We start from the raw sequence: 72,089 nt of genomic DNA on the forward strand, positions 1-72,089 counted from the left end.
TACCATCTTCCAGGAATGGTGCCTGTTTGTAGGATGACCTATGCCACTCAATATTAACCACTACCTGCTCGTGGTAGCCGTCAGGCACACACAGGGGTCATCTACAAGACAGAGGTGGCCACACACTGCATTTGACAAAACCAAGTTTCTGTTTGCTCTGCCACATTGCTAAAACAAGTGATGAGGATGTAGGGTGCTAAATAACTACTCGCTGCCTGCACATGTGTTTAAGAACATGCTTCAGATTCCAATAGTTTTCTAAAGAGAGATGCAAGTCAGTTTTACTGGACACTATCCATGAGACAAAAAAACAAAACTTAACCAAGCAATTTTAGATGGCCAGAGATCAGACCAAACAACAGGAAAAGTACATAAGATTCTTCTGTGGGGATGAAAAAAAAATGTTAATAACTAATTAACACTCCTCAGGTACTAATAACAGGGGATTAATAACACCACAGGTACTGAAAAATAGAATGTATGGTATCATAAATTTTAGATGTTCTCTGGGTCAAAATACCAGTAGTTTATTATGAAGAGGATAAGTAAAAAAAAAAAAAATTAATGTATGATTTAAAATTTAAACTAAAGAACCTTTGTACTCTTATCAACATTTATAAAAGTTTTTGTGCTACTAAACCTGCCCAGGTTTCTCAGAAATCACAATAGAAAATAACTAAGTTCACATGAAAAAAATAAAAAATGAAACAAAAAGATCCAATATGCATATAAATAAAGAGTTTAATTAAAGACATTAGAAGATCCAGGCTGGAGAAAAGGCTCAGTCAGTAAAGTACTTGCAAAGAAGAACAAGATCCAAAGGTCCCAGTTCTGTCCCAGGACACAGTAATCCCAGGGATGGAAAGGCAGAAGCAGGAAGATCCCCAAGGTCCCTTCGTATCTGTCCTGGCTAGTCTTTTGTTAACCTGAGCTAGAGTCATCTCAAAGGAGGGAGCCTCAATTGATCCATAAGCTACAGCTGTAGGTCATATTCTTAATTAATGATTGATGAGGAAGGGCCCAGCCCATCCTGAATGGTGCCATCCCTGGGCTGGTGGTCCTAGTTCTCTAAGAAAGCAGGCTGAGCAAGCCATGAGGAGCAAGCCAGTAAGCAGCACCCCTCCATGGCCTCTGCATCAGCTCCTGCCTCCAGGTCCCCGCCATGCTTGAGTTCCTGTCCTGACTTCCTTCAGTAATATGTAAGTCAAATAAAGCTTTTCCTCCCTGACTTTCTTGTTGGTCACAGTGTTTCATTGTAGTAATAGCAGCCCTAACTAAGACAAGTTGGTACCAGGATTGTAGGGTGTTGCTGTGAGACTGAGCTGACCGTGATGTTTTGGGAGGATTGCAGAAGGACTTAAAACTTTGGATGAAAAAACCATTGAGTGTTGACAGCTTAGTGGGCAGCTGTTGGAGCTTGGAAGATAAGGATGTTGAGAGCGGTGCTGACAATAGAGGCCTGGCTTGTCCAGTTTCAGAGGAAAGCAAAGACTCTGCTGGGCCATTTGTGTGAGGAATCTGTAGTGTCTGAACAGCTGGAGCTGAAGAATCAGCTGTGATTAACAAAAGACCAGCAAGCACCGTGGAAGAGAAATCTTTGTGTGACTGAGACAATCAGTGATGATCAGCCCCAGCTGAGAAATTAGCAGTGCTTAAGAGCCCAGCATCATTAACGTAAAGCCTTCTGGAAAGTGTTTTCTCCGGGTCAACACACAGGTGCTGTGTTCCAGAGGTGGCCAAGCCTGTTGGCAACAGAACTTGGTAGTGTACGAGTCACCCAGGTGGTACTGGTTTTGAAGGCATGAAGGAGTGTTGAGATCAGCTGAGACTTGGCTCTGTAGGAAGCCAGGAGAGGCCACTGGTGAAGGTGCAGACTCACAGGCAGTTGAAGACCCAGGATTAAAGGGACCATGCAGAGAGCCTTTGAGAGGCTATTGGGGAAGTCCATCCCACTTGCAGTAACATAAGATGACCACCAAGAAGAGCAACAGCAATGGAATAGAGCCTTCTGGCGCTTAGAACACAAGCTGTGTGTGCTGCAGGGGGTGGGGCTGGAGAAGTGACCCAAGCCCCGTGGATGAGCCCAGGAGATCGTCTGCAAATATTAAACAAACCCACAAAAGAGAAACACGAACACAGTGTACAAATCTGGGGCAAAGTAGCCATTGGTATGTCAGTGTAAGAGGAACAGCTTGAGAAGACAGTGTAAACTGTGTCCTGTCCTGGTTTGGAATTCGCTAGATTGTGTATTTCCTTTAACGAAGTCAGTTTCGGGGAGTCTGTTCTTAAGGCAATGTAGGTTTTCTCTAGTGTGTTCCTTGCTCTCTTCTGAGTCTTGCTCACTAAATGAACTGTGAGCATCTGAATTATTCTGCAGTCTGTTTCAGGCAATCTAAAGTAGACTTTGCTTATAAAAATAAAAAAAAAAAATTACTCTTCAGAGTTCTTCTAGCCCCACCAGTTCCCAGTTTCCAAGCCCCTTCCACATGTAACTGTTTGTTACAGTGGCACCTGCCTTCCAGGTACCATGTTCTACCCACATAGCACAGTTTGCTGAGGCTGCTGTGGTGAACTGCCCATGGAGCGATTGAGAATGTTACAGTTTCTGCCTTCCTCAAGGCGGGAGTCTGTGTCTCTGGAAGGCTCTGCACCTCAGCAGCTAGGTCACATTGAGACACTCTGCTGTGTAAGACAATAGTCACAAGATCTAGAGATTAGGGTATGACCTGGAGAAGCGGGGCATTATTTAGCCTGACACATTTGGATGTTTTATCCAATGGCCCACATTTTCACACTGGTTTTTAGTGTGGCTTTAAGAGCATGGCATAATGGAAATGGACCAAAGAATATCTTTCAAAATAACTGACAAGGGGTTCTCAGAGGTTGTAGGCCTGCATATTAATGTTACCTCATTTAACAAAACAAAGCATCGTGATTGCCCTTAGGAGACAGGATGAAGTGTCAGCTTGCAGAACAGATCATGCCTTCAAGGACGTCTGAGCAAATGGGGAGGTGATATCTATCCCCTTGACACACTGAATGCTTTGGTGTACCTGTGGCTTCAGCGCAAGACATTTAGTCTCTCCACTCACGATATTAAATTAATTCTAATAATGATGGTATTTTAGTTTATAATATACATTTTGCTTCAGAATATGATGGGTAGCCAGGGTTCAGTGACATTTTGGGTTCCTTGGTATAAGTAAAATGTCCTGTCATCTTTACAACTACAGCCACTGAAGTCTACCCCGCATACAGTAAGCTGCCACACAGGACCGAGGATTGTCTCAGTCACAGCCTGCAAGGACCATGGAGAGAAACGTCTCAGCTCAGAGTCAAAAGAGAAAAGAATAAAACATACATTTTCCTAACATTCTAAAACGGCTAAGACAGCAGAATTGTCTGGTTTTGTTCTTTGTCTACCAGGTTTGTATCTGTGGGAACATGTTTTCGAAGGCACTCTTGATCCCCCGGACGTGACTGTGCAATGTAGGGAAGGACAGTTGATTGTAGGAAGAACACAGTACAGGTACTGTTAGACAACACTGACCTTGCCTGCTGTGTGAGGCCTCATGGACCTACCAGAGGGAATATACTCTCATAAGTGTGCTCTATATTTTATCATATAGTATGCACAGTATATTTATACTTCTATAAACCTATTTTATATATTTATGCTTTAGGTTGGGAAGAATACAGAAATCTATCCTGGGAATGAATAAATAAATAAATAGGTCCTGCTTACACTTTAGTAAAGGTTTTCTTATTAAATTAGACATTTCAAGGTAATTTTGGAGGGAAAGCTGGAGACCTGTCTCAGTGGAAGATCAGTTGCCTGGCATGTGCCAGGCCCTGGGTTCAGTCCCCAGTGCAGAGAAGAGAGAAACTAAAAGTCTGTAAATAAATCCTGGGGAGTCTTATTTCACCTTGGTTTTAGCTGATGATATGGAAAACTTCATGTTCCACATTTCATACACTTGACTGGTAAATGAACACAGTGTTCTATGCCTTAGAGGACGAAAGTAAACATTACTTTCATCATTTTCTTTTCATTCCTAGTTAGGTTAACCTGGAAATACTCAGAGTCCAACTTTTACTTATGAAAACTTTTTATGTCATATCTACTATGATTTATGTAATTATGTAGGCTCTCTTTTTTTCCAAAATTCAAAATGTTTCTGTTTTGATTTTTAGATTCTAAAAAACCAGTGCATTGGCAAGACTTTCAAGGATTTTACTTTTATTTAACGTACTTATCACTGTATAATTTCTTAATTTTCAAATAGAATTAAGATGACTTTAATTAAAAAAACATAGTTTTATCATGAAGGTACTGTTTCCAGTTGGCTTTTAATGGAAATAAATATTAGTTGTTTTTATATTAGTTGTTTTACTTCTTTTGTTATTGTTGTTGTTTCAAGACAGTGTTTTTCTGTGTAGCCTTGGCTGCCCTGGACTTGCTTTGTAGACCAGGCTGGCCTCAAACTCACAACGATCTGCCTGCCTCTGCCTCCTCAGTGCTGGGATTACAGGTGCATATCACCGAACCCGGCTTGTCCCAGTTTGTCTTCAATTAAATATTTTATATAATGTTAGTACATGAGGACATGAGGACATGAATACATGTTAGATCATGAATATTCTCTCTCTTAACTAGATGCTCAGGCATCTTTACCCCTTCTCTCTCAGGCCTTCCCTCACCCTGAGCTCTCTGGGAGGCGATCTCCCTACTCCAGGATGTTCTGTGCATTCCATCCTTCTCTTCTCAGACCATGTTCTGTCAGGTGCCGCCTCTCTCTCCTTCATTTTCCACCCCCACTACTTTCCGTTGATCCTCATCCGGAACTTCAGAACGGTTGTCCACACTCACTGTTTTCACTTCCCAACTGCTCATTCCCTTGCACTTTGACTCCCAAAGTTCAGAACACTTCTGCGGCAGTGATTGCTTGGGGCAGCAGATGACAGTGTGAGTTATGGAGCATGTCTATTCCTTTTATGAAGACTCTTAAAAATATATTGCAAAGAAGAAAATACAACATTCTCCCACTTGCTAACCACTCAGACTTAATATATCTCAGCTGTCAGGAATTCTTTATGTTTAACTTTCCTCCTAACAGAATTGGTTCCAATAAAAGCCTTTTCTTTGTTTCCTACTCTTTTTATTCTTCACTAAAGAATTGCTATTAGGAATTTAATGTATAATCTCACTCACATTTTTATATTTCCACTGATGGAAGATATATAAGTATTTTTCAATACTTATTTTTATGTGTTGGGAGCCGCATGATAGTCTCGCCAGCAGAAACACATGCGGACACAGGAATCCTCCCGCAACAAAATCTTTATTACAGTCATGTGATGGAAAGAGGAGAGGACAGAGAGCCCGATGTGGTGCTGTTTATATAAGCCCAGGTCGCACCTAAGTGACGTGTCAATATCCTGATTGGCTGCTCACTCTTTACCCTGCCTGGTGACTCGGGCCCAGCATGCTTAGCGTGCTTACGCAATTTGCGCATGTGTACTGGAGGCTGTTTACAGTTTTGAGGGTGGAATGTCAACGCCATCTAGTGGCGTCTGAGTCTCAGCTCTCCACATCCCCCTTTTGTTTTAATAAATGAAAACTGCCTTAAAGCCTATATAAGCATGGTACAAGAGGGCCCTAAGTTCGATCAAGCGAACTCTTTTTTTGGGGAGTAAGTGATCAAGAGCTTTAGATTACTCCCTTACCCCACCACGTGCAATGGAGAAAGGTCCTCTGGGTGCAGGGGCTAAGGGAGAAGATTAAAGAAGGAGGTGACACCCATTCCCGTGCAATGGAATAAAATTCCAGGGAGTGCAAGGGCTGTCATTCTCCTATTTACGTACCATAGCCGCTTAGGCAAAGGCAAACATTGAGACTTGGATCACTCATCGACTCAGTGCAATGGGTAAAACCCCTGAGGTACATCGACTGAGTGTCACAGTCTGTTTTAATTTTTTAACATGGATAACCAAATTTTTGGGAGATGATCCTTGTTCCAAGGCTGCTAGTACTTGCGTGATTGCGACCTAGTCAGGTTTGTTTTGGGTATTGAGTTTGCAGAACAACCAGAGTAAAAAACACTAAGCCACGACATAGCGCTGCACCAAACGTTCCAACCCCCACCCAATCTTAAATTAAGAAAAGGCAGAAGAAACCCAGGGTAAAGCCAATCTGTGGGCAATGAATCCACTCGAGTAGAATTAGTGGTCATCCTCACCGCCCTTGACTCTTTAAGCAATAGCAGGTGTATCTGTTGAAATATCATCTGCAGCTGTCACGAGCTTTCGCGTGAGGCACTCCGGTACCCAGAATGGATTGTTTTCTTCCTGTGGGAAAACACAGACAGCTCCCCTGGATCTTATTAAAATAGGATCCGGGCCTTTCCACTGACCAGTTAAGACATCCTTTCATTTAATCATTTCCTTGGGCCTATTAGGCCCTGAGTAGTGGCGATCAGCCGCCGAATGGCCTTGACTGTCCAAATTTAAAAAATTGAGTGTGAAGAGTGCTAAGGAAACGGTCACTCGTGGCACTGAGGGCAGAGCCTCCTGGACTCCTCCCTTTTGTTTTATTAAGTAGGATTTTAGGGTGCGGTGAGCACGTTTAATAATACCCTGACTTTGAGGGTTTTATGGGAGACCGGTTAGATGGGTTATTTCCATCTGATGACAAAACTGTCTAAATTTTTGAGAAGTATAGGCTGGCCCATTGTCAGTTTTTAGAATTTTGGGCTTTCCCCAGGCACTCCATGCCTCTAGGCAATGTTGAATAACATGGGCTGCCTTTTCTCCAGTCAGGGGAGAAGCAAACATAACTCCAGAGCAAGTATCAACAGAAACATGCAAATATTGAAGTTTACCAAAAAATGAAATGTGGGTAACATCCATCTGCCACACTTGTAGTGGACAGATTCCTCTGGGATTAATCCCAACATGAGGCATAGGTAAGAACTGACAGCAATTTTGACATTGGGTAACAATATCTCTAGCTTTTTTTCTAGTAATGTCAAATCGATGACACAATGTCTCAGCTGTAACATGAAACCTTTTATGAAATTCCTTAGCCAATTTTAAATTTGAAAGGAGGGCAAATGCAATCATCTTTGTGGCTCGATCTGCCAGGTCGTTTCCATGGGACATGGGCCCCGGTAGACCGGAATGAGCCCTAATATGTGTAATAAAAACAGGGGATCTTTTGGTAATTAAGGCAAACTGAATCCTTTGAAAAATTTTTGCAAGCTTGCTAGACGCTTTAATTAATCCAGCAGCCTCTAAGATTTTGGTTGCATTTACCACATAACTAGAATCAGAAACAATATTTAAAGGACCTGGAAATTTTTTAAAAACTTCTAGCACTACTAAACATTTCACAATTTGAGGCGAGGTCTCATGATATTGCTTAGAAATAACTTTATTATTAACCACATAAGCTCTTATTCCTGTTTTTGACCCATCTGTATAAACTACCAATCCATCCCGAAGTGGTTTTTGTGATGTTACATGCGGGAAGACTACCTCCTGAGTTAAAGCAAATTGCAAAATAGGATGTCTTGGGTAATGATTATCAATTGAACCACTAAAGGAGGTAACTAGCACCGCCCAAGTATCAGAGGTAGCAGTTAATACCTGAACTTGGTGAGCCCTATAAGGCACTATTAAAGACTTTGGCTCCTTCCCAAAGTATGTAATGGCTGTTTTTAACCCACGAAGTGCGAGTTGAGCGACTGCATCTGGATACCATTCAATAATTTTTGTAGGAGAAGCATTGGGATGAACCCACACTAAGGGTCCATCTTGCCATAATACAGCAGTTGGTAAATGTTTAGTTTTAATGACACACAGGTCAAAGGTCTTAGTTTTATCTACACGTTTTAATTGGGCATCCTGTAAAGCAATTTTTACCACTCGCAGGGCGTGGCTTGCAGCCGGTGTTAAGGCTCTGGGTGAAGAAATATGAGCATCCCCTTCCAAAATATCAAATAGGGGTTTTAATTCAGCAGAAGGAATCTTTAAAAACGGCCTAAGCCAATTTATATCACCTAATAATTTTTGAAAATCATTTAAGGTATGTAAATGATCCCTGTGAATTTCTATTTTTTGAGGAACTATTTGTTCTGGATAAATAACAGTCCCTAGAAAGGAACCCACTTTTGAAACTTGGACCTTTTCAGTGGCAATATGCAATCCCCATTGTTGCAGGGTTTTTTGCAACAAAGGATACGCATCTTGTAAGATGGCTAACTCCTCATGGCACAAGAGAATATCATCCATATAATGAATCAGCAACAAGGAAGGAAATTGCTGTCTAACTGGTTCAAGAGCCATCTGCACATACAATTGACACATGGTGGGGCTATAAGCCATGCCTTGAGGTAGGACTGTCCACTGATATCTTTGGTCTGGCTCATTGTGATTAACAGCAGGTAGGGTAAAGGCAAATCTCTGTCTGTCTCGTGGGCACAATGGAATAGAGAAAAAACAATCCTTGATGTCTATTATTATAATTCTCCATTGCTTAGGCAGGGCTGAAAGCAGAGGCAAGCCTCGTTGCACTGTTCCAAATAATCGCATCTGTGGATTAATAGCCCTCAGGTCATGGAGAAGCCTCCACTTTCCTGATTTCTTTTTTATAACAAAAATGGGTGTATTCCAGGGGGAAGTAGATGGTTCCAAATGACCAAGCTGTACCTGTTCTTTAACCAGCCTTGTAGCGGCTTCTAGCTTTTTAGAGGAAAGGGGCCATTGAGGAACCCATACGGCTTCCTCTGTGAGCCAAGATATGGGCATGGAACCCTCAATGGCAGTTAATGAAAACCCAGGCCTTGTTTTCCTGTATTATTTTCCTGTGAAATCGGGTGCAATCTCCCTTGTTCCTGTTTACCAAGGCCTTTTCCTTCCTTATAACCCATCCTTTTTATTATATCAATTGCCTGTTGAAAGTACTCATTGGTCAATGTTAATCCTAAATCCTGCAAAATATCTCTTTCCCAGAAATTGACAGGGAGAGGAAGAACATATGGTATGAAACTTCCTGTTTGACCTTCCGGTGCTTGCCACCTCAAAGAGCATGAACTAACTGCAGGGCTGGCCTCATATCCCAACCCTTGTAAGGAGTGGGATGATTGTGTAACAGGCCACGCCTTAGGCCACCAGGTGGAAGAGATAATGCTTTTATCAGCCCCTGTGTCCAAAATACCAGTAAAACCTTTTCCTTCTATTTGTAATTGTAAGGTAGGTCTGGTCTAAAGATCAACTACCAAATGAGCAAAATCTGTTCCTGTGGAACCGAGTCCTCTTGTGCCCCTTGGTGTTTTGGTAGATGGAAAACAGTCATGAAGACTTGGGAGGAGGACTAATTGAGCAATCCTTTCTCCAGGAGAAATAGAAAATATGCCTTGGGGGCAGGAACAAAGCACCTGGAGCTGTCCCGTAAAATCCTGATCTAAAATTCCAGGATGGACCATAAGCCCTTTTAAAGTGAGAGAAGAGCGACCCAGAATAAGACTGACACTTCCTTCAGGCAGGGGACCTTCAAACTCCACTGGGACAGGTTGCACCCCCATGTGTGGCATTAATAAGAATTAGGAGGTGGAACGGAGGTCCAGGCCTGCTGATCCTCTTGTTGCTCTATAGCTGGATAAGCCCTCCTGCTGTCTGTCTGTGTCCCATTTTTTGGGGGGCCCTGAGACTTGGAGCCCTGAAATCCGTTTTTTGGAATATTTTCATTTCTCTCATTAGGGGGGGTTTCATGCTGGATAAGCTTTCCCTGAATATCTCTAATTGAACGGCACTCATTAGCCCAGTGATTGCCCTTTTTACACTTCGGGCAAAGTCCAGGAACCTTCTTTTGCATAGACACACGACAGTCTCTCTTAAAATGACCCATTTGCCACAATTAAAACAAACATTATTATTTTCAGAACTTGGGCGGTTATTGCTCTGTAATATAGCTTCCGCCAGCCCGGTGTTGGTAAGCGGGCCTCCGAGTCCTCGGCAAACTTTTATCCAGTCTGTCAGTCCTTTGTCCCTTCTGGGGGTAATGACTGCCTTGCATTCTGGTGAAGTATTTTTATACACCAGTTGTTCTATCATTGGCCGGACCCTTTCCGGGTCTCCAAATATCCTGCCTGCTGCATCCGTCATTCTGGCCACAAATTTTGGGAATGACTCCTGAGGACCCTGGATAATTTTTGTTAAATGGCCCTCGGTCCCACCCTTCTTTGAAAGGGCCTTCCATGCTTTAATTGCAGCAGCAGATATTTGGCCATACGCTCCCCAATCATAATGTGTCTGTTGCTGAACATGCGGACCTTGTCCTGTTAGTAGCTCAAATGTCCAGCGTCGTTGATTGTCTTCTGCATTGGCATTAGCCCTAGCTTGGGATTGACAGGCATCATACCATAGGGCTTTCCATTCCAAATACACTCCCATATTAGGGAGGGCAGCTTTCACTACAGTCTGCCAATCATTTGGGGTCATTGCTGTAGAGCCTAGCCTCTCAAGCTGCATAATTGTGAAATTAGCATCCACCCCGTACTTATTAACTGACTCTGCCAGTTCCTTGACTAGAGGGTAATCTACAGGTACGTGGACACGGCCTCCCTCCACATCTTCAAATACTGGAAAATCTGAAAAATTTTGTGTCTATCTTCTGTTGAAAAGAAGGAATCAGGACAGTGCCTCCCGGTGTAGGATGGGGGAGCACTAGAGACAACGGGAGCGGCCAACTGAGAAAGTGCGCCCTTCCTGTTCCTCATACTACTTTGCTTTTGATATAATAGTAACGGCCGCTCATCCGGATGGTATCGTTTTTCCTCATAGCGGGCTGCTTCCCCCTCCAAATCCTCTTTGCCAGAGGGATATAGCTGCTCAAATCCCAGGGTGTTCTTTCCCTGACCTCTCTCTTCCATGGCTTTAACGTCCACAGAAGGGTCTTTTTTCTTAGAGACGTCTCTATTTCTATCCATTGGGGCCCCTAATCTATTCTCACGTCCTGATTCTGGCATGTCGTCTCGCATCTCCCCTACCATTAACCTTTTGCTAATCCCTTTCCTTCCGAGGCAGGCCTCAAGTTTGCACGAAACCAAAAAAAGGAGAGCTATGGCAGCTATCACAGCAGGGAAGGCCATAAGGGCTTCTGCTAGCCGAAATGAGAAACGGGATAAATAAAGATCGAACGTGTCTTTCAAGACAAACCTTAATGTTGCGGATCTGAATTCCTCCCCACTAACGGGGGCTCTCCTTACCCAGCATTGGCGGTAGCAGGCTCCCTGCTCCCGGGTTTCAGCACCAGATGTTGGGAGCCGCATGATAGTCTGTGTGCTGCAGGGGGTGAGGCTGGAGAAGTCACCCAAGCCCCTTGCAGGATCCCAGAAGATCATCTGCAAATATTAAACAAGCCCACAAAAGAGAAACATGAACACAGGGTACAAATGTGGGGCAAAGCAGCCATTGGTAAGTCAGTGTAAGAGGAAAAGCTTGAACAGTGTAAACTGTGTCCTGTCCTGGTATGGAATATGCTAGATTGTGTATTTCCTTTATGAAGTCAGTTTCAGGGAGTCTGTTCTTAAGGCAATGTAGGTTTTCTGTACTGTGTTCCTTGCTCTCTTCTGAGTCTTGCTCACTAAATGAACTGTGAGCATCTGAATTATTCTGCAGTCTGTTTCAGGCAATCTAAAGTAGACTTTGCTTACAAAAATAAAAATAAAAAAAGGTTACTCTTCAGAGTTCTTCCAGCCACCCCCATTTCCCAGTTTCCAAGCCCCTTCCACATGTAACTTTGTTACAGTGGCACCTCCTTTCCAGGTGTTCTACCCACATGGCACAGTTTGCTGAGGCTGCAGTAGCGAACTGCCCATGGAGTGATTGAGAACGTTACAGCTTCCACCTTCCTCAAGGCGGGAGTGTCTGTGTCTCTGGAAGGCTCTGCACCTCAGCAGCTAGGTCACATTGAGACACTCTGCTGTGTAAGACAATAGTCACAGGATCTAGAGATTAGGGTATGACCTGGAGAAGAGGGGCATTATTTAGGCTGACACATTTGGATGTTTTATACAATGGCCCAAATTTTCACAATGGTTGTTAGTGTGGCTTTAAGAGCATGGCATAATGGAAATGGACCAAAGAATATCTTTCAAAATAACTGACAAGGGGTTCTCAGAGGTTGTAGGCCTGCATATTAATGTTACCTCATGTAACAAAACAAAGCATCGTGGTTGCCCTTAGGAGACAGGATGAAGTGTCTGTCAGCTTGCAGAGGGGATCATGCCTTCAAGGATGTCTGAGCAAATGGGGAGGTGATATCTATCCCCTTGACACACTGAATGCTTTGTTGTACTTGTGGCTTCAGCACAAGACACTTAGTCTCTCCACTCACGATATTAAATTAATTCTAATAACGATGGTATTTTAGTTTATAATATACATTTTGCTTCAGAATATGATGGGTAGCCGGGGTTCAGTGACATTTGGGGTTCCTCGGTATAAGTAAAATGTCCTGTCATCTTTACAACTACAGCCACTGAAGTCTGCCCCGCATACAGTAAGCTGCCATGCATGACTGAGGATTGTCTCAGTCACCGCCTGCAACCGACCATGGAGAGAAACGTCTCAGCTCAGAGTCAAAAGAGAAAAGAATAAAACATACATTTTCCTGACATTCTAAAACAGCTAAGACAGCAGATGTGTCTGGTTTTGTTCTTTGACTACCAGGTTTGTATCTGTGAGAACATGTTTTTGAAGGCACTCTTGATCCCCCGGAGAAATAGGACCATTCCCTTCGCAATGGAAGGAAGGACAATTGATTGTAGGAAGAACACAGTACAGGTACAGATAGACAACACTGACCTTGCCTGCCGCGTGACGCCTCATGTATCTACTGGAGGGAATATACTCTCATAAGTATGTTCTATATTTTATCATATAGTATGCACAGTATATTTATACTTCTATAAACCTATTTTATATCTTTATGCTTCAGCTTGGGAAGAAAACAGAAATCAATCCTGGGAATGAATAAATAAATAAATAGGTCCTGCTTACACTTTAGTAAACGTTTTCTTATTAAATTAGACATTTCAAGGTAATTTTGGAGGGAAAGCTGGAGACCTGCCTCAGTGGCAGATGAGTTGCCTAGTATGTGCCAGGCCCCGGGTTCAGTCCCCAGTGCAGAGAAGAAAGAAATTAAAAGTCTGTAAATTAATTCTGGGGAGTCTTATGTCTGTTTTGGTTTTAGCTCATGATATGGAAAACTTCATTACATACACTTGACTGGTAAATGAACACAATGTTCTATGCCTTAGAGGACGAAAATAAACATTACTTTCATGATTTTCTTTTCGTTCGTAGCTAGGTTAACCTGGAAATACTCAGAGTCCAACTGTTACTTATTAAAACATTTTATGTCATATCGACTATGATTTACGTGATTATGTAGGCTCCCTTTTTTTCCAAAATTCAAAATGTTTCTGTTTTGAGTTTTAGATTCCAAAAAACCAGTGCATTGCCAACACTTTCAAGGATTTTACTTTTATGTAACTTACTTATCACTGTATAATTTTTAATTTTCAAATAGAATTAAGATGACTTTAATTTAAAAAAAAACATAGTTTTATCATGAAGTTACTATTTCCAGTTGGCTTTTAATGGAAATAAATATTAGTTGTTTTACTTCTTTTGTTATTGTTGTTGTTTCAAGACAGTGTTTTTCTGTGTAGCCTTGGCTGCCCTGGACTTGCTTTGTAGACCAGGCTGGCCTCAAACTCACAATGATCTGCCTGCCACTGCCTCCTCAGTGCTGGGAACAGGTGTACATCACTGAACCCAGCTTGTCCCTGTTTGTCTTCAATTAAATATTTTATATAATGTTAATACATGAGGTCGTGAATACATGTCAGACTGAATGAATACATGATCCAGTCCAACCTGCATTCCCTCCCCTCCAGTTCCTTCTCTGTACAACCCACCACTTCTCCCTTCAACCTTATGTTCACATGTGTGCCCACATACACACCTCGGCAGCCTGCAGCTACCAGCTGGTTTTGAGAACAGGTTTCTCGTAGAAGCGTAGTGATTAGGCTAGGCTGTCTGGATAGTGAGCACCAGGGATCTGCCTCTCCATCATGACATCAGCCTGTTATCTTAGTTCAAGAATTGTCCTTAGGTCCTCATGCTCATGGCACAAGCACTTTGCCAACTCAGGTAGCTCCCGAGCCTGTCATTGCTTGACTCTCTCAAAGGAATCATACATGCAGTGTAAACAGGTATTTAGCCTCATTGTTCTAATCTCATTGTAGGTTGTGTGTATACTCCTAAGCTTCACACTAGTTAGATTTCACTGCTTGAAAGAGTAAGTGGATCTTAGTGGCAGGAAGGCTGTCATAGAATGTGCAACACCTTGGGTTCAATGGCCAGTCCAAAAAAAAAGTGAATGTCTATTGCATGCATAAATTGCTTTCTGTGTTTATAGTTGAGCAGTGAACATGTCAGTGAACTAACATTGCAGAGAAGTTTCTGGAATTCAACTAGTCTATAGAATGGAATATGTGAGACTCTCATTTCTTCCCTGAAGGCACAGTCATGCGTGTCATCCTTAAGCTTATAATTACTTGGTATTACTTGATAGAAAAGGGATTAAAGCAAAACATCATTAAGTACCACCAAGAAAGGCTAAGCCCAGATTGCCTTTCTGAGGTTTGTATGCAAGATTTTACGTCATCATGGAAGAAACTGTGTTTTTTCCTCTTAGAGAACTTTGTAGTCAAGTTCTGTGACAGATTTTTAAAATACCTTATTAAACAATGAAAAGTAGTAGATAATGTATCCAAAATTAATGAAGTCTTATGGAATCGCAAGTTGTAGTCTCAGTCAAGTTACACTGGAGCTAACTTAAGTGAATTCCAAAACTATACTGTTTGCACAGTTATTTCGACTGAAATGATTCCTCTGGGCTCTCTATGTGGAAGTGCTTACTCTGAAGACATTTTTTAGTTGAGGCAAACAGTAGAAAAATATATTGAACATTGTAAGTTCTGATGCTTACACATATGCTGAGTAACCCACAAGAGCAAATTAGAATTCTGTACATGATTATTTTCAGTTAACGTATTTTCAGTAATAACTTTAGATAGTTAGAACACAGCACTCATTCTGTACATTATACTACTCATACACAAGCCTTATTTTTGTAATGTTAGTGTATAGTAGGAAATTTTCCTGTTTTAAGTGTAGTAGCTAGGGGTTGGAAATACAGCTCAGTTGGTAGAACTCTCACTGAACATGCACACATCTGGCCTTGGTTCCCAGCACCACATGGACAGGGAGTGGGGCGCACATTCTTATTCCTAGCACACCGAGAGTGAGGGCATCCATAATTCTCTCCCTTAACTAGATGCTCAGGCATCTTTACCCCTTCTCTCTCAAGCCTTCCCTCACCCTGAGCTGTCTGGGAGGTGATCTCCCTACTCCAGGATGTTCTGTGCATGCCATCCTTCTCTTCTCAGACGATGTTCTGTCAGGTGCTGCCTCTCTCTCCTTCATTTTCCTCCCCCACTACTCTCCGTTGATCCTCATCCGGAATTTCAGAACAGTTGTCCACACTCACTGTTTTCACTTCCTAACTGCTCATTCCCTTGCACTTTGACTCCCAAAGTTCAGAACACTTCTGCGGCAGTGATTGCTTGGGGCAGCTGGTGACAGTGTGAGTTATGGAGCATGTCTATTCCTTTTATGAAGACTCTTAAAAATATATTGCAAGGAAGAAAATACAACATTCTCCCACTTGCTAACCACTCAGACTTAATATATCTCAGCTGTCAGGAATTCTTTATGTTTAACTTTCCTCCAAACAGAATTGTTTCCAATACAAGCCTTTTCTTTGTTTCCTACTCTTTTTATTCTTCACTAAAGAATTGCTATTAGGAATTTAATGTATAATCTCACTCACATTTTTATATTTCTACTGATGGAAGATATATAAGTATTTTTCAATACTTATTTTTATGTACTTTCATATTTACATAAAATTATCCTTTAAGGGCTGGTAAGAGGAGTTGCCGTGTAAAAGTGGTTGCCCTTAACTGAGGCAATCTGAATTCAACCCCAAGGTCTGCATGGTGGAAGGAGAGAACCAACTCCTCCAAGTTGTCCTCTGGCTGTCACAAGCACACCGTGACACACATGCATGCATGGACACATGCATGCACACAAATCCTTTTAATTATGATCAGAATCTCCTGAAGCTTGATGCTTTCCTTTACATTATATCTTAATGCCTTGCCTTCAGTGAAGAAATGAGAGTCCACTCTCATATACTAGCTGAATTTCTACATCCAAAGCTTTCTATTATTCTGTCCCACTTGCTCAGAAGAACTTGCATTATACAAATTGCACTTCCAACGAGAATATTAATTAAATCTTATTCTAGATTTTATATAAAACGATTGAAATTTCCTTTGTTCAGTTTTGTTTATCTCTTGCTTGTGGTGTGTTGTTTTCGACTGCTTCATCACTGGCCTGGGTGTGGTTCCAGGGTACTTCTCCATAGAGGTGGACAATGTGGTCCTTGTGTTAAACGGAAGAGAAAAAGCAAAGATCTCCCATGCCACCCAGTGGTTACTTTATGCACAGAATTTAATGCAAACCCAGAAACTGCGGCATCTGGCTGTTGTCTTGCTTGGAAATGCATACTGTGACAATGACTGGATAATGCAGTTCCTCAAAAGAAATGGAGGCTTTGTGGACCTGCTTTTCATAACATACGACAGCCCTTGGATTAATGGCGCAGATGTTTTCCAGTGGCCTTTAGGTGTGGCAACGTAAGTACAAGATAAGAAAGGCATCCCTCTGGTGTTCTGAACAGAACAGGGAAGATGGTGTTTTAAATGGCAGTAAGCTCACTGGTGATGAGGCAGGCCTATCTTTCCTACCATCAAAAAGAGTGGCCTCGAGCATCAGTGGCAATAGTAACTGCTTTGTTGTATTTTACCATCTTCTGAGGAGAACTGAAGAGTACTTGTTTGTTCTAAAAATGGATATAGCATAAAATTTTAAGCTTATTAGTGTCCTGAAGAGATGTTTAGCAGAGAATGAACAAAGACAAAGCCATAACTCTAGTGAAAACAAATACTGTTGTGGCAATATTTTTATATACTATATAGACTTCCCTTGGGTTTGTGATTGGATGACTTGATGTTAATCTCAACTGTAAAAGCAGAGGTTAATTAAATGATAGTTTAGGGTCCTCAATATATAATCATCCTCCAGTTTAAAAAAAATGGAAAACATTTTTTAAACTTTCTGTGGGTAGATTTTTATAGTAAGAGATAGGCTCTCAGTAGTATATAAACTTTCTGAGGTCAGGAGTTTTCTTCCCTGATTTAAAATAGTTCTGTAGAAATGGGCTATAGAGGTGGCTCAGCAGTTAAGAACAATTACTGCTCATATAGGAAACTCGGATTCAGTTCTAAGCACCCACATGCTGTGTCTCATAGCCATGTGCGATTACAGTTCCAAGGCTCTGAATCCCTGTTCTGAACTCTGTGGGCGCTTGGCTGCACATGGAGACAAGCAGGCACACAAATATACTAATATACACATAAATTTAAAAAAAGTAAATTTTAAAATAATGCTTATACACAGTAGATACTCAGATATTTGTTGAGGAAATGAATCATCTCACTGATCGAATTAAATCCGACATTCGTTATTATATCACTGGTTACCACCATGTGTGAATTCAGACTGCTTTAGCTGTACAGATGTCACTAGAGAAATGCCAGGGACAGGTATTCCCACCCCTATGTGGACAACATTCCAGGCGAAGAGGTTTAGGCTGGGACCAGCCTTAAAATTTCAAAAACTTTGTAAGTACACCCAACCTTCAGAAAAAATCTATTTCTTTAAAAAAGCCTGCATTTGTAGAAATGTTTATACTTTTTCCACATTATATGACATCACCTACTCACCTAATAGAAGACAGAAGCATAGTCATTCTGGTGTTGCCAACCTCACCCTGTTCCCGATGAGGAGACATTGGGTAGCATGTGGAAACCTTTTGGTTGTCTCAACTGAAGAGGGGGAATTATAACAACTGGTGTCAAGGGGGTAAAACCCAGGAATGTTATTAAACATGGTGCAGTCTGGTGGGATTGGGGAGGGAATGAGGGATACAGCTGGGATACAGAATTAACAAAATGTAACTAATGAGAAAAATAAAATTATGGAAAAAAAAAAAACATGGTGCAGTCTATGGCACTCTTTCAAACAAAAAGTTATTTGAACCAAAATGCCATAGTAATCTTGTGTACAGCATAGACTACAGGCACACATTTATATGCAAACCAATGCCCATGGAATGAGCCCCCTCTGTATAATAACGGGTTTGTTGTAAGCGGTGATTAATATATATTCTAGTAAACTGCTGTTAGTCCTAAACAGCTGTATAACCAAATTACCACACAGAGACTGGATTTATTTAGTTAACCTAGAACACAGTGCTGGCAAAAATTACTCTATCCTAAACCTCCAAGCCCTCATAGTTTCCTAACATTTAGATTTCCCATGTTATACTTGCTTTTTGCGAAATATTATGTCCAGGCCATCTCCACGTAGTTCCAAGATCTCTCCTCCAGCTCTCTCTCCTAGCTTTCCTCTCCTCCCACTGCCCTCTGGCTCCTCCCACCTCAACATTGTGTCTAATTTCTTTATTTTGGCCTGTTTGCACACAGTTGAGACAGTATGCTTAAAATAAGAATCACAAGGCAATATCCGGATTGAAACAAGACAGATGGGGGGGGGGGAATCTGCATTTGAATAAACAAGGGTAAGGTGTATACATTTCAAAAGAATGTTATACCAACACAGCTTCTACTCATTGTTTTATTCTTTGGAATTTTTTTGAAATAAACTTTCAGAGTTCATGATTATAACAGTATCTTTTCTTTTTAGTGGACAAATAGGACTGTTTATGTCTGTGGTGTACAATGTGCTTAGAAACCGTTGTCCTTAACACATGGCTTAACAAGCCAATCTGTGGGGCATCCTACCATATAGTAATTCATTACTTGCTTTTATAGATACAGAAAATTTCCCGTGGTTGAAGCCAGCTGGTCGATGCTGCATGATGAGAGGCCCTACATATGTAATTTTTTAGGAACTGTCTATGAAAACTCATCAACACAAGCACTAGTGAACATTTTGAAACAAGATGGAGGTCAAAAACTTTGTTGGGTTTCTGCAAGAGAGCAGTAAGTTCAATGTTTGCATGGTTCCTTCCTTTTGCTCTCCAGTCCGTATGTCACCTTGTGTACAAATAGATTTCCAGAGAAACAATGATAACTGCTTATTCCAGCCTCCTGTCTAAAGGTACAGCAGTAACTAAAACTTAGGAAACTGGCTTTTCTCCAGTCTTTCCCATTATAATCAGGAAGCAAGTATTGATGGAGTAATGGAAGTCATTTTGCAATAATTATTTTGCAATAATTTCACATACAGCTCTTGATTCTGAGCCCTTGGCAATGAAACATTCAGTAATCACCCATACAAAAATGCAGCCCTGTCACTCCAGAAGCCCCTCTGTGCTTTTCCTCACAGGGCTTCAGACTTTCTAGAAAATGTCCTGACTTAACTCAAAGACCTAATGCCCACCACTGGATAAAGCACAGCTGCATCAGATTAAGACAAGAGAACTCAACCTTCAGGAATTACGGATTGAATGAATACACCCATTGGAAGATTGATCACCGGATATTTTTAAATATACAGCAATAAATTGTTCAGATCATTTTCAAATGTTCAAAACAAAAAAACTTGTTTTAGGCAGTCTCATGTAGCAAAGGCTGGCCTCAAACTCGGTATTTAGCCCAGGATGATGTTAAACTCCTGATTCTTCCTATGCCTCCCAACTTGTAGAATTAGGAAATTATGTACCCAGTTTATAGATAGATGATGATCAATACTAGGTCTGAGTTCTAGCAGCTGGGCTATACCCACACCCCCAAACCTTAAAGAAGTTTTAAGAAATGTGTTTGGTCCAACATTTTCAATGCCTCTCATATTTATCATCTCTCTGATGTGTTCACATTTTTGATAACTGACATTAAAAGATTTGCTTCAAAAAAGATGCCATAGGAAAGTAAAACCTTACAGGGATTTCTTTGTTGTTTGTTTAATTTTCTACTTGGCAGTCTCAGGAGACAAATGAAAGTCTTAAGGATTACCAAGATGCTTTGCTTCAGAGTGACCTCACTTTGTGTCCTGTAGGAGTGAACACAGAGTGTTACAGAATATATGAGGCCTGCTCGTTTGGCTCCATTCCTATGGTAGAAGATGTGATGACAGCTGGCCACTGTGGAAACATGTCAAGTCACCACAGCACTCCTCTGCAGTTACTCAAGGCCATGGGTGCCCCCTTTATCTTCATCAAGGACTGGAAGGAGCTTCCTGCCATTTTAGAAAAGGAGAAGACTGTAACTTTACAAGAAAAGATTCAAAGAAGAAAAATGTTACTTCACTGGTACCAACACTTCAAAACAGAACTAAACTGGAAATTTACTAATATTTTAGAAAGCTCATTTTTTATGAATAATAGAGGTTAATCATACCTAGTTGTAAGTGTGTGTTCGTAAGTGTGAATATGTACAGCACTTGATAAGGCGGCTCCATCAACTCAGTTTCACAGAAGGGACCACATGTTCTCCTTTTTGGCTACTGCTGTATACAAGATCAAAGAAATGGTGATATTTTACTGAGGCTGACCTGGCAAGATACTGACACAGGCAGCCTGAGGGGGTCACAATCAAAGTCACATTTAAGTGGGATTCATTTAAATGGAACTGGAATTCTTCGTTTCATATTTTTTAAGGTAATGTGAATACCCCATTTTTTAAAAAGATTTATTTATTTATCTATTATGCAGTATTCTGCCTGCATGTGTGCCAGTGGGCCAGAAGAGGGCACCAGATCTCATGCTAGATGGTTGTGAGCCAGCATGTGATTGCTGGGAATTGAACTCAGTAACTTTACAAAAGCAGCCAGTGCTCTTAAACTCTGAGCCATCTCTCTAGCCTGGACCTGGGATTCCTATCACCCATGGTGCTGTTGGGGTTTATTCTGTATTTGTACCTGAGAAAAGCAATGTGAGACAAGAGACTGAACTACTAGAGAGGAATTGTTGCCTGAGCCCAGAACGGAGTCGGAGGTACAGAGGGCTCAGTGGTGAATCCTAGCTCTGCTGCTAAATAGTATATTAAAAAAAAATCACTACCTGCCTAGGCCTTATTTTCCTCATCTTTAAAATGTGTTAGTTCTTAGATCCCTGGAATGGAATAAACTCTTATTGAGATGATTATTTAAAATTGCTTAACAGAAGGGCCTCTGGCTTAGGCCTTGTCTTAGTCACTCTTCTGTTGCTGTAAAGAGACACCATGACCAAGGCAGCTTACAAAAGAAAGCATTTCCCCAGGGGCTTGCTCACAGGTTCGGAGGGTGAGTCCATGGCCACCACGGTGTCACACAGGGTGGCAAGCAGGCTTGGGGGTGGAGCAGCAGTGAGGGCTTCTATACTGAGACAGCAACCGAGAGACAAACAAACAGAAAGAGGCCTAAACACTCAAACAGCAGAGCCTATGGGGACAAATTCAAACCACCTCGGGCCTATAGTTGAACCATCTAGAGGCTAAGAAAGGAGGAGTGCTTCCTCCCGGGGATTGAGACCAGCATAGGTACCACAGGAAGCATTCGGCCTACAGCCTCAGCCACAGCAGCCGATCAGTTTCTACACACCAACTGCATTTGATCATCGCTATAATCTGTGCCTCTTACTGTTCCTGTTGAGAGAGATGCTGTGTGGCTCAGCTGTCCTCAAACTCTCAAACTCATGGTGCCTCCTCTCCTCGACCACCACACTCAGCTTCAACAGACTTTAACAGGAAACATTTTAAAAATGAGAGACAATGCCTTACCCATGCTTGATTTCACCAGGGTCTCTGTAATGCAAACTTACCTGGAAGTTGTGATAAGGTATCCCTTGAGAAAGAGTACAAGAGATAACGGGTTTTATTCTGAATTCCAGTCCATCCTAGGGAAGGGATTTCAGGGGGAACCTGGGGTATTTTGTTCAATGTTGAGAGAATTAAATGCTCATAGTCAGTTTTGCTTAGCTTTTTATTCAGTCCAGGAGCCCAGCCTATGGAATAGAGCCCCATACAAGGTTAATGTGGGTTTTCCCATGTAGGTAATCCTTCACAGGCATGTCTACAGGTTTGTCTCCGGATGCCTCTGGACCCCCACAAGTTGACAACATTAACTACCACTGTGTTCACTCAGCAATCAATATGACATGTTGAGTGTTTGTGGCTTAACATTTCCAAGTTGGGAATTAATCGCTAAAAGTGAGCATTTTGCACACATTCTCACAAAAACCCTACAAGATGACACCAATATTCCCCTAATATTCCTATAATGGAATCTGGAGGCTAAAGATTCTCTAAATCAGACATAACGAGGATGTAATCCCAACACACATCTTCCTGCACCAGGATTGACTCTTCTTTCCCGATGTCTGCTGTTTCCTGTGGACCTGTAATTCCTTGCCACTGGGAAGCTGGTTCACACATGCAAGATGAGCACTTCTGATCATGGGTTTATACCGATGGATCTTGTTCCTCACCTGGCCTTCAGTGCCATCATCTTTCTCAGACTTAAGAACCAAACCGACTCCCAAATTTGAAAATGGTGGACAGCTAAAGTCTGGGGTACCTGAAGTCTGGTTCCTGCATCAGTCCTGTGTGACTTGGCTCCACCTTGTGGTGGCTGTTTTCTTAGCCCTCTGCTCCTCTCTATAGCCTCCTAATTTACATCTTTTCACTCTTCAGAGGTATGTGATGAGAACTTTGCCTGCTGGTGAGATTCCAGCCCTCTCTGGATAGTCCAAGTTTCCAGAAGCAGAGCTTCCTGTCCCATATGACCCTTTACCCCTGGTCGAAGTAGGGGTATTCACCAAAGCCTGTGGCCAAACAGTGTCACTTACAGAAGCATTGCTTGCTTCAGTGTGAAGTAATTGAATGGTGTCAGTGTGTGTGTGTGTGTGTCTGTGTGTGCACTTGCATGTGTATATATGCATCTATACATGTGAAGGAAATAGGCTGACATCACGTGATCCTCAGCCCCTTTCCACCTCAGCTCTTGAGTCAGGGTCTCCCTCCTAACCTGGGTGCACCCATTTGGCTAGGTTGATTAGGCAGTGGGGCCCAGGTGTTCTCCTGCCGCCTTCCCAGGTAGGAACCTACAGACTCACCCCATCACACTGAGGACTTTTTACATTTGCTGGAAATCCAAACTCATGCTTTCATGGTGGGCGCTTGACCAACTGACCCATCTTCCCAGACTCTGAAACAAATTTTAAAATAGCAAATGGAAATGCACTGTTGGCGCCATGTTCACGTAGTTTTTAGCTATAATTGTGGCTTTAATGAATTTCCTGTCTGATGGGCCATCCTGGGACCCCCTCAAATGGAAGGGTACATTCTTTTGCCCCAAAGGGACTGATTACAAATGAAACAGGGGAATCCAGCATGCTCCCTTGTGTTTAGGGATCAGACCAGAGCATCGCAGCATACATCAGACTCTCAACACAGGTCCAGCACAGTCTGGACTCCCAGTGACCCCTGACCTCACAAAGTGCTTGCACTTACACGTTCAGTGATAGTGTTTGGGATCCAGTCCTGGGACATGTCATAACCAACATCAGAGCACTTTAGAGTCTGTCTTAAACTCAGACACACCACTTCACACTTAAGACTACACTTCTCAGGACCATTGCACATATGCGGCACAGGGAGATCTCGTCCTTCTTCGGAGGAAAGCCTGAGATGCTGAAGTTCCAGTAAGCTCTGAGGAGGTGTGCTACGAAGGCCATTCTGAGGAGCAAAGACACCATAAGTTCCAAATATTGACTGGGGAAAAAAATTCTCCAGGTGAGTCTACTCATGTGAAGCTCAAAACTAACGCACATCAAGAGTTTTACTACCTGAGTGCCAGTGATGGTGCTGACAAGACATTTGTCATTGAACACATCTCTAAAAACTAATTGTTTCTTCAGTACACTTTTCGTCTTCACCTACTCACCTGTAAGAGTATCGGGCTTGTACTCAGGTCTATCTGTTTCCATGCTGCACGAGTCACAGTTCAATTACAATGGATCGGCCTTCTTTCTGCTCATCTCGGTAATTCTGAACAGCTACCCCAACCAGCCTCTCATTAGGACAACTGTTTTCTGCTCTTAGAATCCTGCTAAGGTTTCCCATGTGTCTGATTCACAGTGTAGTCAGAATATGAATATTCCAGGAGCCTATAACGATGAAAATATTAAATCCCATCCCTTATTTTAACAAGATGGTATTAGCACTTCAAGGAACGCAGCAACAGTTAGGCCAGACACGAACTGTTAGCTGCAACTCAACAGACAGGGTGAAAGGTGGGAGAGTAAGTATTCAGAGCAAAGCGTGACAAAAAGATCTCTTAGCAGCTACAGATCTCTGCCCATATTCTGGAAGGCAAAGGTCAGGCTCTCTTTTCCTTACACTTCAGTAGAAGGTATTGAGAGGGTGCCTGTTTTTCTGGCCTCTTCCCTAGAGACACAGGCAGTGGCGTTAATCTTGACTTGTTGATAGATATTTGCCCAGGGAGAACAGTCTAGGGTTGGTGAATGGCACATAACCTCCCCCTGAACCCCAGAAAAGGAAGCCCCAAACTAACTGGGGCATTGTGTACCCTCACTTGTACAGGCCACTGCCACTCTTGACAGCATGTTTCCTTCTGATCGATACTATCACTTAGCTTTTGAGGAAAATAATGTTTGCATGGCTTTAGCTCATTCTTGGGGAAGAGGCCAGGAACCTGAAAACCCTCGGCCTGGCACCCCAAGCACCAGCAGCATTCCTATTGACTGAGTTGCTTAAGGTGTCACACATCCCACAGGCCATCAGAAGTGGGTAGTGGCTGCGAGACAGAATGCTTGGTCTAAACCCTCCTTTCTGTCATATTCAGTCATGATCATTTCCATCAAAAAGAATAGACAGACATAGAATATATTTGCATACTATGCTTTGGAAATGGATTTGGGGTGGGTCCTAGAGGGAAAATTGAGTCCCCGATGTAAATTAATAGGATGGAGACATGCTTGATTCTCATATGTAATTCCAGAACTCAGGAAGGGTGTGGTAGAGGGATTGCCTCGGTTAGGGGCCATACTAGGCTACTGTATTAGTCGAGATTCAGTGAAGAAACAGAACTAATAGAATGAATATGTACAGGAAAGTGTAAAAGGGATTTATTATGGTGGCTTACAGGCTGTGGCCTGACTATTCCAACAATGGCTGTCTCCAAAGGACTGTCCAAGAGGCTAATAGCTGTTTGGTTAAGGCTGGATGTCTCAGCAGGTCTTCAGCACGTTCTGGAATCCTAGAAGAAGTAGGCTCTAATGCCAGTGAAGAAGTAGACTTGCCAGTGAGAGTGAGGGCAAGCAGGCAAGGAGAGAGCTTCCTGCTTTCACCTCCTTTGTATGGGTTGCCACCAAAAGGAGTGGCCAGATTAAAGGTGGGTCTGTACACTTCGAGTGATTCAATTAAGAAAAGTCCCTTACAGGTGTACCCAGAACCTTGGCTTTTGTTCATTTCAGATGTAGGCAAGTTGACAACAAAGAATAGCTATGGGAGCTACACAGTGAAACTGTCTAAAAAGGGAGAAACTGTGGAAGAAACTGAATTTTTATTTTGACTGTGCTTTTAGGAGACTGGCCCTTTAGAGGAGGTCCTGGGCTATAGCCCCTATGCTTAAACTAGGCTGTTTTGTTGTTTTGGTTTTTGTTTTGAATAAGGGAAGTCACGATGAGATGGGAAGAGATGTTGCCTACATTAACATAGTTTAATTTTTTTTTATTATATGTGTCTGCGTGTTTTGATTGCATGTATATCTGTGCAGCATTTGCATGCCTGGTGACAGCCATAACAGGGCGCTGGAAGCTGGTCTCCTGGAAGCTGTGAGGCACCATGTGGATTCTGGGACTCCAATGTGGGTCTCAGAGTGTTTTCCACTACATGGCCATTTTCTAGCTACTTTTGTAATGAATACAATAGATATAAGAGAAGTAATGGGGCCAGAAGATATTTCACCTTGATGGTACAAGACAGAAAAAAAAAAAAAAGATAAAGTAAATGGGCAGGTACAGATAAACCTGGGATTACAAGCAACAGGTAGCCTTGCCCCTCTCTCATGCCTTCCTAACTTTTTGTTTCATTGTTGCTGCACAGCAGGCCTGGGGCCAGCAGGATTGTCCACTGGGTAATAGTGCTGGTCAGGTGAGCCTATGAACCTGAGATGTAGCCTTGGGATCCAGCATGCAATGAGGCTCAGCTTCTAAAGGTTGTCCTCTGGCCTCCACAAATACACAATGGGACACATTTATGCACTCATACAGGTATGCACACACACACACCCACACACACACACACATTGTACACACCTATGCTCTCTACAAACATACTCTGTCCACACACATACTCTCTCTCTTGCTAAATGATAATTTAAAATAGAAAAACTTAAAACTAAAGCAGGCTTGTAGAATAGTGGTGTGTCCACCAGGAAAAACTGCTTGGACACAGGGTTCAAGCTGATAGAAAATATTAGTGAGCTGGCAACTACACTGAGCACTCAGGATCCTAGGGTAGCCCTCAGCTTTTCTCAAGGTGAGCTTTTAAGCACAAAACCCATAACCTGTGTCTGAGGTCTGTCTTCCCCTCCTTTTGCTCGCATCCCAGACTTGGGAAACCATCATTGTATTCTTCTCTGCCATGAACCAGAGATTTTCAGATTATCTTATCTCACAGAGGTGAGATAATACAACATTTATCAGGTTTATTTCACTTGACATACCTTATCCATGTTCAGCCATAATTTTTCTTCATATGAAAATTCTTCCATTGTGTGCATGTCATGTATGATGAGTAATCTTGGGTTGTCAACTTGATCACATCTGGAATCAACTAAAACTCAAGCACCTGGGCACATCTGTTAGGAATTTTCTTTTCTTTCTTTTTTTCTTTCTTTCTTTATTTTTTATTTTAGAACCATCTTTTTCTTTTCCTTTTTTTTTAACTTTCTAAAAAGATTTTTGAAATTATACTATAATTACATTTCTCCCTTCCCTTTCCTCCCTCCACACCCTGGCATTTCCCCTCCCTACTCGGCTTCAGATCCATGGCCTCCTCTCCTTTCATTAATTGTTATGGCATTGCAAATATGTATATCAGTATGCATAATCCCAAATATAACCTGCTAAGTCCATAAAACATTGCTGGTGTGAGGAGCTTCTGGGAGGCTGTTCTGCACTGGGCATCTAATCTGTGTGCCCTTCATGAAGCTGGCCCCCTTCAGACGGGATTTTCCTGGACTGGGTCATTTGAGAGGGATCCTTTGGGTTCAGATGACCCACCCTAAATTTGGGCCACACCTTCCAGTGGAAGCCTGCATAAAAGATCCTGGAAGAAGGGAGTCTTTGCCTTTTGTCCACTCACCCTCTCTTTCTCTGGCAAGTTCATCCATCTTGCTGCTGAGGCATTTCTTCCCTGGCATTACAGCCTACTTCTTTGGGATTTCAACATATACTGAGGACCAGCTTAGACAGCCTGCTTTGTAGACTGAACAAACTATGGGGATCTTGAAGGTGGTAGGGATTAAACCGTGGACTTTGTTTATGCACAGCATACGCTCAGTAATTGCTGATCTACAACCTCTCTTCATATATCATGTATTTTATCATTCGGGGCTCTTTGTATCCAAGGCAGACTGTGAAAGCCCTACACTGCTTAAGATGACCTTGAACTTGTGGTTCTCGTGCCTCTGCTTCCAGAGCGCTAGGAGAAGAGGCATGCCCCATCACATGCAGTTGTGTGTGGTCTGGGAAGCAAACCCAGGGTTCTTATTTGCTGGAGCAAGTGTTCCACCAAGTGAGCTCCACTCCACTCCAGCCCAGCTCTGCTGCCCCACAACTCAGCCCACACATGCTGACTTCTTTGAGAGAGCCTGCACACAGGCACACACAGACATATGCACACACGTACACACGTGAACACAGACAAACACACACCAGAAGCTACAGAAAGAAAGAACACAAGGTTAAAGGTCAAAAATGTCAAACTGTGTCCAGAATATGAAGTGGGGTTTGGAAAGGCAGCTGTGACGGCCATTCTTGACTGTCAACTGGATTCCAGTTATCTGGTATTATGTAAAACCCCAAAATGAAAAGGCACTCCTGTGAGGGATTCCTTGCTTAATTTTAATCCTCATCTTTGAAGAGGGAAGCCGAGCCTCTAATCCAGGCCACACCTTCCACTAGAAGCCTCTATAGAAGGCGCTGGAACTAGGGAGCTTTTGCTATTTGCCTGTTACTGCCTTCGCTGAGAAGAAGTCCATTCCTTCACTGTCCTTGCGGTCTACATGTGTAGAATTCTGGCCTTTACTGAAGACCAGCTGAGACATCCACACTCATGGACTGAAAAACTACTGGACTTTTGGACCTTCCATTCATAGGCAGCCATCTCTGGACTAGCTGGACTTCAGCCTGTAAGTCATCTATCTAAACTCATCTATCTATCTATCTATCTATCTATCTATCTATCTATCTATCTACTATCTATCTATCTATCGTGTGTGTGTGTATGTGTGTGTGTGTGTGTTCTGTTACTCTCTAGATCCCTGACTAAGCCTGCCAGCCTTGTAAACAAGGGGAGGCCAGTTGTCCAGATGCTTTGGTTCTGCCCCTGCAGTTCTCTGCTCTGAGAAGCTCCTTTGGGTCAGAGAGGAAGGCAGGAAAGAGCTGAGAGGCGCGCCCTTCTCTGTAGTGTCTATCTGCCCTCTTGTGGCCGTTTCCTGAATTTGCAGGGTGAGAGGCACAGCCATTCCACAGTGATCCACTAGGATAAAAGGCCTATGTCTTAGCTCACATTTCAGAGTTTATTGCAGTTCGGTCATTTATGTGTGTTGGGGGTGCGGCAACTGCTGGCTTGCCGCAGCACATGTGGAGGTCGGAGAATAATTCGGGTGACTGGGTTCTGTCTTTTTATCGTGTGTGACTCAGGAATTCCCCAGAACTGGTCAGAGTTGCCAGGGAGCAGCTAACCGGGCTGAGCCATGTCCTTGGTCCTCCGTTCTATTTGGCAACGATCAAATCAAATATAATCTACAAAGCTTCGCCACTGATCAATCACATGTTATATGAGTTTTATGGAGGTATGGTTATGTATCTAGATTTTTGGGAGTGAGAAAAGCAGCTACAAGCAGGTTTAAACACATGGTTTGGTCTCTGTCTTTCAAGGTTTAAGGACATAGAAGCTTCTCAAACTATTTCTAAAAGATTTTACAAAGGATAACTATCTTTTCATTTATTACATTTTTTTCTAATTTTGTTTTGTACATTTTAGCAATGATTTTTACTTAGTTCTCTGGTACACTGTTTTTCTGGGGGAAAAAAAAAAAGAGAAATTGGCTTAGTACAAATCCTAGCTTTTAATATTTTAAGATTAATTTTTAAAGTGTATGAGTGTTTTACTTTCACATATGTAAGAGCAGTGTTTGTGTGTGTGTATGTGTGTGTGTGTGCGTTTCCTGCTTAAAACCAGAAGAGAGTGTCAGCTCCCCTGGCACTGGAGTTACAGGTGATTGTAAGCTGCAAAGACAGGGTTGGAAATCAATGTGTGGTCTTCTAGAAAAGCATCACTCTTCACCATGGAGCCATCTCTGCTGAGTCATCCTAAAAAGATCTCTCCAGCCAAGCAGTGGTGCTGCCGCTTTTAATCCCAGCACTTGGGGGTTTTTACATTTATTTATTCATTATATGTGCTGAACTTCTGCTCCTCTGAGTTCTTACTGATCTTGGGTTTGCTTCAGCCAGCAGGAGTTCCAACAGGAATTCCAGGAATGAAAGCAAGCTTTAAGACCCTAGACCCTGTAGATGGTGGGCAGGGACTCCATTCACCAATGAATGTTGCCCTGGTGCATAAAACCACATCATAACCAGATTGTGGAAACTGGCCTTCCAGAGCCTTGGTGACAGTGGAGGGAGGCACACAGTAGTCTTGGTTCTGACGTGTGTTGACTGCTGTCTTTGGCTGAAAGTCTCTGACACTCATTGTGATTTCCACAATTTCAGGTTCTACAGAGGCTCCTTGTGCCCTAGAGCGATCCTTCTCCCTCAGTAGGGAAAAACAAAACGCAGAGTTGGAACTCCACAGACCTTTCTATAGGGGGACAGAGGAAATGCCACCTGAAAGACAAGATTAGAGAAGATCAGCTATGTGAGAAGTGTTCTTTGACACTGCGACCTCCTTCTGTCTTCGTGGTCTAACTGACCCCAGCACCAAAGAAACCTGTGCTCTTCCCCTGTGGTTTCTGACCTTGAACCACCATGTCTGGTGTGGATAAGACATCTCCCAGTAGACTAAGGGACCCTTCAGCCATCAAGGGGACAACCCAAGAACTCCCACAGAACGCCCAGCTGACCTGCAATTTGACTTGGACATCGGAAAGCTGTGTCGCAGGTGGCAGCCAACAACTGAGCAAAGACAATCCAAGTAGTCCTTCTATATGACAGCCTTGCAAGCAGGGTAAAACAATGATCCCTGAACAGCCAGAGAAAGGCCAAAAGAGGAAACGCCAAGAAGAGGAAGAGGATGATGTGTGCTCCGAAGAGCCAGTCCAGTCCTGGAAGAAGCTGAAACAGGAACAGCATGAAACAGAGCTTGGGGATGAAGAGCCTGACAAGAGCCGAATATGGTCACCCCAGGAAAAGGGTCCATTACAGCTAATGCCCCAGAGTGTGCCCAAGGCCCTGAGGAAGAGGCTGTGACTGAGGAATCTGTGGGTGGAGGCCAGGGTCTCAAGCCCCCCCACAGCAACAGGGAGGAAGAAGTTGAGAAACACCACAATGAAAAGTGCCCAGGGCTGTTGGAACTCCTCCAACCTGACGTCCCCGTGAGCTCTGGCCCTCACAGCACTCACACAAGCACCATGGACACCTCCAAGACTATCAAAGGTTGTGCTGAAGGGCAGAATCATGAATCGGAAACACCTCAAATCTGCACAGACAGTGTCAGCAATGGCATGCCCAGCAGCAAAGTGTCAACACCTGAGGTCAAGAAAAAGGCTCTTGAAGACCAAGAGAAGGGCAGAGGGCTGGACCGTGGTCCTGCTGTCACAGTGGACATGGAGAAAGAAATCAGCAGTGCGCTAGGCCCTGGGTCAAAAGATGAGATCTTGAGCTGTGCCTTCAAACTGCAAATGACTCGAGGAGACCTGTGGACCCTAAGGAACACCCAGGGGCTCAACGACAAAGTCATCAATTTTTACATGAATCTTCTCATGGAAAGAAATCAAAGTCAAGGCTACCTGGCACTTCACGCATTTAATACCTTCTTTTACACCAAGTTAAAGTCTGGTGGCTACAGGTCAGTCAGAAGATGGACCCGGGCAGTAAACATCTTTGCCAAGGAACTTATCCTGGTCCCAGTTCACCTGGGCATGCACTGGAGCCTGGTGGTCACAGACCTAAGAAAGAAGAGTATTGTCTACCTGGACTCCATGGGACAGAAGAGACCCGGCATCCTTGAGCTGCTTTTCTGCTCTCTGCGGGAGGAGAGCAAAGCGAGAAGGAACAGCGACCTGAGCCCTGTGGAGTGGAAGCAATGCAGCATGTCGGCAGAGGAGATTCCTAAGCAGCTGAATGGGGGCGACTGCGGCGTGTTCGCCTGTAAATATGCAGATTACATTTCCAGGGGCCAGCCCATCACCTTCTCCCAGCAGCACATGCCTCTGTTCAGGAAGAAGATGGTGTGGGAGACCCTGCACAAGCGGTTACTGTCGCAGCGCCCCCTGGCGGCCACTGCGAGGCAGCTGCTCCGAGCTCTTTCCCAGGTGAGGCTAAGGACTGCAGGTACTGGGTGTGGAAGAGCCTTGAACAAGTTCTGAGTGTAAAGACTGCGGCCAGGACAGCCAGCCACGGCTGCACAGAGAAACCCTGTCGGGACAGAAACAACAACAACAGAAGACACGTGTGCCCACCGAAAGTTAGAAACTATCCGGCCTGCACAGCGCATGCTCACAAGCACGCGGCTTTCGAGATTTGTGTGTGACTGAGGTCGACGCTGGATTGAATTTTGCTGTTCTTGTTCACAAGTTTTAGCTAACTGGCAGTGGATGGCTTCTGGCGATTTTCGGCCTTTCGTTCTCGACTGCTTGTTTGCATTAGTTATCTCTGAAAGGAAGGCCACCAGTTGCCTGTCTCCGAGTGAATCTCCGGTTCCTTCCGGTACTGTGTGCTACCACAGAAGCGTCACAGTGTGCTGCTGTTCACGGGATCCGAGCAATCCAGGAGAAGTAAGAAACGCGCCGGGGACATCGCAAGATACTTCCCAGCCTGGAAGTAAAGACATCTATTTTATTCTCGGAAGAGGAGTAACTAATGCTAGATGTGCATTGTAAACCCGGGACTCCATGAAGCCTCACCCTGCTGAGGGCTGTACTAAACTGTTTATTCCAAAAAAATAAATATATATATTTATATATATTTTAAATAAACAAATATTTATATATAAATAAAAATATATTTTATATATTATATATATATTCTTAAGCTATTTTTGAAAATGTTTTCTTTGTATATATTAAGCTGAAATTTAATATGTCATGTTAATATTTATATTCTGTCACCTTAGCCCCACTATTGGTATAGACTTCATATATTTAGTGTGAATATTGCCAACTACATGATAATCTATTTTTATACAGGAAACTTTATTTTTTTATTAGCAGTAAATCTTACATTTGTGTTGTTATTCAATAAAGTTTTTATTTAATAAAGTTTGGAGTTTTTTGAACATAGTTTTCAAGATCCTGTGCCTGCTGTTCCTTGCATGGTGTAGTGAGGTTGTCCGAGAGAACTGGAAAGCAGATGTCCAAGACAAGATCCAACAGTGTAAGCTGGAACCTGTTCATACATCTGCATGCTGAGATTTCTCTCGTTCCAAACCTCTGAGGTGAAGACAGGGCACTGTAACCAAGACCTGTCCTCATCCTGGGAGAAGCTCAATATCGCAGCCAGGGCTGCCTTGAAAAACCAAACAGAACAACCAAAACAAAAAAATATGTGATATCAAGACTTCAAAAATTCAAACTTTTAACATGGTAATCAATGGAGTTCTGATACCTAAAATTACTTCTCATCATGTTAAAACCACCTCTGTCCAGACCTCTGGAGAAAGAAAAGATTGTTGATGTTTTTAACCCCATATAATTTTTTTTTAAATCCCCAAGCTTTTATTATGACTTAAAAGTAGAAGGCTCCAGAAGTTCATCTTTTGAAACTTAAAAGAATTCATGTGAGCCTCACGGAGTTTGCAACTTGGCTCTACCTGTCACAGGTCAATTGAACTCCAATCAACAGACTAAGATTCCTCAACTTTTGCCTGTTCCTGATGGAATAGGTGTGTGTGTGTGTTGGGGGGGGGTGGCTCCAAATGTAAGAGTTTCCTTTAAGTTCCTTAACTTTAGCTTCTGTCCCTAGTCTGAATATGTCTTGGCAGATTTCCACTCACCTGACAGTCACCACCCAGGAACCAGAATCAGAAAACAAAACACTCCAAAAATGATCTAAAGCACCTAAGCTCCAGGCAGTCCTACAAAAGTGGAGAGCCTGGGCTTGCTAGGTGATGTGCTCCAGTCCAGCTGCCGTGATTGCTTCCTGTCTTTTACCTTGATCAGGAAACCAGATGCTTCTGATGAGTGCCCCATTTCCTGAATGAATCCCCTCCCAGGCTTTGATTAACATTCCAGGCTTCTGGGCCCCTACAATTGCATTCGAATTTCAGTTGAGGCCCATTTACAAAATCATCTATGTCACCCCTTATCCTCAACAAAAGACTGAAAAGGTTCAGTCCAAAGGAAACTCTTTGCAAGGAAGACAAATGGCTACTTAGAGTGCCTACCCAACAAACAAGGCTTCTCATACTGACCTCCAGGCTCCCTTGTTTGAAAAAAAAAAAAAAAAAAAGTACCTGTAAAAACCAACTAGATCAAGATCCATCAGCAGGTTGATCCATTAGCTGAAGCAGTTTTGCAACATGATAGAGCACTCACCATACTCTGTGTAGAACAAGAATGTGATTGTGTGGCTGTAAGAGAAAACGTTGTTCTATGCAAACCACTCAGCAATCATTAGAGATTCCTGTATGCTCAGGAAAACAAAAACAAAAACAAGCAAACAAACCAACCGCGTACACTGCAGACAGAAAAATGACCCAGAACAGGGGAAGCCCATGGTTGCCATTCTCATTTCCTTGTTTTTCCAGGTGATAACTCTGTCTTCAGCTATTGCAGAACACCAGACACTTCTGTTTCTGCTGATCATTGCTGGCTTGTGCATCATAAATGTCTTAACTAGATACAGAAATTTTGGTTTGGGTGCCAGTATACTGATGTTTATTAAATCCCAGTGTGAACAGGTGTTAGGCCCACCGAGAGCCCAATTACTGGAGAGACAGATGAAGGTAACTTGGAGATGGATTGCAGCAAACAGAAGAGGTTTATTCAGGCCAGTGAGTGATGGGGCTGCTTTGCAAGTGAGCAGGGAACAGCCCCGAGAGACGAGGCATGGGGTTTTTTAAAGGAAAAAGCAAGGGAGGCGTGGGGGTTGCAAGCTTGGCAGTGCAGGATTGGGTGAATGGAGTTATGGGGTAGTTGACTTTTAGTATCATTGGTTCGTTTTAGGCAGCCATGTCCAGTCAGGCCTTCTCCCGACATCTGGTGGATATCTGATCTTCAAGTTACACCCAGAATGTCCTGGATGGGGGAGCTGTGGCCATCCAGACCGGTTGCCAGGCACCCTATCTCATACTGCAGGCCTGGACATTCTTCTGCAGCAGGGTGGGTTTTGTCCCCATTCACCTGCTTCTCTTTTTTTCTGTGTCCTTCTGCTTTCTGAAAAACTACCGGGAGAACTTAGTTTAATTAATATGGGGTATAGAATTCATGAAGAAACCTGTAAAGCTGGCCTGTTCCTTTCACAGATATGCACCACAGGGTCAAGAACTTGACTCAGGATACAACTTAAGTGGGGGATGGAAGTGATGGTGAACATTATGTTTAAAGTTACTGTGCTTAAGAGAACTATAAAACAAAAAGTGTGTCTAGCCTGTAAGTCCTACTTGATCAAGGACAGAGGAGGTCTCAGAATGCTACGTGTTGTTCTATGATTGCCTGGTCTTGTTCATGGAGGATACAGACAGTGTGTGGTTACTCTTGTGAACAAGCTAGCTTGCTCTTGACTGCACCTAGATGGAGGTGTCTGAGGACATGCAGGCAGGAAGTCTGCCAGTGTTCCTGCCTCTAGGTACACAAAGCCAGGATGGACACAGCCTGTGAGCCTTTATAAACACATGACTAATGTACCTTGGGACTGCATTTTGAGAGCACTGTCAGCCACAGTCTTCACACTGGGGGTATCTGGTGCTAGCATCTGAATGAAGTCTCTTCTTTGTTAAAATTTTAATAAATAGATAAACAAATAAAAACACCTTGTTTTCTGAAAGTAAGGAGATCTGTCTTATTGGAAGTTGAGTGAAGTATTTCCAAACGTACATTTTCAACACAGGTATCTTTGCATATAAGCCTCAGCCTTGTTTTAAGTGCTGTACCAAACTGTTTATTCGAAAAAGGGTACTCAACTTAAAGCTACTTTAACATTTTTGGTACAGATTAAACTGAAATTAATTTGTTCCTCATTAAGAGTATTATTCCCCTTCACATCCTCACTGTGATTTAGTATATAGCCTCAATAATTCCAGTTTCATAATAATCAGTTTTACATGTAATAGTTTAACCTTTTCTGTTCATTGCATAATTTATAATGGTATTATGAAGTCTTTCTTTTATAAAGTCCAGAGATGTCCAGAACATACTTTATAAGATTATGCTCCCACTGTTGCTTTTATGATCCATTCAAGATTTTCTGACACAACCTAGGGAGCAGATAGCTAGGGGATAACCCATCAGCATTCTTGTCATTCAAGCATCCTACATCAAGTTCTGATTACAGTACTTAAGGGCTTTGTTGCCTGAAGTTCTCCAATCTTCCACATTTCTTCTGCAACTCACTTCCAAAGTATTAAGAATCACATGGTCAGGGTATTGTAACAACAGCCCAACTCCCAGTACCGATTTTCCGTATTAGTTCCTTTTCTTGTTTACTATGAAAAAATGTTTTGACAAAGCAAGGAGAGAGTTCATACTGTATTCCACAATTCAAGGGTATAGTTTATATGTATAGGAAGACCTAGTTGGTACCTGGAGCTTAAGTAGTTGGTCACATTGTCAACAGGGATCAGAATAATTTCCTTTGCGAAGAGGTTTAGTGCCTGTGTCCATCTTTTGACTAACCTGTAGCCCCTGCTCCATTTTTAATTGGATTATTTGCTTTTTTTGTTATCTAGTTTTTTGAGTTCTTTACATATTTTGGATATTAGTTTTCCATCAGATGTGGAGCTGGTAAAAATCTTTTTGCATTCTGTAGGGTGCTACTTTAATTGATAGTGTCCTTTGAATTACAGAAGGTTTCCAGTTTCATGAGGTCCCATTTATCCTAGCGCCTGTGTGATTGGTGTTCTGTTCAGAAATTCATCTCCTGTGCCAGTAAGTACAGAGCTGTTGCCTGCTCTTTCTCCTATTTGGTTCAGTGTATCTGGTTTTATGTTGACTGAACACAGCTGTATCTGTTGGTCTGGACAAGTTGTGAAAGGTATTTCGGTGAATAATAGTACTATTGAACTTTTAGCATGATTTCAGCAGAACCCGTTGTAAAAGATTTTAGATCACCTTTTAAATTTCCTCAAGCTCCCCCAAAGCATCTATTTTGCCTGTTTCCCTCCTTTTATCACAAATTCAATTCTGCAAAAAGGGATAGACCTGACACTCTTACAGATAAACACTGAAAATCCCTTTTTTCTTTTTTCATCCTGAGATCCAAGGTAATTGGCTGCTGGACTAATGGGACACACAGCAATCACCAGCTAAGATAGTGTCATCAAACCATCTTCTGTAAGACAGCAAGCAGCAGTAAGCTAACAGCTCCAGGAACATGACCTGGTGCCTCAGGTATGGCCAATTTGACAACTGTTGGCTACTACCTTCCAAGCTTTCACTATCCTGCCATCTTCCTAGGATGAACACTCGGCGTCCTGAACTCTAGTCACAGCTTGGAGTCCGTTCTAAAGGCTGTGGAACCATTAGAAGGGGACTGGCTGGCAAAGCAGGTCCTGTGAGACTTTTACACACCTCTCTGTAGTCTGGTGTTCTACCTGGTCAGCCCATGATGCAAATAGTTGATGCCTGACAGTTCTGCTAGCCTGGATACATCCATTCTCGCCTCCTTTCAGGCCTTGGTACCATGAACATGTCAGAAACTATGAGCCAAAATAAACCTTTCCCCACTTGTTCCTGCTGGATGTTTTGTTATTATGTTAAGGACACAAATGTTTTTCATACTGAAAGGAGAGTATGACCAGTTAGTTGGCTTGAGCAAAATCCTTATGGAAACAAGTTTTTAATGTTTTTTTTTTCCTGACTGCAATAACCAGTGTTTTAACATATAATGCTGTTTCCCTAAACTTTGCAATTTCTAATATTGGTACATAAATTAGAACGTGTTATCAAGTGCAATGTTTTGGGTCTGTATACATTGTGTACTAGCCACAACTTGCTAATTCACATACAAATCACCTCAGAGTTGATACAGTTTGTGAAAGCACATAACATCCACTCAGGCACCTTTCAATTATATTAAAATAATTTCCATGATGTATAGTAGAGCCATGAAGTTCATTGACGCTATCTAACTTTGCAGCCATTGTTCAGCATATATCCTGCTACTGACATGACCAGATGTCAGCACTAGTAAATAGAACTCTATCGGTTAGTTATTTATTCTATGTGTCATATGCACTTGTGTGCATGGAAGACAGAAGAACATGTCAGGACCTACTGAGCAATACTTACAGATGGCTGAGTGTGTGCCATGCATGCTGGGCACTGAACTCAGGCTATATGCAAGAATAGTGAGCACTTTCAAACACTGAGCCAGCACTCCAGCCCCTAAAGTGGGTTAAAGTCAGTGAACACGGTCAGTAAATGCTGGATTCTTGAACTCGGTAGAACTGAACCTGAGTCACCTGTCTACCTATCCATCCATCCACCAATCTATCTATCCACCTATTTGATGTGTTTGTGTGTGCACGCTGGTGGGGTGGTCACATGACAGCCCATGAGACTCACTTCTCTCCTACCATGTGGTTTCTGGGGGACTGCACTTAGGTCATCAGGCTTGGGAGTAAGCACCTTTAACCACTTCAGTATCTTGCCAGGTCAGCCTCATAAAATATCGCCATTTCATTGATCTTATATACAGCAGTAGCCAAAAAGGAGAACATTTGTTCCCTTCTGTGAAACTGAGTTGATGGAGCTGCCTTATCAAGTGCTGTACATATTCACACTTAAGAACACACACTTACAACTAGGTATGATTAACCTTTATTATTCATAAAAAATGAGCTTTCTAAAATATTAGTAAATTTCCACTTTAGTTCTGTTTTGAAGTGTTGGTACCAGTGAAGTTACATTTTTCTTCTTTGAATCTTTTCTTGTAAAGTTACAGTCTTCTCATTTTCTAAAATGGCAGGAAGCTCCTTCCAGTCCTTGATGAAGATAAAGGGGGCACCCATGACCTTGTGTAACTGCAGAGGAGCGCTGTGGTGACTGGACATGTTTCCACAGTGGCCAGCTGTCATCACATCTTCTACCACAGGAATGGAGCCAAATGAGCAGGCCTCATAAATTCTGTAACACTCTGTGTTCTCTCCTACAAGACACAAAGTGAGGTCACTCTGAAGCAAAGCATCTTGATAATTCTTAAGACTTTCATTTGTCTCCTGAGGCTGCCACCTAGGAAATTAAACAAACAACAAAGAAATCCCTGTAAGGTTTTACTTTCCTATGGCATCTTTTTTGAAGCAAATCTTTTACTGTCAGTTATCAAAAATGTGAACACATCAGAGAGATGATAAATATGAGAGGCATTGAAAATGTTGGACCAAACACATTTCTTAAAACTTCTTTAAGGTTTGGGGGTGTGGGTGTAGCCCAGCTGCTAGAACTCAGACCTAGTATTGATCATCATCTATCCATAAACTGGGTATATAATTCCCTAATTCTACAAGTTTGGAGGCATAGGAAGAATCAGGAGTTTAACATCATCCTGGGCTAAATACCGAGTTTGAGGCCAGCCTGTGCTACGTAAGACTACCTAAAAAAAGTTTTTTTTTTTTGTTTTACATTTGAAAATAATCTGAACATTTTATTACTTTATATTTAAAAATATCCAGTGATCAATCTTTGAATGGGTAGTATTCATTCAATCTTATTTCCCAAGTGCTGTGTCCTCTTGTCTTACTCTGATGCAGCTGTTCTTTATCCAGTGGTGGGCATTAGGTCTTTCAGTTAAGTCAGGACATTTTCTAGAAAGTCTGAAGCCCCAAGAACTGGTAGGGAGACCAGCAAGGTGGAAGTAGAGGAACTGAGATGAGCAGTCAAAAACCATAAAGTCTGCTTACAGAAGACTCAACTGTAGTGTTCTGAAGAGGGAACGACATAAGCAATAAACATTTTAACAATCAATCTGGCTGTGGTCTTGAGAATGGAATGAATATATAGGCCACATACATGCAGAAGCTGAGCCTGGCATTCTTTTCCATTTGTATTCTCTTAGTGAATTAAGCACCAGTCTCTAAAGGGAGACTGAGGAGGTGTCAAAAGGTTAGGACAGAAGGTATAAAGCAGTCTTTGAGGAGGAAGGGGGAATACTTTAGGAAACACATGAGTGATGGGTTCTTCAGCTTTCAGACTGTCTGAACTTATGCAGAGCTGTGTGAGTATGGCTATGGGGTGGGCAGAAGGGGAGACTAGACAGGGAGGGCTCACTAGATGGGGGAATTAGAAAGGGGAACATGTATGCAGGGCTGGATGACTGTAGAATTTAAGCTGTGTAATTCAGAAGTTGATACAGGGACAGGAAGAACAATCAGGGGATAGCAAAAACCATGTTGTAAATTCCAGCTGAACTGTGGAGTCCCATTACAGAGAATGAGTTGGAATGGCAAGATAGGATGGTTACCAACAGAAATGCTTGAATTCGAGGTCATGGAGAGACCTTGTGGTATGTGAAATACAAGTGGTCATTTAGGAAATGACCATAACAGGAAATGGCTGAGTGAAGCCTATGATCTATGAAGGGGAGCAAGGAAAGAAACCTTATACCAAGGTGATGGAAGGATTGCCTAGACTTAGAAGTCACCAAGAATTCAGACAAGACTGGTGTCAGCCAGAGGGGCACTGGAGCTCCAGTCTTTAAAGAATCAGAGAGGTAAGGCGAAGGTGAAGGCTCAGGGCTACAGAGTTCCAGTTACACACACTGGCATGAGACTGAGAACTGGGGTTCTGGGTGCGGAAAGACAGAATGGTCTAGAAGCAGCAGGAGCACAGAGGGTACTACCTGACCTCTAGCTCAGCTCAACCAGAACCATTTTATTAGTGCTTTTCCTCCAGTAAGACTTTCCTCTCTCATACCACCTCTCACTCACCAGCCCTTCAGCTGCTGTGTAAGCACCCCCCCAATGCCTTATGTCCTTTGCCTTGGCTCCCTCTCTAAATGGACCCTGCTGACTCCTGTGCCCTCTTCAGGCCTGTATATAATGTAGCCCTCCACCTTGTGCTCTCCTTCGCTACCTGAAAACAAATGTTCTATCCTCCACCTCAGTCCTCTCTGTGGCCTTCTTGTCTTTAATTCTTTTCTTACACAGCATTATCATCTCCTGACACACACTGTTTTACTTGTCTCCTCCAACAGGTGCTATGAGGGCACTGTTTTTGTTTTGTTTTCACTGTTATTATGAGTAAGATGGTTTCTGGCATTTGGCAGTTGTTTGGTAACTCTGAGTAAATGAATTTAATACAATTACATTAACAGTAATTGTATTAAATTCATTGTAATTAGTGATATCCATCTAGAAGGCAATTTCTGTCACAATTAAAAAATAAATTTCTAGATCTAGAAGGATATATTTTAGGCTTCCATTCCCTGGCCACTCAGCTTTATACTCCATGTGTTTATTTAATACTAAAAGAAATTATTGCAAAATGACTTCCATTACACCATCAACACTTGCTTCCTGACTATAATGGGAAAGACTGGAGAAAAGCCAGTTTCCTAAGTTTTAGTTACCGCTGTACCTTCAGACAGGAGGCTGGAATAAGCAGTTACCATTGTTTCTCTGGAAACCTATTTGTACACAAGGTGACATTCGGATTAGAGAGCAACAGGAAAGAACCATGCAAACATTGAACTTACTGCTCTCTTTTAGAAACCCAACAAAGTTTGTCACCTCCATCTTGTTTCAAAATGTTCACTAGTACTTGTGTTGATGAGTTTTCATAGACAGTTCCTAAAAAATTACATATGTAGGGCCTCTCATCATGCAGCATCGACCAGCTGGCTTCAACCACGGGAAATTTTCTGTATCTATAAAAGCAAGTAATGAATTACTATATGGTAGGATGCCCCACAGCTTGGCTTGTTAAGCCATGTGTTAAGGACAATGGTTTCTAAGCACATTGTATACCACAGACATAAACAGTCCTGTTTGTCCACTAAAAAGAAAATGTACTGTTATAATCATGAACTCTGAAGAGTTAATTTCAAAAAAATTCCAATGAATAAAACCGGTGTTGGTATAACGTTCTTTTGAAATGTAAACACCTTACCCTTGTTCATTCAAATGCTGATCCCCCCCCCCATTCGTCTGGTTTCAATCCGGATATTGCCTTGTGATACTTATTTTAAGCATACTGTCTCAACTGTCTGCAAATAGGCCAAAATAAAGAAATTAGACACAATGTTGAGCTGGGAGGAGCCAGAGGACAGGAAAGAGGGGAGGAGCCAGAGGGCAGTGGGAGGAGAGGAAAGCTAGGAGAGAGAGCTGGAGGACAGATCTTGGAACTACGTGGAGATGGCCTGGACATAATATTTCACAAAAAGCAAGTATAACATGGGAAATCTAAATGTTAGGAAACTATGAGGGCTTGGAGGTTTAGGATGGAGTAATTGTTGCCCAGCACTGTGTTCTAGGTTAAAGAAATAAACCCAGTCTCTGTGTGGTGATTTGGTTATACAGCTGTTTAGGACTAACAGCAGTTTACTAGAATATATATTAATCACCGCTTACAACAAACCTGTTATTATACAGAGGGGGCTCATTCCATGGGCACTGGTTTGCATATAAATGTGTGCCTGTAGTCTATGCTGTACACAAGATCATTATGGCATTTTGGCTCAAATAGCTTTTTGTTTGAAAGAGTGCCATAGACTGCACCATGTTTAATAACATTCCTGGGCTCTATCCCCTTGACATCAGTTGTTTTAATTCCCCCTCTTCAGTTGAGACAATCAAAACGTTTCCAGATGCTACCCAATGTCTCCTCATCGGGAACAGGGTGAGGCTGACAACACCAGAATTACTATGCTTCTGTCTTCTATTAGGTGAGTAGGTGATGTCATACAATGTGGAAAAGTATAAATATTTCTACAAATACAGGCTCTTTTCAATAAATAGATTTATCTGAAGGTTGGGTGTACTTACAAAGTTTTTGAAATTTTAAGGATGGTCCCAGCCTAAACCTGTTCGCCTGGAATGTTGTCCATGTAGGGGTGGACAACATTTCCCTGGCATTTCTCTAGTGACATCTGTACAGATAAAGCAGTCTGAATCTACAAATGGTGGTAATCAGTGACATAATAACGAATGTCGGATTTAATTCGATCAGTGAAATGATTCATTTCCTCAACAAATATCTGAGTACCTACTGTGTATAAGCATTATTTTAAAATTTACTTTTTTTTATTTATGTGTATATTAGTATATTTGTGTGCCTGCTTGTCTCCATGTGTAGCCAAGAACCCACAGAGTTCAGAACAGGGATTCAGAGCCTTGGAACTGTAATCACACATGGCTATGAGACACAGCATGTGGGAGCTTAGAACTGAATCTGAGTTTCCTATATGAGCTGTAATTGTTCTTAACTGCTGAGCCACCTCTATAGCCCATTTCTACAAAACTATTTTAAATCAGGGAAGAAAACTCCTGACCTCATAAAGTTTATATACTACTGAGAGCCTATCACTTACTATTAAAAATCTATCCACAGAAAGTTTAAAAAATGTTTTCCATTTTTTTTAAACTGGAGGATGATTATATATTGAGGACCCTAAACTATCATTTAATTATCTTCTGCTTTTACAGTTGAGATTAAATCAAGTCAGCCAATCACAAACCCAAGGGAAGTCTATACAGTATATAAAAATATTGCCACAACAGTATTTGTTTTCACTAGAGTTATGGCTTTGTCTTTGTTCATTCTCTGCTAAACATCTCTTCAGGACACTAATAAGCTTAAAATTTTATCCTATATCCATTTTTAGAACAAACAAGTACTTTTCAGTTCTCCTCAGAAGATGGTAAAATACAACAAAGCAGTTACTATTGCCACTGATACTCGAGGCCACTCTTTTTGATGGTAGGAAAGATAGGCCTGCCTCATCACCAGTGAGCTTACTGCCACTTAAAACACCATCTTCCCTGTTCTGTTCAGAACACCCGAGGGATGCCTTTCTTATCTTGTACTTACATTTCTACACCTAAAGGCCACTGGAAAATATCCGCACCATTAATCCAAGGGCTGTCGTATGTTATGAAAAGCAGGTCCACAAAGCCTCCATTTCTTTTGAGGAACTGCATTATCCAGTCATTGTCACAGTATTCATTTCCAAGCAAGACAACAGCTAGATGCTGCAGTTTCTGGGTTTGCTTTAAATTCTGTGCATACAGTAACCACTGGGTGGCATGGAGATCTTTGCTTTTTCTCTTCCATTTAACACAAGGACCACATTGTCCACCTCTATGGAGAAGTACCCTGGAACCACACCCGGGCCAGTGATGAAGCTGTCGAAAACAACACACCACAAGCAAGAGATAAACAAAACTGAACAAAGGAAATTTCAATTGTTTTATATAAAATCTAGAAGAAGATTTAATTAATATTCTCGTTGGAAGTGCAATTTGTATAATGCAAGTACTTCTGAGCAAGTGGGACAGAATAATAGAAAGCTTTGGATGTAGAAATTCAGCTAGTATATGAGAGTTGACTCTCATTTCTTCACTGAAGGCAAGGCATTAAGATACAATGTAAAGGAAAGCATCAAGCTTCAGGAGATTCTGATCATAATTTAATGGATTAGTGTGCATGCGTGCCATGGTGTGCTTGTGACAGCCAGAGGACAACATGGAGGAGTTGGTTCTCTTCTTCCACCATGCAGACCTTGGGGTTGAATTCAGGTTGTCTGAGTTAAGGGCAACCACTTTTACCCGGCAACTCATCTTACCAGCCCTTAAACGAAAATTTTATGTAAATATGAAAGTACATAAAAATAAGTATTGAAAAATACTTATATATCTTCCATCAGTAGAAATATAAAAATGTGAGTGAGATTATACAATAAATTCCTAATAGCAACTATTTAGTGAAGAATAAAAAGAGTAGGAAACAAAGAAAAGGCTTGTATTGGAAACAATTCTGTTAGGAGGAAAGTTAAACATAAAGAATTCCTGACAGCTGAGATATATTAAGTCTGAGTGGTTAGCAAGTGGGAGAATGTTGTATTTTCTTCTTTGCAATATATTTTTAAGTCTTCATAAAAGGAATAGACATGCTCCATAACTCACACTGTCATCCACTGCCCCAAGCAATCACTGCCACCGAAGTGTTCTGAAGTTTGGATTCAAAGTGCAAGGGAATGAGCAGTTGGGAAGTGAAAACAGTGAGTGTCCACAACCGTTCTGAAATTCCGGATGAGGATCAACGGAGAGTAGTGGGGGTGGAAAATGAAGGAGAGAGAGGCAGCACCTGACAGAACATGGTCTGAGAAGAGAAGGATGGAATGCACAGAACATCCTGGAGTAGGGAGATCACCTCCTAGAGAGCTCAGGGTGAGGGAAGGCCCAAGAGAGAAGGAGTAAAGATGCCTGAGCATCCAGTTAAGGGAGAGAATTACGGATGCCCTCACTCTTGGTGTGCTAGGAATAGGAATGTGCGCCCTACTCCCTGTCCATGTGGGGCTGGGAACCAAGGCCAGATGTGTGCATGTTCAGTGAGAGTTCTACCAACTGAGCTGTATTTCCAACCCCTAGCTACTACACTTAAAACACAAAAATTTCCTATTATACACTATCATTATAAAATATCATAAAAATAAGGCTTGTGTATGAGTAGTATAATGTACAGAATGAGTGCTATGTTTTAGTCATCTAAGGTTATTACTGATAATCCATTAACTGAAAATAATCATGTACAGAATTCTAATTTGCTCTTGTGGGTTACTCAGCATATGTGTAAGCATCAGAACTTACAATGTTCAATATATTTTTCTACTGCTTGCCTCAACTGAAAAATATCTTCAGAGTAAGCACTTCCACATAGAGAGCCCAGAGGAATCATTTCAGTCTGAAATAACTGTGCAAACAGTAGAGTTTTGGAATTCACTTAAGTTAGCTCCAGTGTAACTTGACTGAGACTACAACTTGCGATTCCATAAGACTTCATTAATTTTGGATACATTATCTACTACTTTTCATTGTTTAATAAGGTATTTTAAAAATCTGTCACAGAACTTGACTACAAAGTACTCTAAGAGGAAAGAACACGGTTTCTTCCATGATGACGTAAAATCTTGCATACAAACCTCAGAAAGGCAAACTGGGCTTAGCCTTTCCTGGTGGTAGGTAACGATGTTTTCTATCACTGTGGTAATATCAACTAATTATAAGTTTAAGGATGACAGGCATGACTGTGCCTTCAGGGAAGAAATGAGAGTCTCACATATTCCATTCTATAGACTAGTTGAATTCCAGAAACGTCTCTGCAATGTTAGTCCACTGACATGTTCACTGCTCAACTACAAACACAGAAAGCAATTAATGCATGCAACAGACATTCACTTTTTTTTGGACTGGCCATTGAACCCAAGGTGTTGCACATTCTATGACAGCCTTCCTGCCACTAAGATCCACTTACTCTTTCAAGCAGTGAAATCTAACTAGTGTGAAGTTTAGGAGTATACACACAACCTACAATGAGATTAGAACAATAAGGCTAAATACCTGTTTACACTGCATGTATGATTCCTCTGAGAGAGTCAATCAATGACAAGCTAGGGAGCCAGCTGAGTTGGCAAAGTGCTTGTGCCATGAGCAAGAGGACCTAGCGACAATTCTTGAACTAAGATAAAAGGCTGATGTCGTGATGGAGAGGCAGATCCCTGGTGCTCACTGTCCAGACAGCCTAGCCTAATCACTAAGCTTGTACAAGAAACCTGTTCTCAAAACCAGCTGGTAGCTGCAGGCTGCCGATTTGTGTATGTGGGCACACATGTGAACATAAGGTTGAAGGGAGAAGTGGTGGGTTGTACAGAGAAGGAACTGGAAGGGAGGGAATGCAGGTTGGACTGGATCATGTATCCATGATCTAACATGTATTCTTGTACTCATGTACTAACATTATATTAAAATATTTAATTGAAGACAAACAGGGACGAGCCGGGTTCAGTGATGTACACCTGTTCCCAGCACTGAGGAAGCAGAGGCAGGCAGATCGTTGTGAGTTTGAGGCCAGCCTGGTCTACAAAGCCAGTCCAGGGCAGCCAAGGCTACACAGAAAAACACTGTCTTCAAACAACAATAACAAAAACGAAGTAAACATGTAAAAACAACTAATATTTATTTCCGTTAAAAGCCAACTGGAAACAGTAACTTCATGATAAAACTATGTTTTTTCTAATTAAAATCATCTTAATTCTATTTGAAACTTAAGAAATTATACAGTGATAAGGAAGTTAAATACAAGTAAAATCCTTGAAAGTGTTGGCAATGCACTGGTTTTTTAGAATCTAAAAATCAAAACAGAAACAGTTTTGAATTTTGGAAAAGAAAGGGAGCCTACATAATTATGTAAATCATAGTAGATATGACATAAAATGTTTTAATAAGTAAAAGTTGGACTCTGAGTATTTCCTGGTTAACCTAACTACGAACGAAAAGAAAATCATGAAAGTAATATTTACTTTCGTCCTCTAAGGCATAGAACATTGTGTTCATTTACCAGTCAAATGTATGAAATGTGGAACATGAAGTTTTCCATATCATCAGCTAAAACCAAAACAGAAATAAGCCTCCCCATAATTTATTTACAGACTTTTAGTTTCTTTCTTCTCTGCACTGGGGACTGAACCCAGGGCCTGGCACATGTCAGGCAACTGATCTGCCACTGAGGCAGTTCTCCAGCTTTCCCTCCAAAATTACTTTGAAATGTCTAATTTAATAAGAAAACGTTTACTAAAGTGTAAGCAGGACTTATTTATTTATTTATTCATTCCCAGGATTGATTTCTGTTTTGTACCCAAGCTGAAGCATAAAGATATAAAATAGGTTTATAGAAGTATAAATATACTGTGCATACTATATGATAAAATAGAGAGCATACTTATGAAAGTATATTCCCTCAGATAGGTCCATGAGGCCTCACGCGGCAGGCAAGGTCAGTGTTGTCTAACAGTACCTGTACTGTGTTCTTCCTACAATCAATTGTCCTTCCCTCCATTGCGCAGTCACGTCTGGGGGATCAAGAGTGCCTTCGAAAACATGTTCCCACAGATACAAACCTGGTAGTCAAAGAACAAAACCAGACACATCTGCTGTCTTATCCATTTCAGAATTTTAGGAAAATATATGTTTTATTCTTTTCTCTTTTGACTCTGAGCTGAGACGTTTCTCTCCATGGTCGGTTGCAGGCGGTGACCAAGACAATCCTCGGTCATGTGTGGCAGCTTACTGTATGCGGGGGAGACTTTAGTGGCTGTAGATGTAAAGATGACAGGACATTTCACTTATACCGAGGAACCCCAAATGTCACTGAACCCTGGCTACCCATCATATTCTGAAGCAAAATGTATATTATAAACTAAAATACCATCATCATTAGAACGAATTTAGTATCGTGACTGGAGAGACTAAATGTCTTGTGCTGAAGCCACAAGTACATCAAAGCATTCAGTGTGTCAAGGGGATAGATATCACCTCCCCATTTGCTCAGACGTCCTTAAAGGCATGATCCCCTCTGCAAGCTGACACTTCATCCTGTCTCCTAAGGTCAACCACGAAACTTCGTTTTGTTACATGAGGTAACATTAATATGCAGGCCTACAACCTCTGAGAACCCCTTGTCAGTTATTTTGAAAGATATTCTTTGGTCCATTTCCATTATGCCATGCTCTTAAAGCCACACTAACAACCAGTGTGAAAATGTGGGCCATTGGATAAAACATCCAAATGTGTTAGGCTGAATAATGCCCCGCTTCTCCAGGTCATACCCTAATCTCTAGATCTTGTGACTATTGTCTTACACAGCAGAGTGTCTCAATGTGACCTAGCTGCTGAGGTGCAGAGCCTTCCAGAGACAGACTCCTGCCTTGAGGAAGACAGAAGCTGTAATGTTCTCAATGGCTCCATTGGCAGTTTGCTACAGCAGCCTCAGCAAACTGTGCTATGTGGGTAGAACACCTGGAAAGGAGGTGCCACTGGAACAAACAGTTACATGTGGAAGGGGCTTGGAAACTGCGAAATGGGGGTGGCTGGAAGAACGCTGAAGAGTAACTTATTTTTATTTTTATTTTTGTAAGCAAAGTCTACTTCAGATTGCCTGAAACAGACTGCAGAATAATTCAGATGCTCACAGTTCATTTAGTGAGCAAGACTCAGAAGAGAGCAAGGAACACAGTAGAGAAAACCTACATTGCCTTAAGAACAGACTCCCCGAAACTGACTTCGTTAAAGGAAATACACAATCTAGCAAATTCCAAACCAGGACAGGACACAGTTTACACTGTCTTCTCAAGCTTTTCCTCTTACACTGACTTACCAATGGCTGCTTTGCCCCACATTTGTACACTGTGTTCGTGTTTCTCTTTTGTGGGTTTGTTTAATATTTGCAGATGATCTTCTGGGCTCCTCCAAGGGGCTTGGGTCACTTCTCCAGCCCCACCCCCTGCAGCACACACAGCTTGTCTTCTAAGTTCCAGAAGGCTCTATTCCATTGCTGTTGCTCTTCTTGGTGGTCATCTTATGTTACTGCAACTGGGATGGATTTCCCCAATAGCCTCTCAAAGGCTCTCTGCATGGTCCCTTTAATCCTGTGTCTTCAACTGCTGCTGAGGCTGCACCTTCACCAGTGGCCTCTCCTGGCTTCTCACAGAGCCAAGTCTCAGCTGATCTCCACACTCCTTCAGGCCTTCAAAACCAATACCACCTGGGTAACTCTTACACTACCAAGTTCTGTTGGCAACAGCCTTGGCCACCTCTGGAACACAGCACCTGTGTGTTGACCCCGAGAAAACACTTTCCAGAAGGCTTTACGTTAATGATGCTGGGCTCTTAAGCACTGCTAGTTCCTCAGCTGAGGCTGACCAGCACTGATTGTCTCAGTCACACAAAAATTTCTCTTCAACAGTGCTGGTCTTTTGTTAATCACAGCTAATTCTTCAGCTCCAGCTGTTCAGACACCACAGATTCCTCACACAAATGGCCCAGCAGAGTCTTTGCTTTCCTCTGAAACTTGACAAGCCAGGCCTCTATTGTCAGCACCGCTCTCAACATCCTTATCTTCCATGCTCCAGCAGCTGCCCACTAAGCTGTCAACACTGAATGGTTTTTTTCATCCAAACTTTTAAGTCCTTCTGCAATCCTCCCAAAACATCACGGTCAGCTCAGTCTCACAAAACACCCCACAATCCTGGTACCAACTTGTCTTAGTTAGGGCTGCTATTACTACAGTGAAACACTGTGACCAACAAGAAAGTCAGGGAGGAAAAGGTTTATTTGACTTACATATCACTGAAGGAAATCAGGACGGGAACTCAAGCAGAGTGGGGACCTGGAGGCAGGAGCTGATGCAGAGGCCATGGAGGGGTGTTGCTTACTGGCTTGCTCCTCAGGGCTTGCTCAGCCTGCTTTCTTATAGAACTAGGACCATCAGCCCAGGGATGGCACCATTCAGGATGGGCTGGGCCCTTCCTCATCAATCACTAATTAAGAATATGACCTACAGCTGTATCTTATGGATCAATTGAGGCTCCCTCTTTTGAGATGACGCTAGCTCATGTTAACAAAAGATTAGCCAGGACAGATACCAAGGGACTTTGGGGATCTTCCTGCCTCTGCCTTTCCATCCCTGGGATTACTGTGTCCTGGGACAGAACTGGGACCTTTGGACCTTGTTCTTCTTTGCAAGCACTTTACTGCTCGAGCCTTTTCTCCAGCCTGGATCTTCTAATGTCTTTCATTAAACTCTTTATTTATATGCATATTGGATCTTTTTGTTTCATTTTTTATTTATTTCATGTGAACTTAGTTATTTTCTTTTTTTTCTTTTATTTATTTATTTATTTGTTTGTTTTTTTTTTATCAGTTACATTTTATTAACTCTGTATCCCAGCCGTGTCCCGATCCCTCATTCCCTCCCAGTCCCTCCCTCCCTCCCTCATCTCCACCCTGCCCCTTTCCAAGTCCACTGATAGGGGGGACCTCCTCCCCATTCATCTGATCCTGTTTTATCAGGTATCTTCAGGACTGGCTGCAAAGCCCTCCTCTGTGGCCTAACAGGACTGCTCCTCCCTTCGGGGGTGGGGAGACCAAAGAGCCAGTCATTGAGTTCCTGTTAGAAATAGTCCCTGTTCCCCTCACTTTGGGAAACCAATTGGTTACTGAGCTACCACAGGCTACATCTGAGTGGAGGTTCTAGGTTATATCCATACATGGTCCTTGGTTGAATGTCAGTCTCAAAAAAGACCCTGTGCCCAGATATATTTGGTCCTTGTGGAGCTCCTATCCTTTCCCCATCAGACTAACTCCCCTTCTTTCTTATGATTCCCTGTACTCTGCCAAAGGTTTGGTCATGAGTCTTTGCTTTGAAAACACTACTAGTTAGAGTCTTTCAGATGCACTCAGTAGACTCCTGTCATACGTTCAATGCACATCCCATCTGTCTTTCTAAATGAGGATTGATCATCTTACCCCATGTCCGCTCAATTGATTATCTTTTTTAGGTGTATAGATTTCATTATGTTTATCATATCTTATAGGTCTATATAAGTGAGTATATCCCATTTTTGTCTTTCTCCTTCTGGGATATTTCACTCAGAATGATCTTTTCTAGATCCCACCATTTGCCTGCAAATTTCATGATTTCCTCCTTTTTGATTGCTGAGTAGTATTCCATTGTATAAAAATACCACAATTTCTGTACCCATTCCACCGTTGATGGCCATCTGGGTTGTTTCCAGGTTCTGGCTATTACAAATAGAGCTGCTATAAACATGGTTGAGCAAGTGTCCTGTTTGTGTACTTGAACAAACTTTGGGTATATACCTAGCAGTGGTATAGCTGGGTCTGGAGGAAGCACTATTCCTATTTGTCTTAGAAAGCGCCAGATAGCTTTCCAGAGTGGTTGTACCAGTTTACATTCCCACCAGCAGTGGAGGAGGGTTCCCCTTTCTCCACAACCTCTCCAGCATGTCTTATCGCTTGAGTTTTTCATCTTGGCCATTTTGATGGGTGTAAGGTGATATCTCAGGGTCGTTTTGATTTGCATTTCCCTGATGGCTAATGAGGATGAGCATTTCTTTAAGTGTTTTTCTGCCATTCGATATTCCTCTGTCGAGAATTCTCTGTTTAGCTCTTTTCCCCATTTTTTAATTGGATGACTTGGTTTGCTGCTTTTCAGCTTCTTTAGTTCTTTGTATATACTGGATATTAGTCCTCTGTCAGATAAAGGGTTAGTGAAGATTCTTTCCCAATCTGTAGGCAGTCGTTTTGTTTTGATGACGGTATCCTTTGCTTTACAGAAACTTTTCAGTTTCATGAGGTCCCATTTATTGATTGTTGCTCTTAGAGCCTGTGCTGTTGGTGTTCTGTTCAGGAAGTTGTCTCCTGTGCCAATGAGTTCTAGGCTGTTCCCCACTTTTTTTTCCAATTGATTTAGGGTATCTGGTTTTATGTTGAGGTCCTTGATCCACTTTGACTTTAGTTTTGTGCAGAGTGATAAATATGGATCTATTTTCATTTTTCTGCATGTAGACATCCAGTTGGTCCAGCACCATTTGTTGAAGATGCTGTCTTTTTTCCATTGAATGGAATTGGCTTCTTTGTCGAATATCGAGTATTCATAGGTGTGTGGATTTATTTCTGGTTCTTCTATGCGGTTCCATTGATCCTCCTTTCTGTTTCTATGCCAATACCATGCAGTTTTTATTACTTTTGCCCTGTAGTACAGCTTGAGATCAGGAATGGAGATACCTCCAGATGATCTGTTGTCGTACAGGATCGTTTTGGAGATTCTGGGTTTTTTGTTTCTCCATATGAAGCTGAGAATCTTTTTTTCAAGGTCTGTAAAGAATTGAGTTGGTATTTTGATGGGAATTGCATTGAATCTGTAGATTGCTTTTGGCAGGATGGCCAGTTTCACAATGTTAATCCTACCAATCCATGAGCACGGGAGATCTTTCCATCTTCTGATATCTTCTTCGATTTCTTTCTTCAGAGACTTGAAGTTTTTCTCAAACAGGTCTTTCACTTGCTTGGTTAGAGTCACACCAAGGTACTTTATGTTATTAGTGGCTATTGTGAAGGGTGTTGTTTCCCTAATTTCTTTCTCAGCCTTTTTGTCTTTGGTATATAGGAGGGCTTCTGATTTTTTTGAGTTGATTTTGTATCCTGCCACTTTGCTGAAGGTGGTTATCAGCTGAAGGAGTTCTCTGGTTGAATTTTTGGGGTCGCTCAAGTATACTATCATATCATCTGCAAATAGTGACACTTTGACCTCTTCCTTTCCGATTTGTATCCCCTTGATCTCCTTTAGTTGTCTTATTGCTCTGGCTAGGACTTCAAGTACTATATTGAAGAGATATGGGGACAAAGGACAGCCTTGTCTTGTCCCTGATTTCAGTGGGATTGATTTAAGTTTCTCTCCATTGAGTTTGATGTTAGCTATAGGCTTGCTATATATTGCCTTTACTATGTTTATGTATTTTCCTTGTATCCCTGATCTCTCCAAGACTTTAAACATGAATGGGTGTTGGACTTTGTCAAATGCTTTCTCAGCATCTAAGGAGATGATCATGTGGTTTTTCTCCTTCAGTTTGTTTATGTAGTGGATTACATTGATGGATTTCCATATGTTGAACCAACCTTGCATGCCTGGGATGAAGCCTACTTGGTCATGGTGGATGATATCTTTGATATGTTCTTGGATTCGGTTTGCAAGTATTTTATTGAGTATTTTTGCGTCAATGTTCATAAGAGAGATAGGCCTGAAAGTCATAAGAATTACCAAGATGCTTTGCTTCAGAGTGACCTCACTTTGTGTCCTGTAGGAGTGAACACAGAGTGTTACAGAATATATGAGGCCTGCTCGTTTGGCTCCATTCCTGTGGTAGAAGATGTGATGACAGCTGGCCACTGTGGAAACATGTCCAGTCACCACAGCGCTCCTCTGCAGTTACTCAAGGCCATGGGTGCCCCCTTTATCTTCATCAAGGACTGGAAGGAGCTTCCTGCCATTTTAGAAAAGGAGAAGACTAACTTTACAAGAAAAGATTCAAAGAAGAAAAATGTTACTTCACTGGTACCAACACTTCAAAACAGAACTAAAGTGGAAATTTACTAATATTTTAGAAAGCTCATTTTTTATAAATAATAAAGGTTAATCATACCTAGTTGTAAGTGTGTGTTCATAAGTGTGAATATGTACAGCACTTGATAAGGCAGCTCCATCAACTCAGTTTCACGGAAGGGACCACATGTTCTCCTTTTTGGCTACTGCTGTATACAAGATCAAAGAAATGGTGATATTTTACTGAGGCTGACCTGGCAAGATACTGACACAGGCAGCCTGAGGGGGTCACAATCAAAGTCACATTTAAGTGGGATTCATTTAAATGGAACTGGAACTCTTCGTTTCATATTTTTTTAAGGTAATGTGAATACCCCATTTTTTAAAAAGATTTATTTATTATCTATTATGCAGTATTCTGCCTGCATGTGTGCCAGCGGGCCAGAAGAGGGCACCAGATCTCACAAATGATGGTTGTGAGCCACCATGTGATTGCTGGGAATTGAACTCAGTAACTTTAGAAAAGCAGCCAGTGCTCTTAAACTCTGAGCCATCTCTCTAGCCTGGACCTGGGATTCCTATCACCCATGGTGCTGTTGGGGTTTATTCTGTATTTGTACCTGAGAAAAGCAATGTGAGACAAGAGGCTGAACTACTAGAGAGGAATTGTTGCCTGAGCCCAGAACGGACTCGGAGGTACAGAGGGCTCAGTGGTGAATCCTAGCTCTGCTGCTAAATAGTATATTAAAAAAAAATTACTACCTGCCTAGGCCTCAGTTTCCTCATCTTTAAAATGTGTTAGTTCTTAGATCCCTGGAATGGAATAAACTCTTATTGAGATGATTATTTAAAATTGCTTAACAGAAGGGCCTCTGGCTTAGGCCTTGTCTTAGTCACTCTTCTGTTGCTGTAAAGAGACACCATGACCAAGGCAGCTTACAAAAGAAAGCCTTTCCCCGGGGGCTTGCTCACAGGTTTGGAGGGTGAGTCCATGGCCACCACGGTGTCACACAGGGTGGCAGGCAGGCATGGGGGTGGAGCGGCAGTGAGGGCTTCCATACTGAGACAGCAACCGAGAGACAAACAGAAAGAGGCCTAAACACTCAAACAGCAGAGCCTATGGGGACAAACTCAAACCACCTCGGGCCTATAGTTGAAGCATCTAGAGGCTAAGAAAGGAGGAGTGCTTCCTCCCGGGGATTGAGACCAGCATAGGTACCGCAGGAAGCATCGGCCTAGAGCCTCAGCCACAGCAGCCGAGCAGTTTCTACACACCAACTGCATTTGATCATCGCTATAATCTGTGCCTCTTACTGTTCCTGTTGAGAGAGATGCTGTGTGGCTCAGCTGTCCTCAAACTCATGGTGCCTCCTCTCCTCGACCACCACACTCAGCTTCAACAGACTTTAACAGGAAACATTTTAAAAATGAGAGACAATGCCTTACACACACTTGATTTCACCAGGGTCTCTGTAATGCAAACTTACCTGGAAGTTGTGATAAGGTATCCCGTGAGAAAGAGTACAAGAGATAACGGGTTTTATTCTGAATTCCAGTCCATCTTGGGGAAGGGATTTCAGGGGGAACCTGGGGTATTTTGTTTGATCTTGAGAGAATTAAATGCTCATAGTCAGTTTTGCTTAGCTTTTTATTCAGTCCAGGAGCCCAGCCTATGGAATAGAGCCCCATACAAGGTTAAGGTGGGTTTTCCCATGTAGGTAATCCTTCACAGGCGTGCCTACAGGTTTGTCTCCGGATGCCTCTGGACCCCCACAAGTTGACAACATTAACTACCACTGTGTTCACTCAGCAATCAATATGACATGTTGAGTGTTTGTGGCTTAACATTTCCAAGTTGGGAATTAATCGCTAAAAGTGAGCATTTTGCACACATTCTCACAAGAACCCCACAAGATGACACCAATATTGCCCTAATATTCCTATAATGGAATCTGGAGGCTAAAGATTCTGTAAATCAGACATAAGGAGGATGTAATTTCAGCACACATCTTCCTGCACCCGGATTGACTCTTCTTTCCCGCTGTCTGCTGTTTCCTGTGGACCTGTAACTCCTTGCCACTGGGAAGCAGGTTCACACATGCAAGATGAGCACTTCTGATCATGGCTTTATACTGATGGATGTTGTTCCTCACCTGGCCTTCAGTGCCATCATCTTTCTCAGACTTAAGAACCAAACCGACTCCCAAATTTGAAAATGGTGGACAGCTAAAGTCTGGGGTACCTGAAGTCTGGTTCCTCCATCAGTCCTGTGTGACTTGGCTCCACCTTGTGGTGGCTGTTTTCTTAGCCCTCTGCTCCTCTCTACTGCCTCCTAATTCACATCTTTTCACTCTTCAGAGGTATGTGATGAGAACTTTGCCTGCTGGTGAGATTCCAGCCCTCTCTGGATAGTCCAAGTTTCCAGAAGCAGAGCTTCCTGTCCCATGTGACCCTTTACCCTTGGTGGAAGTAGGGGTATTCACCAGGGCCTGTGGCCAAACATTGTCACTTACAGAAGCATTGCTTTGCTTCAGTGCCGAGTAATTGAATGGTGTCAGTGTGTGGGTCTGTGTGTGTGTGTGTGTCTGTGTGTGAACTTGCTTGTGTATATATGTGTCTATACATGTGAAGGAAATACACTGACATCACATGTTCCTCAGCCCCTTTCCACCTCAGCTCTTGAGTCAGGGTCTCCCTCCTAACCTGGGGTGCACCCATTTGGCTAGGTTGATTAGGCAGTGGGGCCCAGGTGTTCTCCTGCCGCCTTCCCAGCTGGGAACCTACTGACTCACCCCATCACACTGAGGACTTTTTACATTTGCTGGAGATCCAAACTCATGCTTTCATGGTGGGCGCTTGACCAACTGACCCATCTTCCCAGACTGTGAAACAAATTTTAAAATAGCAAATGGAAATGCACCGTTGGTGCCAAGTTCACATACACGTTCAGACATGCACAGCCGAGCTGCAGTTAAGACTGAGTGCAGGGTAGCACAGCCCTCTTTGTCATGAAAAGAGCAGAAATTTTCATGGAAATGCTCTGCTAGTGCTAATTCTCATCTTGACCTGCATGAGTGAGCTCAAGCGACGGACCGGCAAGAGATCACACAGCCCCCTCCCTTTGCAAGTTTGATTCCAAAATGTCTTTCTTCTAGAATGTAGGCAAGGCCAGGCCCATTTTGAGGCTTCATCAAAACAAGATTAAAGAGTTTTGTTTGTAATGAAATGAGTTGATGTTTAAAAAAAAAAGGAAAAAAAAGCTGTTTCTTTTTATTTATTCACTTTCCTGCCAATTGTAGCTCCCTTCCTCCTCTCCTCTTGATCCCACCCCCTCACTCTTTCCCTTGCCCCCCTCCCCTTCTCCTTGGAAAGTGGGAGCCCCCACCATCACCGACCCACGCCAGCATATCAAGTCGCCTTAGGGCTGCATGCACTTACACGTTCAGTGATAGTGTCTGGGATCCAGTCCTGGGACATGTCATAACCAACATCAGAGCACTTTAGAGTCTGTCTTAGACTCAGACACACCACTTTACACTTAAGACGACACTTCTCAGGACCAATGCGCATATGGGGCACAGGGAGATCTCGTCCTTCTTCAGAGGAAAGCCTGAGATGCTGAAGTTCCAGTAAGCTCTGAGGAGGTGTGCTACGAAGGCCATTCTGAGGAGCAAAGACACCATAAGTTCCAAATATTGACTGGGGAAAAAATTTCTCCAGGTGAGTCTACTTATGTGAAGCTCAGAACTAAAGCACATCAAGAGTTTTACTACCTGAGTGCCCGTGATGGTGCTGACAAGACATTTTTCATTGAACACATCTCTAAAAACTAATTGTTTCTTCAGTACAAGACAGAAAAAAAAAAGATAAAGTAAATGGGCAGGTACAGATAAAGCTGGGATTACAAGCACCAGGTGGCATTGCCCTTATCTCATGCCTTCCTAACTTTTTGTTTCATTGTTGCTACAGCAGGCCTGGGGTCAGCAGGATTGTCCACTGGGTAATAGTGCTGGTCAGGTGATCCTATGAACCTGAGATGTAGCCTTGGGATCCAGCATGCAATGAAGCTCAGCTTCTAAAGCTTGTCCTCTGGCCTCCACAAACACACAATGGGACACATTCATGCACTCATACATGTATGCACACACACACACACACACACACACACACACTGTCCACACCTATGCTCTCTACAAACATACTCTGTGCACACACATACTCTCTCTCTTGCTAAATGATAATTTAAAATAGAAAAACTTAAAACTAAAGCAGGCTTGTAGAATTGTGGTGTGTCCACCAGGAAAAACTGCTTGGACACAGGGTTCAAGCTGATAGAAAATATTAGTGAGCTGGCAACTACACTGAGCACTCAGGATCCTAGGGTAGCCCTCAGCTTTTCTCAAGGTGAGCTTTTAAGCACAAAACCCATAACCTGTGTCTGAGGTCTGTCTTCCCCTCCTTTTGCTCGCATCCCAGACTTGGGAAACCATCATTGTATTCTTCTCTGCCATGAACCAGAGATTTTCAGATTATCTTATCTCACAGAGGTGAGATAATACAACATTTATCAGGTTTATTTCACTTGACATACCTTATCCATGTTCAGCCATAATTTTTCTTCATATGAAAATTCTTCCATTGTGTGCATGTCATGTATGATGAGTAATCTTGGGTTGTCAACTTGATCACATCTGGAATCAACTAAAACTCAAGTACCTGGGCACATCTGTCAGGAATTTTCTTTTCTTTTCTTTTTTTTATTTTAGAACCTTCTTTTTCTTTTTCTTTTTTTTTTTAACTTTCTAAAAGGATTTTCGAAATTATACTTTAATTACATTTCTCCCTTCCCTTTCCTCCCTCCACACCCTGGCATTTCCCCTCCCTACTGTGCTTCAGATCCATGGCCTCCTCTCATTTCATTAATTGTTATGGCATTGCAAATATGTATATCAGTATGCATATTCCCAAATAAAACCTGCATTGCTGGTGTGAGGAGCTTCCAGGAGGCTGTTCTGCACTGGGCATCTAATCGGTGTACCCTCCATGAAGCTGGCCCCGGTCAAACGGGATTTTCCTGGACTGGGTCATTTGAGAGGGATCCTTTGGGGTCAGATGACCCACCCTAAATTTGGGCCACACCTTCCAGTGGAAGCCTGCATAAAAGATCCTGGAAGAAGGGAGTCTTTGCCTTTTGTCCACTCACCCTCCCTTTCTCTGGCAAGTTCATCCATCTTGCTGCTGAGGCATTTCTTCATTGGCATTACAGCCTACTTCTTTGGGATTTCAACATATACTGAGGACCAGCTTAGACAGCCAGCTTTGTAGACTGAACAAACTACGGGGATCTTGAAGGTGGTAGGGATTAAACCGTGGCCTTTGTTTATGCAAGGCATACGCTCAGTAATTGCTGATCTACAACCTCCCTTCCTATATCCTGTATTTTATCATTCGGGGCTCTTTGTATCCAAGGCAGACTGTGAAAGCCCTATACTGCTTAAGATGACCTTGAACTTGTGGTTCTCCTGCCTCTGCTTCCAGAGCGCTAGGAGAAGAGGCGTGCCCCATCACATGCAGTTGTGTGTGGTCTGGGAAGCAAACCCAGGGTTCTTATTTGCTGGACCATGCGTTCCACCAACTGAGCTCCACTCCACTCCAACCCAGCTCTGCTGCCCCACAACTCAACCCACACATGCTGACTTCTTTGAGGAACAGCATGAAATAGAGCTTGGTGATGAAGAGCCTGACAAGAGCCGAATATGGACACCCCAGGAAAAGGTTCCGTTACAGCTAATGGCCCCAGAGTGTGCCAAAGGCCCTGAGGAAGAGGCTGTGACTGAGGAGTCTGTGGGTGGAGGCCAGGGTCTGAAACCCCCCCACATCAACAGGGAGGAAGAAGTTCAGAAACACCACCATGAAAAGTGCCCAGGGCTGTTGGAACTCCTCCAACCTGACGTCCCTGTGAGCTCTGGCCCTCACGGCACTCACACAAGCACCATGGACACCTCCAAGACTATCAAAGGTTGTGCTGAAGGGCAGAATCATGAATCGGAAACACCTCAAATCTGCACAGACAGTGTCAGCAATGGCATGCCCAGCAGCAAAGTGTCAACACCTGAGGTCAAGAAAAAGGCTCTTGAAGACCAAGAGAAGGGCAGAGGGCTGGACCGTGGTCCTGCTGTCACAGTGGACATGGAGAAAGAAATCAGCAGTGCGCTAGGCCCTGGGTCAAAAGATGAGATCTTGAGCTGTGCCTTCAAACTGCAAATGACTCGAGGAGACCTGTGGACCCTAAGGAACACCCAGTGGCTCAACGACAAAGTCATCAATTGTTACATGAATCTTCTCATGGAAAGAAATCAAAGTCAAGGCTACCCGGCACTTCACGCATTTAATACCTTCTTTTACACCAAGTTAAAGTCTGGTGGCTACAGGTCAGTCAGAAGATGGACCCGGGCAGTAAACATCTTTGCCAAGGAACTTCTCCTGGTCCCAGTTCACCTGGGCATGCACTGGAGCCTGGCGTTCACAGACTTAAGAAAGAAGAGTATTGTCTACATGGACTCCACGGGACAGAAGAGACCCGACATCCTTGAGCTGCTTTTCTGCTATCTGCGGGAGGAGAGCAAAGCGAGAAGGAACAGCGACCTGAGCCCTGTGGAGTGGAAGCAACACAGCATGTCGGCAGAGGAGATTCCTCAGCAGCTGAACGGGGGCGACTGCGGCGTGTTCGCCTGTAAATATGCAGATTACATTTCCAGGGGCCAGCCCATCACCTTCTCCCAGCAGCACATGCCTCTTTTCAGGAAGAAGATGGTGTGGGAGATCCTGCACAAGCGCTTACTGTAGCAGCGCCCCCTGGCGGCCACTGCGAGGCAGCTGCTCCGAGCTCTTTCCCAGGTGAGGCTAAGGACTGCAGGTACTGGGTGTGGAAGAGCCTTGAACAAGTTCTGAGTGTAAAGACTGAGGTTAGGACAGCCACGGCTGCACAGAGAAACCCTGTCGGGACAGAAACAACAACAACAGAAGACACGTGTGCTCACCGAAAGTTAGAAACTGTCCAGCCTGCACAGCACATGCTCACAAGCACGCAGCTGTCAAGATTCATCTGTGACTGAGGTCGACGCTGGATTGAATTTCGCTGTTCTTGTTCACAAGTTTTAGCTAACTGGCAGTGGAGGGCTTCCAGTGCTTTTCGGCCTTTCGTTCTCAACTGCTTGTTTGCATTAGTTATTTCTGAAAGGAAGGCCACCAGTTGCCTGTCTCCGAGTGAATCTCAGGTTCCTTCCGGTACTGTGTGCTACCACAGAAGTGTCACAGTGTGCTGCTGTTCACGGGACCCGAGAAATCCAGGAGAAGTAAGAAACGCACCGGAGGCATCTCAAGATACTTCCCAGCCTGGAAGTAAAGACACCTATTTATTCTCCGAAGAGGAGTAACTAATGCTAGATGTGCATTGTAAACCCGGGACTCCTTGAAGCCTCACCCTCCTGAGGGCTGTACTAAACTGTTTATTCCAAAAAAATAAATATATATATTTATATATATGTAAATAAACAAATATTTATATATAAATAAAAATATCTTTTATATATTATATATATAAATATATATATTCTCAAGCTATTTTAAAGATGTTTTCTTTGTATATATTAAGCTGAAATTTAATATGTCATGTTAATATTTATATTCTGTCATCTTAGCCCCACTATTGGTATAGACTTAATATATTTAGTGTGAATATTGCCAACTACATGATAATCTATTTTTATACAGGAAACTTTAATTTTTTATTAGCAGTAAATCTTACATTTGTGTTGTTATTCATTAAAGTTTTTATTTAATAAAGTTTGGAGTTTTTTGAACATACTTTGCAAGATCCTGTGCCTGCTGTTCCTTGCATGGTGTAGTGAGGTTGTCCGAGAGAACTGGAAAGCAGATGTCCACGACAAGATCCAACAGTGTAAGCCGGAACCTGTTCATACATCTGCATGCTGAGATTGCTCTCGTTCCAAACCTCTGACCTGAAGACAGGGCACTTTAGCCAAGACCTGTCCTCCTCCTGGGAGAAGCTCAATATCGCAGCCACGGCTGCCTTGAAAAACCAAACAGAACAACCAAAACAAAAAAAAAAAAAAATATGTGATATCAAGACTTCAAAAATTCAAAGTTTTAACATAGTAATCAATGGAGTTCTGATACCTAAAATTACTTCTCATCATGTTAAAACCACCTCTGTCCAGACCTCTGGACAAAGAAAAGAATGTTGATTTTTTTAACCCCAGATAATTTTTTTTTAAATCCCCAAGCTTTTATTATGACTTAAAAGTAGAAGGCTCCAGAAGTTCATCTTTTGTAACTTAAAAGAATTCATGTGAGCCTCACGGAGTTTGCAACTTGGATCTAGCTACCTGTCACAGGTCAATTGAACTCCAATCAACAGACTAAAATTCCCCAACTTTGGCCTGTTCCTGATGGAATAGGTGTGTGTGGAGGGGCTCCAAATGTAAGAGTTTCCTTTAAGTTCCTTAACTTTAGCTTCTGTCTCTAGTCTGAATATGTCTCAGCAGATTTCCACTCACCTGACAGTCACCACCCAGGAACCAGAATCAGACAACAAAGCACTCCAAAAGTGATCTACAGCACCCAAGCCCCAGGCAGTCCTACAAAAGTGGAGAGCCTGGGCTTGCTAGGTGATGTGCTCCAGTCCAGCTGCCGTGATTGCTTCCTGTCTTTTACCTTGATCAGGAAACCAGATGCTTCTGATGAGTGCCCCATTTCCTGAATGAATCCCCTCCCAGGCTTTGATTAATATTCCAGCCTTCCTGGGCCCCTACAATGGCATCCTAATTTCAGTTGAGGCCCATTTACAAAAGCATCTATGTCACCCTTATCCTCAAAAAAAGACTGAAAAAGTTCAGTCCAAAGGAAACTCTCTGGCAAGGAAGACAAATGGCTACTTGGAGTGCCTACCCAATAAACCAGGCTAGCTCATACTGACCTCCAGGCTCCCTTGTTTGAAAAAAATAAATAAATAAATAAAAAGGTACCTGTAAAAATCAACTAGATCAAGATCCATCAGCAGGTTGATCCATTAGCTGAAGCAGTTTTGCAACATGATAGAGCACTCACCATACTCTTTGCAGAACAAGGATGTGATTGTGTGGCTGTAAAAAAAATGTTGTTCTATGCAAACCACTCAGCAATCATTAGAGATTCCTGTACTCTCAGGAAAACAAAAAGAAAAACAAGCAAACAAACAAACCCCGTACACTGCAGACAGAAAAATGACCCAGAACAGGGCAAGCCCATGGTTGCCATTCTCATTTCTTTGATTTTCCGGGTGATAACTCTGTCTTCAGCTACTGCAGAACACCAGACACTTCTGCTTCTGCTGATCATCGCTGGCTTGTGCATCATAAATGTCTTAACTAGATACAGAAATTTTGGTCTGGGTGCCAGTATACTGATGTTTATTAAATCCCCATGTGAACAGATGTTAGGCCCACCGAGAGCCCAATTACCAGAGAGACAGATGAAGGTAACTTGGAGATTTTTTGCCGCAAACAGAAGAGATTTATTCAGGCCAGTGAGTGATGGGGCTGCTTTGCAAGTGAGCAGGGAACAGTCCCGAGAGACAAAGGCATGGGGTTTTTAAAGGAAAAAGCAAGGGAGGCGTGGGGGTTGCAAGCTTGGCAGTACAGGATTGGGTGAATGGGGTTATAGGGTAGTTGACTTTTAATATCATTGGTTCGTTTTAGGCACCCACGTCCAGTCAGGCCTGCCCCCGACATCTGGTGGATATCTGATCTTCAAGTTACACCCAGAATGTCCTGGATGGGGGAGCTGTGGCCATCCGGACCAGTTGCCAGGCACCCTATCTCATACTGCAGGCCTGGACATTCTTCTGCAGCAGGGTGGGTCTTGTCCCCATTCACCCACTTCTCCTTTTGTCTGTGTCCTTCTGCTTTCTGGAAAACTACCGGGAGAACTTAGTTTAATTAATATGGGGTATAGAATTCATAAAGAAACCTGTAAAGCTAGCCTGTTCCTTTCACAGGTAACCACCACAGGGTCAAGAACTTGACTCAGGATACAACTTAAGTGGGGAATGGAAGTGATGGTGAACATTATGTTTAAAGTTACTGTGCTTAAGAGAACTATCAAACAAAAAGCGTGTCTAGCCTGTAAGTCCTACTTGTCCAAGGACAGAGGAGGTCTCAGAATGCTTGGGGTTGTTGTTGTGATTGCCTGGTCTTGTTCATGGAGGATACAGACAGTGTGTGGTCACTCCTGTGAATAAGCTTGTTTGCCCTTTGACTGCACCTAGATGGAGTTGTCTGAGGATATGCAGGCAGGAAGTCTGCCAGTGTTCCTGCCTCTAGGTGCACAAGGCCAGGATGGACACAGCCTGTGAGACTTTAGGAACACATGATTATTGTACCTTGGGACTGCATCTTGAGAGCACTCTCAGGCACAGTCTTCACACCGGGGGTATCTGGTGCTAGCATCTGAATGAAGTTTCTTCTTTGTTAAAATTTTAATAAATAGATAAACAAATAAAAAAGCTTTGTTTTCTGAAAGTACGGAGATCTGTGTTTTTGGAAGTTGAATGAAGTATTTCCAAATGTACATTTTCAACACTGGTATCTTCAAATATAAGTCTCAGCCTTGTTTTAAGTGCTGTACCAAACTGTTTATTCGAAAAAGGGTACTCAACTTAAAGCTACTTTAACATTTTTGGTACAGATTAAACTGAAATTAATTTGTTACTCATTAAGAGTATTATTCCCCTTCACATCCTCACTGTGATTTAGTATTTAGCCTCAATAGTTCCAGTTTCATAATAATCAGTTTTACATGTAATAGTTTAACCTTTTCTGTTCATTGCATAATTTATAATGGTATTATGAAGTCTTTATTTTAAAAAGTCTAGAGATGTCCAGAACATACTTTATAAGATTATGCTCACACTGTTGCTTTTATGATCCATTCAAGATTTTCTGACACAACCTAGGGAGCAGATAGCTAGGGGATAACCCATCAGCATTCCTGTCATTCAAGCATCCTACATCAAGTTCTGATTACAGTACTTAAGGGCTTTGTTGCCTGAAGTTCTCCAATCTTCCACATTTCTTCTGCAACTCACTTCCAAAGTATTAAGAATCACATGGTCAGGGTATTGTAACAACAGCCCAACTCCCATTACCGATTTTCCGTATTAGTTCCTTTTCTTGTTTACTATGAAAAAATGTTTTGACAAAGCAAGGAGAGAGTTCATAATGTATTCCACAATTCAAGGGTATAGTTGATATATATAGGAAGACCTAGTTGGTAGCTGGAGCTCAAGCAGTTGGTCACATTGTCAACTGGGACCAGAATAAGTTCCTTTGCAAAGAGGTTTAGTGCCTGTGTCCATCTTTTGACTAACCTGTAGCCCCCGTTCCATTTTTAATTGGATTATTTGCTTTTTTTTTTGTTATCCAGTTTCTTGAGTTCTTTACATAGTTTGGATATTAGTCCTCCATCAGGTGTGGAGTTGGTAAAAATATTTTTGCATTCTGTAGGGTGCTACTTTAATTGATAGTGTCCTTTGTATTACAGAAGGTTTATAGTTTCTTGAGGTTCCATTTATCCTAGTGCCTGTGCGATTGGTGTTCTGTTCAGAAATTCATCTCCTGTGCCAGTTAAGTACAGAGCTGTTGCCTGCTCTTTCTCCTATCCAGTTCAGTGTATCTGTTTTATGTTGACTGAACACAGCTGTATCTGTTGGTCTGGACAAGTTTTGAAAGGTATTTACTTGAATAATAGTACTATTGAACTTTTAGCATGATTTCAGCAGAACCCGTTGTAAAAGATTTCAGATCACCTTTTAAATTTCCTCAAGCTCCCCCAAAGCATCTATTTTGCCTGTTTCCCTCCTTTTATCACAAATTCAATTCTACAAAAAGGGATAGACCTGACACTCTTACAGATAAACACTGAAAATCCTTTCTTTCTTTTTTCATCCTGAGATCCAAGGTAATTGGCTGCTGGACTGATGGGACACACAGCAATCACCAGCTAAGATAGTGTCATCAAACCATCTTCTGTAAGACAGCAAGCAGCAGTAAGCTAACAGCTCCAGGAACATGACCTGGTGTCTCAGGTATTGCCAAGTTGACAACTGTTGGCTCCTAACCTTCCATGCTTACACTATCCTGCCATCTTCCTAGGATGAACACTCAGTGTCCTGAACTCTAGTCACAGCATGGAGTCTGTTCTAAAGGCTGTGGAGCCATTAGAAGGGGACTGGCTGGCAAAGCAGGTCCTGTGAGACTTTTACACACCTCTCTGTAGTCTGGCGTTCTTTTACCTGGTCAGCCATGATGCAAATAGTTGATGCCTGACAGTTCTGCTAGCCTGGATACATCTATTCTTGCCTCCTTTCTGGCCTTGGTACCCTGCAGATGTCAGAAACTATGAGCCAAAATAAACTTTCCAAACTTGTTCCTGCCGGCTGTCTTGTTACTATGTTAAGGACACAGATGCTTTTCATTCTGAGAAGAGAGTATGACCAGTTAGTTGGCTTGAGAAAAATCCTCATGGAAACTGAAGTTTTTAATGTTTTTTTTTTTTTCTGACTGCAATAACCAGTGTTTTAACATATAATGCTGTTTCCCTAAAGTTTGCAATTTCTAATATCGGTACATAAAATAGAACATGTTATCAAGTGCAATGTTTTGGGACTGTATACATTGTGTACTAGCCACAACTTGCTAATTCACATACAAATCACCTCAGAGTTGATACAGTTTGTGAAAGCACGTAACACCCACTCAGGCACCTTTCAATTATATTAAAATAATTTCCATGTTGTATAGAAGAGCCATTAAGTTCATTGATGCTATCTAACTTTGCAGCCATTGTTCAGCATATATCCTGCTACTGACATGACCAGATGTCAGCCCTAGTAAATAGTACTCTATCAGTTAGTTCTTTATTTTATGTGTCATATGCAAAAGTGTGCATGGAAGACAGAAGAACATGTCAGGACCTACTGAGCAATACTTACAGATGGCTGAGTGTGTGCCATGCATGCTGGGCACTGAACTCAGGCTATATGCAAGGATAGTGAGCACTTTCAAACACTGAGCCAGCACTCCAGCCCCTAAAGTGGGTTAAAGTCATTGAGCACGGTCAGTAAATGCTGGCTTCTTGATCTCGGTAGAATTGAACCTGAGTCACCTGTCTACCTATCCATCCATCCACCAATCTATCTATCCACCTATTTGATGTGTTTGTGTGTGCATGCTGTTGGGCGGTCACATGACAGCACATGAGACTCACTTCTCCCCTACCGTGTAGTTTCTGGGGGACTGAACTTAGCTCATCAGCCTTGGCAGTAAGCACCTTTAACCACTTAAGGATCTTGCCAGATCAGCCTCAGTAAAATATCGCCATTTCTTTGATCTTGTATACAGCAGTAGCCAAAAAGGAGAACATTTGGTCCCTTCTGTGAAACTGAGTTGATGGAGCCACCTTATCAAGTGCTGTACATATTCACTCTTAGGAACACACACTTACAGTTAGGTATGATTAACCTTTATCATTCATTAAAAAATGAGCTTTCTAAAATATTAGTAAATTTCCACTTTAGTTCTGTTTTGAAGTATTGGTACCAGTGAAGTAACATTTTTCTTCTTTGAATCTTTTCTTGTAAAGTTAGTCTTCTCCTTTTCTAAAATGGCAGGAAGCTCCTTCCAGTCCTTGATGAAGATAAAGGGGGCACCCATGGCCTTGAGTAACTGCAGAGGAGCGCTGTGGTGACTGGACATGTTTCCACAGTGGCCAGCTGTCATCACATCTTCTACCACAGGAATGGAGCCAAACGAGCAGGCCTCATATATTCTGTAACACTCTGTGTTCACTCCTACAGGACACAAAGTGAGGTCACTCTGAAGCAAAGCATCTTGGTAATTCTTAAGACTTTCATTTGTCTCCTGAGGCTACCACCTAGGAAATTAAACAAACAACAAAGAAATCCCTGTAAAGTTTTACTTTCCTATGGCATCTTTTTTGAAGCAAATCTTTTAATGTCATTTATCAAAAATGTGAACACATCAGAGAGATGATAAATATGAGAGGCATTGAAAATGTTGGGCCAAACACATTTCTTAAAACTTCTTTAAGGTTTGGGGGTGTGGGTATAGCCCAGCTGCTAGAACTCAGTCCTAGTATTGATCATCATCTATCCATAAACTGGGTGTATAATTCCCTAATTCTACAAGTTGGGAGGCATAGGAAGAATCAGGAGTTTAACATCATCCTGGGCTAAATACCGAGTTTGAGGCCAGCCTGTGCTACGTAAGACTACCTAAAAAAAGTTTTTTTTTTGTTTTGAATATTTGGAAATAATCTGAACATTTTATTACTTTATATTTAAAAATATCCAGTGATCAATCTTCGAATGGGTAGTATTCATTCAATCGTATTTCCGGAGTGCTGTGTCCTCTTGTCTTACTCTGATGCAGCTGTGCTTTATCCAGTGGTGGGCATTAGGTCTTTCAGTTAAGTCAGGACATTTTCTAGAAAGTCTGAAGCCCCAAGAACTGGTAGGGAGGCCAGCAAGGTGGAAGTAGGGGAACTTAGGTGAGCAGTCAAAAACCATAAAGTCTGCTTACAGAAGACTCAACTGTAGTGTTCTGAAGAGGGAACGACATAAGCAATAAACATTTTAACAATCAATCTGGCTGTGGTCTTGAGAATGGAATGAATATATAGGCCACATACATGCAGAAGCTGAGCCTGGCATTCTTTTCCATTTGTATTCTCTTAGTGAAATAAGCTCCAATCTCTAAAGGGAGACTGAGGAGGTGTCAAGAGGTTAGGACAGAAGGTATAAAGCAGTCTTTGAGGACGAAGGGGGAATACTTTAGGAAATATAGGAGTGATGGGTTCTTCAGCTTTCAGACTGTCTAAACTTATGCACAGCTGCGTGAGTATGGCTATGGGGTGGGCAGAAGGGGAGACTAGACAGGTAGGGCTCGCTAGATGGGGGAATTAGAAAAGGGAACATATATGCAGGGCTTGTTGACTGTAGAATTTAAGCTGTGTAATTCAGAAGTTGATACAGGGACAGGAAGAACAATCTGGGCATAGTAAAAACCATGTTGTAAATTACAGCTGAACTGTGGAGTCCCATTACAGAGAATGAGTTGGAATGGCAAGATAGGATGATTACCAACAGAAATGCTAGAATTCCAGGTCATGGAGAAACCTTGTGGTATGTGAAATGCAAGTGGTCATTTAGGAAATGACCATAACAGGAAATGGCTGATCGAAGCCTATGATCTATGAAGGGGAGAAAGGAAAGAAACCTTATACCAAGGTGATAGAAGGATTGGCTAGACTTAGAAGTCACCAAGAATTCAGACAAGACTGGTGTCAGCCAGAGGGGCAATGGAGCTCCAGTCTTTAAGGAATCAGGGAGGTAATGTGAAGGTGAAGGCTCAGGGCTACAGAGTTCCAGTTACACACACTGGCATGAGACTGAGAACTGGGGTTCCGGGTGCAGAAGGACAGAATGGTCTAGAAGCAGCAGGAGCACAGAGGGTACTACCTGACCTCTAGCTCAGCTCAACCAGAACCATTTTATTAGTGCTTGTCCTCCAGTAAGACTTTGCTCTCTCATACCACCTCTCACTCACCAGCCCTTCAGCTGCTGTGTAAGCACCCCCCTGCCTTATGTCCTTTGCCTTGGCTCCCCTCTCTAAATGGACCCTGCTGACTCTTGTGCCCTCTTCAGGCCTGTATATAATATAGCCCTCCACCTGGTGCTCTCCTTCGCTACCTGAAAACAAATGTTCTACCCTCCACCTCAGTCCTCTCTGTGGCCTTCTTGTCTTTAATTCTCTTCTCACACGTCATTACCATCTCCTGACACACACTGTTTTACTTGTCTCCTCCAACAAGTGCTATGAGGGCACTGTTTCTGTTTTGTTTTCACTGTTTTTATGAGTAAGATGGTTTTTGTCATTTGGCAGTTGTTTGGTAACTCAGAGTAAATGAATTTAATACAATTACATTAACAGTAATTGTTAATACATTAACAGTAATTGTATTAAATTCATAGTAATTAGTGATATCCATCTAGAAGGCAATTTCTGTCACAATTAAAAAATAAATTTCTAGATCTAGAAGCATATGTTTTAGGCATCCATTCCCTGGCCACTCAGCTTTATACTCCATGTGTTTATTTAATAGCAAAAGAAATTATTGCAAGATGACTTTCATTACTCCATCAATACTTGCTTCCTGATTATAATGGGAAAGACTGGAGAAAAGCCAGTTTCCTAAGTTTTAGTTACTACTGTACATTTAGACAGGAGGCTGGAATAAGCAGTTACCACTGTTTCTCTGGAAACCTATTTGTACACAAGGTGACATTCGGATTGGAGAGCAACAGGAAGGAACCATGCAAACATTGAACTTACTGCTCTCTTGCAGAAACCCAACAAATTTTATCACTTCCATCTTCTTTCAAAATGTTCATTAGTGCTTGTCTTGATGAGTTTTCATAGACAGTTCCTAAAAAATTATATATGTAGGGCCTCTCATCATGCAGCATCGACCAGCTGGCTTCAACCACGGGAAACTTTCTGTATCTATAAAAGCAAGTAATGAATTACTATATGGTAGGATGCCCCTCAGCTTGGCTTGTTAAGCCATCTGTTAAGGACAATGATTTCTAAGCACATTGTACACCATAGACATAAACAGTCCTATTTGTCCACTAAAAAGAAAATATACTGTTATAATCATGATCTCTGAAGAGTTAATTTCAAAAAAATTCCAAAGAATAAAACAATGAATAAAACCTGTGTTGGTATAACATTCTTTTGAAATGTATACACCTTACCCTTGTTCATTCAAATGCTGATTCCCCCCCCATCTGTCTGGTTTCAATCTGGATATTGCTTTGTGATACTTATTTTAAGCATACTGTCTCAACTGTGTGCAAACATCCCAAAATAAAGAAATTAGACACAATATTGAGCTGAAAGGAGCCAGAGGACAGGAAAGAGGGGAGGAGCCAGAGGGCAGTGGGAGGAGAGGAGAGCTAGGAGAGAGAGCTGGAGGAGAGATCTTGGAACTACGTGGAGATGGTCTGGACATAATATTTCACAAAAAGCAAGTATAACATGGGAAATCTAAATGTTAGGAAACTATGAGGGCTTGGATGTTTAGGATGGAGTAATTATTGCCCAGCACTGTGTTCTAGGTTAACTAAATAAAGCCAGTCTCTATGTGGTGATTTGGTTATACAGATGTTAGGACTATCAGCAGTTTACTAGAAGATATATTAATCACTGCTTACAACAAACCTGTTATTCTACAGAGGGGGCTCATTCCATGGGCACTGGTTTGCATATAAATGTGTGCCTGTAGTCTATCCTGTACACAAGATTATTATGGCATTTTGGGTCAAATAACTTTTTGTTTTAAAGAGTGCCATACACTGCACCATGTTTAATAACATTCCTGGGCTCTACCCCTTTGACACCAGTTGTTATAATTCCCCCTCTTCAGTTGAGACAACCAAAAGGTTTCCGGATGCTACCCAATGTCTCCTCATCGGGAACAGGGTGAGGTTGGCAACACCAAAATGACTATGCTTCTGTCTTCTATTAGGCGAGAAGGTGATGTCATACAATGTGGAAAATGTATAAACATTTCTACAAATACAGGCTCTTTTCAATAAATAGATTTTTCTGAAGGTTGGGTGTACTTACAAAGTTTTTGAAATTTTAAGGCTGGTCCCAGCCTAAACCTGTTCGCCTGGAATGTTGTCCACATAGGGGTGGGAATACCTGTCCCTGGCATTTCTCTAGTGACATTTGTACAGCTAAAGCAGTCTGAATTCAGACATGGTGGTAACCAGTGACATAATAACGAATGTCGGATTTAATTCTATCAGTGAGATGATTCATTTCCTCAACAAATATCTGAGTACCTACTGTGTATAAGCATTATTTTAAAATTTACTTTTTTTAAATTTATGTGTATATTAGTATATTTGTGTGCCTGCTTGTCTCCATGTGTAGCCAAGCACCCACAGAGTTCAGAACAGGGATTCAGAGCCTTGGAACTGTAATCACACATGGCTATGAGAC

General features: G+C 42.3%; 1 protein-coding gene and 1 pseudogene across 1 annotated transcript; one reads left to right on the forward strand and one right to left on the reverse strand.

Moving 5' to 3' along the window:
- Positions 1-2,077: 2,077 nt before the first annotated feature.
- On the forward strand, positions 2,078-20,615 carry LOC132648668 (ribitol-5-phosphate xylosyltransferase 1-like). Its single transcript, XM_060370892.1, has 5 exons — positions 2,078-2,168; positions 3,427-3,528; positions 16,520-16,835; positions 19,095-19,266; positions 20,199-20,615. The coding sequence occupies exons 1-5, from the start codon at positions 2,078-2,080 to the stop codon at positions 20,613-20,615; spliced, it is 1,098 nt and encodes a 365-aa protein (XP_060226875.1).
- Positions 20,616-38,639: 18,024 nt separating this feature from the next.
- LOC132648607 (ribitol-5-phosphate xylosyltransferase 1-like) lies at positions 38,640-49,261 on the reverse strand (annotated as a pseudogene).
- Between the last annotated feature and the right edge of the window lie 22,828 nt (positions 49,262-72,089).

The sequence above is a fragment of the Meriones unguiculatus genome, chromosome 17, assembly GCF_030254825.1.
Source record: "Meriones unguiculatus strain TT.TT164.6M chromosome 17, Bangor_MerUng_6.1, whole genome shotgun sequence".
Classification (NCBI taxonomy): domain Eukaryota; kingdom Metazoa; phylum Chordata; class Mammalia; order Rodentia; family Muridae; genus Meriones; species Meriones unguiculatus.

Coding starts and splice junctions, on each gene's coding strand:
- LOC132648668 (XM_060370892.1), top strand. CDS start 2,078: ATGAGCCCAGGAGATCGTCTGCAAATATTAAACAAACCCACAAAAGAG. Junction 3,529..16,519: donor TGTAGGAAGAACACAGTACA/GGTACTGTTAGA, acceptor TTGTTTTCGACT/GCTTCATCACTGGCCTGGGT. Junction 16,836..19,094: donor TGGCCTTTAGGTGTGGCAAC/GTAAGTACAAGA, acceptor TTGCTTTTATAG/ATACAGAAAATTTCCCGTGG.